General features: G+C 45.7%; 1 long non-coding RNA gene across 1 annotated transcript; it reads right to left on the bottom strand.

Moving 5' to 3' along the window:
- Nucleotides 1–18,013: 18,013 nt before the first annotated feature.
- LOC132811153 (uncharacterized) lies at nt 18,014–50,045 on the bottom strand. The gene is made up of 2 exons (XR_009643223.1): nt 49,985–50,045; nt 18,014–18,424 (listed from the first exon to the last, which is right to left on the bottom strand). It is a non-coding gene; the product is annotated as an uncharacterized LOC132811153 (long non-coding RNA).
- Between the last annotated feature and the right edge of the window lie 22,044 nt (nt 50,046–72,089).

Genomic DNA, 72,089 nt, shown 5'->3' with positions numbered 1-72,089 from the left:
CCATAATAAGGATAGATGGATTAAGATGGAGGCATTTTTCAAGAACCTGGGTCTTCCAGGAGTAACCCCTGAATAAGCGTTGTCCCTTAATGCACCATTGTCAGTTCAGGAGGGTGTGAAGCAGCTTCAGAAAGTAAAGGCATACGTTCCTGACAGATTTCTGAGTGAATTTTATAAATAATTTATAAACCTATTGTCAAGGCTGATGTTTAACATGTTCCGTCACTCATACAGTCACGAACCCCTCCCTCCATCCTTAAGAGAGTCTCATATCTCTCTGATGCTGAAGAAAGGAAGACTCTGGAGGATTGTGCTTCTTACACGCCAATCTCACTTTTAAATGTTGGTTTCAAAATCCTGTCTGAGATCCGTGCATTAAGGCTGGAAACTTTGCTGCCTTCCGTTGCCAAAGAGGACCAAGCAGGTTAAATAAAGGGCCGCAGATCTTCCGACATGTAAAGAGTTTAATCAATATGATCTAGAGTGTCAACAACAATCTATTCAGGGATTATTGATCTCTTTAGATGAGAGCAAGCATTTGATTGAGTTGAGTGACCGGATCTCTTCTGTACATTAGAACGGTTTGGCCTCTGCAAAGATTTTATTAAGGGGGTGAGCGTCATTTACCATGATCCTCTGGCTGCGGTTCTCACTAATGATAGTACATGTGATGCAATGCAATAATTCACTTGTTGCCTTTCCGGGCGATAAGATTAATTTTACAAAGTTGGAGGCCATGCCTATGGGAGGTCTTATGGAAATACCTGATACTGAGGCCAAATCCTGGTTTCCTTTTAAATGGTCACTGGGGTGGTTTCCCTATTTCAGTATATTCATTACGTCTGTCTTTGATCATTTATTTAAAGTGAACAATGTCCATTTGTTTGACAAAATTAAACAAGACCTTCAAAGACGGGAGGCATTTCCAATATCCTGGCTAGGTTGGATAGCTGTTATTAAAATGAATGTCCTTCCTCATTTCCTACACCCCATGTGAATGCTTTCTTTGATATTTCCCAAACCGATGACGCATGTAGGCAGCACGATGGCACAGTGGTTAACACTGCTGCCTCACAGCGCCAATGACCCGAGTTCACTTCCTGTCTCAGGCGACTGACTGCGTGGAGTTTGCACATTTTCCCCGTGCCTGCGTGAGTTTCCTCCCACACTCCAAGGATGTACAGGTCAGGTGAGTTGGCCATGCTAAATTGTCCATAGTGTTGGGTGAAGGGGTAAATGTAGGGGAATGGGTCTGGGTGAACGGCGGGTCGGTGTGGACTTGTTGAGCCAAAGGGCCTGTTTCCACACTGTAAGTAATTTAATCTAACTTTTTTTTAGGAAAAGAATGACTGGTTTAACTCTTTTATTTGGCACTAGAAGCGATTCTTTATCGAGCTAACAAAATTGCAACTGCCCCACAGATTGTGGGGAGTTGATTTCCCCGACCAAAAGCAATCAATTAAGATTTTCCTCATCATATTTGAGTGCCTGGGCCGCTGAGGTCTCGGCATCAATATGGCTAGACATTGAGCTCTCCCAGACAAAGTGAACCCTTATTAGTCTGTTGTTATTAGGTAAAATGACAACGTTTATGGAATACTGTCATAAACTAATGATGATCAATACTGTTAAAGAATGAAGGACAATGCGTCAGATTGAGGGCAATACAGCCATTACCATGTTTCTTACCCCATAATTGGTATACCGCATTGTCAACTGGGGATAATGGATTCCAGGTTTAAACTGTGGGCAGGCAGGGGGGTACCTAGCTTGGGTGATTTAGAATTAGTAGAATCCCTACAGTGTGGAAACAGGTCCTTGGGCCTCACAAGTCCACTTCGACCCTCTGAACAGTAACCCACCCAGACCCATTCCCCTACCATCCTATATTTACCCTGATTAATGTCCCAACTTAGAGATCCTGGAACACTATGAGCGATTTAGCAATGGCCAATTCATCTAACCTGCACATCATTGTGACTGTGGAAGGAAACCTACGCAGACACAGTTGACAATATACTAACTCCACACAGTCAGTCACACAAGGCTGGAACCAAACCTGTTACCCTGGTACAGTGAGTCAGCAGTGCAAACCACTGAGCCACCACGTGTTACTTGAGGGAGAAACAATGATATCATTTGATCAAATAACTCGTGAGTATGGACTTGCTAATGGAGACTTCTTCTCTTTTTTTTCAGATTAGATATTTGATTAAAAATATACTTTTAACAGACTCTTACAGATCTGATAGAGAGAAGCGGGTATTTATTGTTAAGAATACACTCTCTGTCAGTACCCTTTATCATTAGTTGGATAGTGTCCCCTCAGACAAGATTGTGCAGCTTCGTGACGTCTGTGCGAGAGAGTTGGGGTTTAGATCTCTTCGGAGACATGGGAGGATATTTGTGAAAATGCTCAAAGGATTTTGATCTGTAATAGGCCCCATTCCATGCAGTTGAAAATTCTTCATAGGGTCTATCTGACACCAGATTTTCTCTCAAAATTCAAAGTGGGATTATCTTCAGCATGTCCTAAATGCAAAATGACTACAGACACTCTTACTTATTGCATGTGGTCCTGCTGCAGGCTTCGTATATATTGGAGCTCTGTGTCAGGTGTGGTAGAGTGGGTCTTGGGGACCGAATTGGAGATGGACCCGGTTCTCTTTTCCTGGGCCTGCCCAGAGTATCTTACGCAGATGCACATTGGAAAAAAAAAATACATCCTTACTTTCTGTGCTCGGAAAACTGTTCTTTTGTGTTGATTGTCTGAAAACTCCCCGGGGCTGTTGGGTCTTTGTAAGCTCATCGTGGAGAATATCCGTTTGGACTTTCTCACCAGAATGGTGCACCAAAAACAGAGATTATTATAATTCATAGAGCCATAGAGGCATAGAGATGTAAAGCATGGAAACAGGCCTTTCGTTCAAACCCATCCATGCCGATCACATATCCCAAACCAATCTCGTCCTACCTGCCAACACCCAGCCCATATCCCTCCAAACCCTTCCTATTCATTTACCAATCCAAATTCCTCTTAAATGTTGCACTTGCATTAGCCTCCCCCACTACACCTGGCAGCTCATTTCATACACACACCACCCTCTGTGTGAAATAGTTGCCCCATAGGTCTCTTTTATATCTTTCTCCTCTCACCCTAAAACTATGCCCTCTAGTTCTGGACTCCCCGAACCCCGGGAAAAGACTTTACCTATTTACCCTATCCATACTACTGATAATTTTGCAAACCTCTATGGCGTCACCACTCTGACGCTCCAGGGAAAACAGCCCCAGCCTGTTCAGCCTCTCCCTATAGCTCAAATACTCCAACCCTGGCAACATCCTTATAAGTCTTTCCTGAACCCTTTCAAGTTTCCGATAGGAAGGAGACCAGAATTGCACGCAATATTCCAACAGTGGCCTAACCAATGTTCTGTACAGCTGCAACATGATCTTCCAACTCCTGTACTCGATACTCTGACCAATAAAGGAAAGCATACCAAACGCTTTCTTCACTATCCTATCTGCCTGCGACTCCACTTTCAAGGAGCTATGAACCTGCACTTCAAGGTCTCTTTGTTCAGCAACACTCCCTGCCACCTTACCATTTAGTGTATAAGTCCTGCTGAAATTCCAAAAGTGCAGCACCTCATATTTATCTTAATTAAACTCCATCTGCCATTTCTCAGCCCATTTGACCATTTGGTCAAGATCCCATCATAATCTGAGGTGACCCTCTTCGCTGCCCACTACACCTCCAATTTTGTGTCATCTTCAAACTTACGAACTGTACCTCTTACGCTTGCATCTAAATCATTTATGTCAATGACAAAAGTAGTGAACCCAGCACCGATCCTTCTGGCACTCTACTGGTCACAGGCCTCCGTTCTGAAAGACAACCGTCCATCACCACCCTCTGTCTTCTACCTTTGAGCCAGTTCTGTATCCAAATGGCTAGTTCTCCCTGTATTCCCTGAGATCTAACCTTGCTAATTAGTCTCCCATGGGGAACCTTATCACAACCCTTACTGAAGACCATATAGATCACATCCACCCCTCTGCCCTCATCAACCCTCTTTGTTACTTCCTCAAAAAACACAATCTAGTTTGTAAGACATGATTTCTCACGCACAAAACCATTGTTGATTATCCCTAATCAGTCCTTGCCTTTCCAAATACATGCACATCCTGTCCCTCAGGATTCCCTCCAACAACTTGCACACCACCAACATCAGGCTCACTGGTCTATAGTTCACTGGTTTGTCCTAACCGCCCTTCTTAAACAGTGGCACCACGTTAGCCAACCTCCAGTCTTCCAGCACCTCACCTGTGACTATCCATGTTACAAATATCTCAGCAAGAGTCCCAGCAATCACTTCTCTAGCTTCCCACAGAGTTCTAGGGTATGCCTGATCAGGTCCTGGGGACCCGTTTCAAGGCATCCAACACTTTCTCCTCTGTAATATGAACAATTTGCAAGGTGTCATCATCTATTTCCCTACATTTTACGACTTCCATATCCTTTTCCACAGTAAATACTGATGCAAAATACTCGTTTAATATCTCCCCCATACTTCCTGTGTGAGGAAGAATATTCGGTTGTGTTGGATGTCTGAAAACCCCCGGGTCTGTTGGGTCGTTGTAAGCTCGTCATGGAGAATATCCCTTTGGACTCTCTCACCAGTGTGGTGCACCGAAAAGCAGATTTCTATAAGATATGACAACCCTTTTTGGATTACCGCGATACAGGCTTACCTGCAACTTTAAAAAGGGCATTTATATAGCCATGACGATATTGTCTATTGAATCAAATATGAAGGATTATGAACATATGAATGTTTAATGCTCTCGAAGAATGAGAGCGATCATTGTGTTATGCTGAGCCGAATTATTTATTGTTTATTTTGTTTTTCTTCTGTCCGTTTATAGACTTTAACTTGTTTTGGATCTACATGCACAAGGGTGTAATTTTGTTCAGTTATTTGAGTTGCTTTGTTATTGGTTTAATATAATAATAAAAATCTCTTCTTTAATAAAACTTTTTGTTAAAAAAATCAAAATGCTAACATTGATAGAATAGAGTCCCCTAGAACTTTTATTAGACAGACCACTCACCAGATGGGTGATGGGGTGTGGTTGAGAGAGCATCCCCTTCATGGTAACCTCTGTCAGTGTGGGGAATTAAACCTGCGCTGGTGTCCTCCCTCTGCATCACAAACCAACCATCCAGCCAACTGAGTGGGAGACTGTGTAACTGTTACACGCAGAATCAGTCACAGTCAAAGGGCAAGAGAAACATTCATGACAAGGCAAAATGTATATTTGATGTAACGGTCATGATAACGGCTGAGGATCAAAACGTTCTCTGCTAGAAATTGTATTTTATATTGAGACAAGTGTTTGGAAGCTGTCGTTGGCTGAATACAATAAGGTGAGACAAGTGAAATAACCAGAATGACTGATTGTGATTGGATATCGATAACCATGAAATAAGTGCATGTTTTTGATTGGTCTGTGGCAAGCATGCTGACTGCTGCATGAATTTATAAAGCAGATGAAATATGTTGTTCGGAGATTCCGTCCCCATGCGAAATGCCTTCTGAATGCATGCTGGAAGAAACCCGGGGTAAAATAAAACTTCTGAGAATCGTCTGCTCGGTAACAGGAAGCTGGCGGTTGAATGAATGAAAGCTCCTGTGACATGGAGCTGAGAAAACCATCAGATCACCACTGAACGTAATGAATGTTGGTGCATATTTGAAGCACTGAATGGCCTCATGATGGATTTTAATTGTGTGTGATTTGAAAAACGTACATCTCTAATCCACCCTCTTATGTGTTACACACTGGGGCACAGCCATTTTTCTGAAACTGGGAATAAGTTGGAACATTATCTGGAACATTCCATAATTGGCTTTCTCCAGCATATTCTATAACTGTGTGGGGGGCATTAGAAATGCAAGAGAGAAAGAGAGGGAAGATGATGCATGCAGTAGTGAGAGTGGTGGAGCATGAGCCTTGTTCGTGGGTCGGTGCTATAACAGATAGACAGTGAGTGTGAAGGAGCAGAGAGAATACAATGACCCTTATCCTGACAGAACGGGGAAGGTTATTGCTGCTTGTCCTGTATTGCTGGACATTTCTTCAGACCGCAGATACTGCGCTAAGCTGGGTGGGGAGCTCAGACCATGCTCAGTGGGTCTGGTGGTGTGGCTCCCTCTGGGAAGAGAATGGTCCCCCTCTGTACTAGCCCATCCACCAGGACCTTCGTGCTGCTGTCGACAAACCGTGGTGTAATTTCCCCTTAGCTGCCATGCCCGGGGTAAACTGTGCAGGGCAGCTCCAAACTGAGAAAGGTCAAACGTGTGACAATTGGCCTTTTAGAGATGACATCATTGCCAGGAATCACAGAATATCCAGGGGCATCCAGGCGACTGTGAGTCCCTCCAGTCATGATGGGTGGGAGAACCGGGCTGGCATTGTATGAGAGGGACACTATGGAGTGGGGTGGGTAGTTAATGAGATGAATTTGGTAAAATGGCACCAGGAAACTAGCTCGACCTCGTGCATACAACCCCTCTGTCACACTCAATGAAATTGACACTGAGACAGTTTTTTTTGTTAGATTCAGCCCAGTGAGGCGATGACTCTGCTGTCCTCACTCCCAGTTACAAAGCTGCAGAACAAATGTTCATCCAAAACTCTCCGTCACCTGAACTCACAGCAATATCCCTTCACTCATAATTCTTCATAATACTGACCCGTGTTGCATGATACTATCGAAATGGCTTCATTTCAGCATTCTGAAACCTGTGAACATATCCTTCCATGACATATTTTCTCAGTCTCCCCCATTCTGCCTCCACTCCAAAACACACTCACTTACAGTCATACTGCACGAGAATGCCAGTATGGCTGACAATTTAGCCCAGCTGGTCCATGCCAACCAAAGTCTCCATCCACATTCACCCCATTTCCATGCCCCTGCTCTGTATCCACACTCACCCCATTTCCTTCCCCTTGCTCTGTATCCACACTCACCCCATTTACCTACCCTTGCTTTGTATCCACACTCACCCCATTTCCCTGCCCTTGCTCTGTATCCACACACACCCCATTTCCCTGCCCTTGCTCTGTATCCACACTCACCCCATTTCCCTGCCCTTTTTCTGCATCCATCTAATCCTTTCCTATTTGTGTATTTGTCCAAATACCTTTCCAATGTTGTTATTGTGCCCACCTCAACTGCTTTTCTTTGCAGCACTTCTTGACTAAGGGCATATTTTTACGGCCCAGTCTTCTGGGTCCTTGGCCCCTGAACAGTCTTCTCTCGCCTCTTGCATATGTCTGGTCAGGACCAAGAGATTTATCTGACTTTAAGCATTCTAATATGTCCATTAGTACCATTAATGACATGGACTGTACCGATATATGACAATTAACATCCCAAAGGTCACAGGTCTTCATGTCTTTCTTCATATAAACACAGAGGGGGAATTGAGGAACTCAACCATCTCTTGAGGTCTTACACATGCATGCCCATTTTGGATTCTAAGACGTCCTATTCTCTCTCTGGTTGTTCTTTTTCTTTACTATACTGAATTTGGATTCACACCAATCTGCTCAGCTCAGGCTATCTCAATCCCCCTTTCCACCTTGCTGATTTCTTTCTTCAGTAAACTCCTGTATCCCCTGTGTACCTCCAGAGATTCCCCTTGTCCCAGTTGCCTGTACCAGAGCCACGCCTTCTTTTTTTGCTGGTCAGAGACTCAATATCTCTTGTCATCCAGGATTCTCTCTTCCAGCCTCACTTTCGCTTCACGCTCACAGGAACATGTAGACAACGAACTCGAATTGTCTCACTTTTGAAGCCCGCCCCGTTGCCCAGGATCATTTTACCAGGAAACAAACTACTCCAATCATCCCTTGCAATCCCCTGTCTAATTCCAACAACATACGCCTTGCCCCAACTTAGAACTTGAATCCGTGGAATAATTTTGTCCCAACCATAACTATTTTAAAATTAATACCGTCCTAGTCACTTTTCCCAAAATTCTCCCCCACTTTACCTCCGTCACCTATCCTACCCCTATTTCCCCAACAGTAGGTTTAGATTGTCCCTTCCCCAGTAGGACCCTCTATATATTGCTTATAGTTCAGGAAACAATGCTGAACACACTTAACAAATTACGTTCTATCTAAGTTCTTAACCATCTGGAAGTCCCAGTCTATTAGAAAATTTAAAATCAACTATTATGACAACTTTATTGCTCCTGCAAGTCCAGCCAGTCTCCCTGCATGTTTGTTCCTCTAATTCCCATTGATTATTTAGAGGCTTATAATGTAACCACGATAACATCACCATCCTGCTCTTACTTCTTTGCCCAGTTCACAAAACATCATTGGATATTATTTCAGTTATTTCATCATTAATTACTAGAGTGATATGCACCTTTATCAGAACTATTGGTATTTAAATTGTTTCCATTTACATCTCTTCCTCGCAGTGATTTTCACAGTCGCAGCACCCCTTATCAAGGTACAGTGGAGATATGGAGCTGTAAATGGTTGGGAACTGCACATCCTGTCACTTCCATCATTGGTTACATTTTCCCCCACACTGGGCAGTGATCTAACGTAGTGTTACTGAACAATGTAACAGCCTGGGGTTATATATGAGTGAACCAGTGCGGACTGCACAACTCCACGTACTGAACATTTGGCCCATGTTTATAGATCAAGTATTGGTGTGGGCTGCACAGAGTTTCAATCTGGACATTGCTGGGTTGCATACAGCAGTACACTAGCCGGACCTATACAGTGCTCCATCCTGAATATGTAATGTGAGTTGGATTGCGAATGTGAAAGTATGAAACATCTGACAATACCTTTATTTTGTGTTTTCATTCTTGTGATTGGACCCTTCAAATCATGACTCATCCTGTTAGACCCATCCTTCTGGATGAGTGATGGTGAGTGTTGTTACAGCATCTGAGTCTGCAAAATGACCAACAAATGGAGCAGAGGCTGCAGAGAGGGGAGTATCAGTAAAATGGAATAAGGGAATCACCATCAGATCAGACGTGGTCTTTGTGAATGGTGGGGCAGGATTGAATGGACCACCAATGCAACTTATTCACATGTTTCTGTTTGTTCCAAGCAGCGTGGAGTGGGGAGTGAGTCACCTCCTGCTGTTCTTGCATAACAGTATGCTGGGGCCTCACTAATCTCCAGATTTCACTGTGCCCCAGTTCGAGCTCTGAGTGACTCCCTCCTGTCCCTGTGTCCCAGTCTCAAGCAGGTGAATGACTGCGTCCTGTTCCTGTGTCCCAGTCTCGAACTGTTGAGTGTCTGCCTCCTGATCCAAGGTTTGTGATAGTAGATGACCCCTCCTGCTACTGAATAACAGGCTCCAATAGCTCTGTGCTCACCTGCTGCTCCAGGGTGTTGCATTGGAGTTGAGGGTCTTAATGGACTCTTCACATTCCTTACAAAGACTAAAAGCCTTTCTCCTGTTTCTGTAAAACATCTTCAAAATCTGAATGATGTATTTTTGTATTTTACTCTCAGTAATTGAGCAAACAAGCTGACAGAATTCAGAAGCTGAATAGACTCTTCCTGGTGTTATACACTCAAGAGACAATAGAGTCTCAGAGATATACAGCACGGAAAAAAAAACCTTTTGGTCTGATCATCCATATCAACCAAATATCTTAAATAAATCTCGTCCCCCTTGCCAGCACTTGGCCCATCTCCCTCTACACACTTCCCATGCATATATGCATCCAAATGCTTTAGATGGTGTAACTATACCTGCCTCCACCACCTCTTTTGGCTGATCGATCCATACATACAGCAGTCTCTGTGTGAAAATGTTGTCCCTCATCTCCCTTTTTAAATCTTTCCTCTCTCACCTTAAATCTTTGTCTTCTAATTTTGGACTCACCAATCCTGGGTAAAAGACGTTGACTGTTTACCTTATCTATGCCCCTCATGATTTTATAAATCTCTTTAACGTCACCCCTCAGCCTCAACACTTGAAAATAGTCCCAGCCTATTCAAACTCTCCCGTTAACTCTAACCCTCCAACCCCTGCAACATTCTTTTAAATCTCTTCTGTACCCTTTCAAGTTTGATAACATCTTTCCGACAGCAGGGAGACCATAATTAAAGGTAGTATTACAAAAGTGGCCAAAACAAAGTCTTGGAATGGGGCAACATGTCTTGAAAATGTTTAGAGTCAAAGCACGCACCAGCAAAGGAAAGATCACGAATTGCCTTCTTCACTACACTATCTACCTGCGACGGCACTTTCAAGGAACGGATAACCTGCACCACAAGGTGACACAGTAGCTCAGTGGCTAGCATTGCTACCTCAAAGCACAGTGATCTGGGTTTAACTCCATCCTTGAATGACTGCCTGTGTGGAGTTTGCACATTCTCCCCGTGTCTGCATGAGTTTCCTCCGGATGCCATGTTTTCCTCTGACAGTATAAAGATATACAGATAAGAGTAGATTGGCTATGCTAAATTGCGTAAAGTACCCAGGGATGTGTAGGCGAGGTGGATTAGCCATGGGAAATGCAGGCTCGGAGGTTTAGGGTAGGGGTTTGTCCAGTGGGATACTGTTTAGAGGTTCGGTGTGGCCTCGGTGGGCCAAATAGGCTGTTTCCTCACTGTAGGGATTCGATAATTTCGATGGAGTTCTCCCTGATTGGCAGATTTCGACAGGACCCTGCCTACATGACTTGCCCTGATTTGTCTTGCCAAAATGCAACATCTTACATTTATCTAAAATAAACTCCATCTGCCACTCCTCGGTTCAGCTCAACAAAGTCCCATTATAGTCTGAGAAATCATTCTCCACTGACGACTACACCACCAAATTTGGTATTATCTACAAACTTACTGATCATACTTCATGTACACAAATGCAAATGATTTGCATAAGTGACAAAAGGCAATGTACGCCCTATTGATCTTTGCGGCACGCCACTGGTCACAGGTCTCCATATTTAATGACTAGTGTCCAGGAAGCTTTTCTAACTCAGTATATAGATTGTCCAACCAGAGGGGAGGCATATTGGATTTGGTACTCGGTAATGAACCGGGACAAGTGATGGGCTTGTTAATGGGTGAACATTTTGGTGATGGTGACCACAATTCTGTGACTTTCACCTTGGTTATGGAGAGAGATAGGTGCGCACAACAGGGTAGACTTTACAGTTGGGGGAAGGGAAATTACGATGCTGAAAGACAGGATTTGAGGAGCATAAGTTGGGAGCATAGGCTGTCAGGGAAGGTTGTGGTGGAAATGTGGAACTTTTTCAAGGAACAGATACGACGTGTCCTTGATATGTATGTACCTATCAGGCAGGGAAGAAATGGTCGTGTGAGGGAGCCTTGGTTGACGAGGGAGGTTGAATGTCTAGTAAAGAGGAAGAAGGAGGCTTATATAAGGTTGAGGAAACAGGGTTCAGACAGAGCAGTGGAGGTATACAGGATAGCCAGAAGGGACCTGAAGAAAGGGATTAGGAGAGCTAAGAGAGGGCATGAAAAATCCTTGGCGGATAGGATCAAGGATAACCTCAAGGCATTTTATGCATATGTGAGAAACATGAGAATGACGAGAACGAGGGTAGGTCCGATCAAGGACAGTAGTGGGAGATTGTGTATTGAGTCGGAAGAGATAGGAGAGGTCTTGAATGAGTACTTTTCTTCAGAATTTACGAACGAGAGGGACCGTATTGTTGAAGAGGAGAGTGTGAAACGGACTGGTAAGCTAGAAGAGATACTTGTTAGGAAGGAAGATGTGTTGGACATTTTGAACAACTTGAGGATAGACAAGTTCCCCGGGCCTGACGGGATATATCCTAGGATTATGTGGGAAGCAAGAGAGGAAATTGCAGTACCGTTGGCAATGATCTTTTCGTCTTCACTGTCAACGGGGATGGTACCAGGGAACTGGAGAGTAGCGAATGTTGTGCCCCTGTTCAAAAAAGTGAATAGGGATAACCCTGGGAATTACAGGCCAGTTAGTCTTACTTCTGTGGTAGGCAAGGTAATGGAAAGGGTACTGAGGGATAGGATTTATGAGTATCTGGAAAGACAATGCTTGATTAGGGACAGCCAGCACGGATTTGTGAGGGGTAGGTCTTGCCTTACAAGTCTTATTGAATTCTTTGAGGAGGTGATCAAGCATGTGGATGAGGGTAGAGCAGTGGATGTTGTGTACATGGATTTTAGTAAGGCATTTGATAAGGTTCCCCATGGTAGGCTTATGCGGAAAGTCAGGAGGCATGGGATAGAGGAAAATTTGGCCAATTGGATAGAAAACTGGCTAACCGGTCGAAGTCAGAGAGTGGTGGTAGATGGTAAATATTCAGCCTGGAGCCCAGTTACAAGTGGAGCTCCGCAGGGATCAGTTCTGGGTCCTCTGCTGTTTGTAATTTTTATTAATGACTTGGATGAGGGAGTCGAAGAGTGGGTCGGTAAATTTGCAGATGATAAGAAGATTGGTGGAGTTGTGGACAGTGAGGAGGGCTGTTGTCGGCTGCAAAGGGACTTAGATATGATGCAGAGCTGGGCTGAGGAGTGGCAGATGGAGTTCAACCCTGCCAAGTGTGAGGTTGTCCATTTTGGAAGAACAAATAAGAATGCGGAATACAGCGTTAACGGTAGGGTTCTTAGTCAGGTGGAGGAACAGAGGGATCTTGGGGTCTATGTACATAGATCTTTGCAAGTTGCCACTCAGGTGGATAGAGCTTGTAAGAAGTCCTATGGTGTATTAGCGTTCATTAGCAGAAGGATTGAATTCAAGAGTCGTGAAGTGATGTTGCAGCTGTCCAGGACTTTGGTTAGGCCACATTTGGAGTACTGTGTGCAGTTCTGGTCGCCTCACTTTAGGAAAGATGTGGAAGCTTTGGAGAGGGTGCAGAGAAGACTTACCAGGATGTTGCCTGGAATGGAGAATAGGTCGTACGAGGATAGGTTGAGAGTTCTCGGCCTTTTCTCGTTGGAACGGCGATGGATGAGAAGTGACTTGATAGAGGTTTATAAGATGATCAGAGGAATAGATAGAGTAGACAGTCAGAAACTTTTTCCCCGGGTACGACAGAGTGTTACAAGGGGACATAAATTTAAGGTGAAGAGTGGAAGGTATAGGGGAGATGTCAGGGGTGGGTTCTTTACCCAGAGAGTGGTGGGATGCATGGAATGCGCTGCCCGTGGGAGTGGTAGAGTCAGAATCATTGGCGACCTTTAAGCGGCAATTGGATAGGTACATGGATGGGTGCTTAATCTAGGATAGATGTTCGGCACAACATCGTGGGCCGAAGGGCCTGTTCTGTGCTGTATTGTTCTATGTTCTATGTTCTAGATGTCCACTGTCACGCCCTGTCTCCGATATTCAGAAAATGTTGGATCTAATGGTGAGCTCTTCCTGGATCCCAGGCAGTCTGACCTTGCGAACCAATCTACCATGTAGAACATTTTGGTTTTCTTACTGAATTCCATGAAGACAACATCCACTCTCCTGCCTTCATCGACCATCTTCATCACTTCCTCAAAAAATGCCACCGAGTCATTGAGACGTGATCTCCAATGTACAAAACCCTCTTCAGTCCTTGTCCTTCCAAATGCATAGCGATCCTTTTCCTCGAAATCCCCTCCAACAATTTAGTCACCATTAACGTTAGGCTCATCGATCTATAGTTACCTGTTTTTTCCTTACTTTCTTAAATAATGACACTATGTTAGCAGCCCTCCAGGCTTTTGACACCTCACCTTTTGAAATCAATGTCACAAATATATCAGCAAAATGCTGAGCAATCGATGTCCTAACTTCCCACAAATATCTGGGATACAACTGCTCAGGTTTCAGGGATTTGTTCACCTTTAAAATGTCCAACACGTCCTTGTAATATAGACTCTTTTCAACTTATCATTACATATTTCTTCATTCTCTCACTCTTGTAACATTCTCCATATTAAACTCTGAGAAGAAATACTTGTTTAGTATCCCTCCAACCTATGTATATGTGGTTCCACACATAGGTAGCCTTACTGACCTTTAACGTGCCCTATTCTCTCCCTAGTTAGTCTTTTCCCATAAAAGGATTTGTAGAATTTCCTCAATGCCTCATTAACCCTATTTCTAAAGCCATCACTTGTCCACATTTTTCAGGCCCGATTTCCCCATTGACGATACATTTTCTGCCCTTATACACCTCTCAGGATTCACTTGATCTCAGCTCTGTTTACCTGATATATGCCTCCTTCCTTACCTTGACCAGAGCATCAATATATCTAGCCATCCAGCACTCCCTGCACCCACCAGCTTTGCCCCTCTCACTAATGGGAACACGTTGGCTCTGGACTCTCTGAAACAAAGTTTTGATGGCCTTGCATTTTCCAACCATCCCTTTACCTGTGAATAGGGTATTCCAATCAGCCTTTCACAGGGCTCACCTCACACTTTCAAAATTGGCCTTGTTCCAAGTTCGAACTTTAATGTTTACATCAGGTCTTTCCTATTCCAAAACTAATTTAAAACTAATATTTATGTGTATCAGACGGGAAAGTTAAATAAACACTTCCTTCCCCTCTGAACAGGCTCGTGGGGCTCCTCTTGGCCCTCTGTAATAGACTTGAAAGGCTGAATGGCCTCCTCCTGTCCTTGTGTAACAGACCTGAGACATTAAATGACACAGCAACCCGTGGATTACGAGCAGCCGGTAAACTGTATCAGATGTAGGTCCATCCCTTCTCAGTTACAGAAACACAAACAACACAATGTACTCCAGGTGCCCTCTCAGTCACACCTCATACAGCTGCAGTGACACATGTCTTCGTTCTGAATGATTCTGTTGGCAAAATGTGCCAATATTCCAGAATTCCACCTTTTCAAGTAGCAACAGGCTAATATGGGCTGAATGGCCTTCTCTTATCCCTCTGTAAGAGGCCCATTGGGACAGAATTGCTTCAGCCTGTCAATGAGCAGCAGTCTCAGTGCTCTGTCTCACGGTTATGAAAGGATTTGATAACGGCATTAAAACCAGGAGTAGCCTCACACTGGTCAATAAGTACCGCACTTTGTGTTGTGGTATCCTGAAACTTAACCACCCGAGTTTTTTTTATGCAACCGATCTGTTATTTTATAATTGCCTCCTTTCATAAACAGAGTGGAACATATATAGACCCCTGCAGTGCCCTGTTAATACTCTCATATACAAGTTAAAAAAAAGATTTAAAAGGTTTAAAGATTTTTGGTCCATCCCTCAGCAACCTTCATCCATTCCATCCAATCCCAGTAAATGTTCTGTTTTATAGTGATATGAAAAGTGATGTGTGGAACTGGTTAACTGAACCTGTTTGTTTAGTCATGAATTGGAGATGCCAGTGTTGGACTGGGGTGTACAAAGTTAAAAATCACACAGCACCAGGTTATAGTCCAATAGGTTTAAGTGGAAGCACATTAGCTTTCGGAGCGCTGCTCCTTCATCAGGTGATAGTGGAGGACACACTTCTAAGGCACAGAATTTATAGCAAAAATTTACAGTGTGATGTAACTGAAATTATACATTGGAAAATACCTTGATTGTCTGTTGAGTCTTTCATCTGTTTGAATACCATGATAGTTTCATTTCTTTCATGTGTAAATCACAAAACATTTTTCTTTTAAAGTTGCATTCTCAGCTTAGCTGTAACAATGAGTGGTAGCTAGACAATGTGTTGAAGGTGTTCGCCCCCTGTGTTCTCTGTCTATACCATGATGTTTAGATTGATTCTAATCTGAAAAATTAGATAATAGAGTTTTACATGAATTCATGCAGTTTTTGAGCAAAGTACAATGTAACTCTGCAAGTACAAATTCACCCCACAAAATATATGTGTGCATTGGGTCTTCGTCTGTTTGTGTGTGTGTGTTTGTCTGGTTTAGGAGTTGTGAGTGTGAGAGGGATTGTATATGTGCGTGAGTGATGTAGAGATTCTTAGGTCTGTGAGGGGGTGCATGTGTGAATGTGGGAGTGTGTGTGCGTGGCTGGGGTGGGGGAGTGGGTTGAGTATCAGTGAGAGAGAGAGTGTATATGTGTGTGCATGTGTGCAGAGTGGTCTAAATCTCTGATCGGATGCCTGCCTGAGTGTGGGTGTCTGTAAGAGTGTGTGTGAGTGTCTGTGTGCGTGTCTGTGTACATGTGTGTCCGTATGCATGTGTGTGTATAGGAATGCCTGTGTGTGTGTGTGTGTGTGTGTGTGTATACAGTGCAATGGTGGTCACCTGTAATGTACGTGAACCCAATGTCCCGGATGAGGCCCTCCCTTTTGGTCCCGAAATTAGTTATCAGCCTCTGCTCGGCCACTGTTCGCTGCTGCCTGTCCCAAAGTCCACCTTGAAGGATGGTCACCAGAAGGTCCGAGGTTTAATGTCCTGGACCACTGAAGTGTTCCCCAACTGGAAGGGAACACTCCTGTCTGTTGATTGTTGTGCGGTGCCCCATTCATCCGTTGTCATAGCCTTTGCTCAGTTTCCCAGTGTTTGTTCAGTGACTGTGATTAATGCCAATCTCCATGGATTCTAATTATCCCCGTGGAGGGATTCCATCTTTTAATGATAAATGGGCGCCGTTCAATGTGTTATCCCACAACATGAGCGGGAGCATCATCGACAGCACTGACAGGGATCGGCAGATTTAGAGAGAGGGCGCGGAGAGATCCAAATCTGAGAACATTAGATTGGAATGTTCCAAAAATGTATCCGAATCTGGGAACATTAGACTGGCACATTCCAAAAATAGACAGGCGTTTATCCAATTATGTTTGGTATCTTTCTGTATTTTATTGGTGGTCATCGCGGATTTATTATGCTCTTCTCATTATTCAATATTTTTATTATCCTTTCCTGGCTATCGTTGGTGTTCCTGGTAAGTGTCACTGTCCAGATTTGTTTTTCTATAAACCGGTTATGACTGTATTACTGTTCCTTCATATAGTCTACACTTCTTGTCACTATTACTGTTCCTGTTGAAACGCTCAATCCAGATATTCACTCTACAGACCACTACTAACTACATGAAGGAATGTGTTCAACTACTGTCTCCTTCTCTGCTCTGGCAGTGTTACTCATGGGTCTCTATGTTGACCTACTCAGTTTCAGCAGAGAACTACAATGTATTGTATCATTGCCTTTGTTATTTAAATATTAACAGCATGGAGGTCACTCTCTACTGTTCTGGTTACAAACTCCACTTCCATCCCATCCCTGGCTAATAACTGTGGCTGCAGCAAACAAGTCACAACTGTGGGAGATCCTTTTGACCATGAGCTGATTCCTGACACCATACCCTGACCATTTCTAACTTGAAAAACTCACCACCCCAGAATATATCTCACTAGTGTATTCCATCTGCTGTTTGAACCTTGAGCTATGAAATACCGTCTTCATGAAGTTAATAATCTGCTGCTGACGCTCCCGGCTTCAAACCTGTTGAAGCAAATCTGATTCGAACTCACACCAAACTCCCATCCATCTGTCATTCATGTGCACGCCGATGTATATTGCTATTGTGTCTGGCGATGACTTTATTTTAACATTCTCAAACACTTCATCTCATCTGTCCATGAAACTTCTCTCGTTCTCTTTCTGTTGATTAACAAAAAGCCTGCCAGTAGTTCGTATTTAAAATAATTTCTTCCATGTGCGTTCCTTCTCAAACAATGAGTTTCACATTCAACCACGCCAATCGCACACACACACACACGCACTGTCCCTCAGTTTCTGATGAACACATACAAGCAGCAAACCTTCCCATTGTAGGCAGTAATCTGTTGCGAGTATAGTTAGCATATGATCGTAAAGTTTGCAATACTCTCCATGCTGTGCAGATAGTGCAGTTTACTGAGCAACACACTAGCATGGTCTGCACAGCCCTCCATACGGGGCTGTCATCTTGTCCCAGTTTATGTTGCTTGTGGTGTTCTGTGAAGCAGATTCAGAATTTGTTGTAACAAACTATTTCCGTTGATCTGACAATGCCTTTATTCAATGTTCTCATTCTTGTAATTTTGCTTTCGAAGATCTCACTGCTCGAGTTAGTCCCACGGCCATGTCTTTTTCCCCATATTTTCACAACATCTTTTCAATTAATTAACTGTCTGTTTCTGTCTTTAATGTGAGACTCTCTGTCCCTCTGTATCTTTCCCTGGCCTCGGGTTTTGGCTCTGTAGTATATCGATTGCTGGCATTGTGTCGCTCAGAAACAGTGAAATGGTGTGTGTCAGGCTGTTGTTCACTTCCCAGTGTGTTCCATGTGATGGTCCATGGACAGGTGTGTTTCCGAAGTTATGAGACACATCCTTGTAACTTGGTCTGTGCCTGTGTTTGTCCCTCTCAGGTGATCTTGCTGTCAGTAACACGAGGAAGCCCCTTGAATAAAGGAACAGTCATTTAAATTATGTAGCAATGCTGTCACTTTTTTTAAAGAAAAGGTTATTTTTTCCTTTTTTTAGTAAGAGGTCTTAAAGGCCAAAGTAGTAACAATGGCCAGCTGGCACAGACCAGGCTTTATAGTTTTATTTTCCTTGCAGTTGTAACAGTTACCAGGTGCTTGGGTCCCAGAAGGGTTGGAAGTTTTAATAAATTATCCCTAGCTGCTATTCTCTCTGAAACCTCACTTGATACTGTTTCCTCCTGTACTGGAGAACTGTATGCAAGAAATAGTTTTCTTTTCCTTGCAGATGTAACAGTTACCAGGTGCTTGGGTACCAGAAGGGTTGGAAGTTTTCATAAATTATCCCTAGCTGCTATTCTCTCTGAAACCTCACTTGATGCTGTTTCCTCCTGGACTGGAGAACTGTATGCTCATAACTGTATGCTCATAGGGTGTGTTAAGGTGATGTTAGTATATTAGAACAGTTCATTTGTAGCAGGGTCTGTGTCCATCATTCAGTTAAGGTTTCCAATTGCTAAGTTATTCTAAATTCCTCTTCATTTTGTATGGATTTTCATTAAAGTGTTTAAATATAGTGTGTTTTGCATAATGGTGAGTGGTTTGATGAGCGGAAACACATCTGGGACATCCAATTCCCATCTATCTTGTTATGAAGGAAAAGTTGGCATCCAAGCTACCTTCTTAAAATAGTTTGAGACAGTCTGGTTGGTCTATAGCTTGTCTGGTTCTAAATCGGTAATTGGGTTTAGAATTACAATCCCTACAGCATGCAAACAGGTTATTTGACCCAACACATCTACACCCGACCCTCCGAGGAGTAACCTACCCAGGCCCATTCCTCTACCTATTATGACACATTTACTTCGACTAAGGCACCTAACCCACACATCCCTGAAAACTATGAACAACTAAGCATGGCCAATTCACCTGGCATGCACATCTTTGGGTTGTAGGGGGAAACCAGAGCATCCCGAATAAGCTCATGCAGACACTGGACAGTACGCACCAGGAGGCTATTGGATTCAAAGGTCGTGTATGGTAGCTGTCAGTGTCTTTTGTTCCAGATGTTGAATTCGGTTAGTTTAAACAGTGTTTTGTGTATTAAGATTCTTTCAGTCACTAAGAGTTTTCAGGGTGTGGAAGAAGTAAAGTTTTACAAAAGGTAATGAAGGCCAAGCTTTAGGAATTGACAGACAAGCTGGAGTTGGGGTTGTGTTTGTCTGTGAGAAAATGAGAGATAATTACAGCTATAGCTCAGCAATTACATTTGGAGGATCTGTCATCAGACTCTTTGGCTCGAATTCAATTTCAAATGAGGCACCGTGAACATGAGAAAGAACTGAAACAGTTTGAATTATGATGAAAAGTAGAAATAAAAGAAAAGGACATTAAGAAGAGAAAGAGAAAAAGAGAAGAAAAGCAGAGAGTTTCAACTTCAAAAGTTAGCAATTAGAGAGGAAAGTGGACATGGAAGGCGGTGATGAAGGTAGACTGAAGGCTGGATGAGGAGGTTAGTGAGGATGAGCAACCCTATAATAGCCAAAGGTCTGATGGGGATCTGTTTAGATACATTCAGGCATTATCTAAATTTGATGAGAAGGACGGGAAAGCCTTTTTAATTTCATTTGAGAAAGTGGCTAAACAAATGCAGTGCCCAGTGACCATGTGGAATTAGTTGATCCAAACAAAGCTGCTGGTATTTGCATCCTATCGGAGGAGGTATCTGAGGAGTATGAGGAGATGTAGAAAGCCATCGGAAGTGCATGTGAGCTCGTGCCAGAAGGCAACAGACAGCGTTTCAGGAATCTAAAATAGCGTCCCTGGTTAAATGCACATTGACTTTGAAAGAATCGAAAAAAATAATTTTGAAAGGTGGGTAAGGGTATTAAAAACTGAGCAAACCAATGACACTCTTAGAGAGATTCTTATTTTGGAGAAGCTCAACAATTCACTTCCTGCAGCCGTGAGAACTCGTGGGGAAGAGCAGAGAGTTACAATGCCAAGATTAGAAGCTGAAATGGCAGCTGATGATGATTTAGTTCAGAAATCAAAGTTTGGTTTCCATGAGGGATTGAGAAGAATGTGCAAGATCTTCTTAAAACATATCCCTGTGAGAGTAAGGTTTATTGGCATAGGCCAGGAGAAGCCGGGAAAGAGGTTACAGCATTGAGAGGCACAGAAGCATGTAGTTCTTTAATGCTGAAATATGAGGAGCTATGTCATTCAGAGGGACTATTGGAGAGATGAGAAGTGCTCCATTCTGTAACGTGTGGTTGAAGCGTCCAGTGGAAACATCAACAGGTTTATTCCACAATGGGGAAGGAGGCCTTGAGCTTGACGTTGGCGTTACAACATTTCAGCATTTAAATTGTGAATAACATACCTGAGACAATTTTTTTTTATCACTGATCGTGATCCCTTAAAGTTTTTGGAGAGGTTTGAGGAGAATAATACCAGTCTGTTTCGATTGAGCTTATTATTGCTGCCATTCAATGTGAAATTATACAGTTGACAGGGTGAGGAAACCTACATTTTGACGCATTGTGGAGACTTGGATGAAGAAAGACAAAGGCACTCTGTGGCAGGAGTAAAATGACTGGAATCGAATCTAGTTGTGAACATTTGTATGCTCAGAGTCAACGCAATATATATGCATTTCAGTCTGCTAATAGAGGAAGGTTAGGAGGTCTAAAATTAATCCATTTTGTATATTGATGGATCATTTTATTGATGGTGGAGTTGTGAGTATACTATCACTGTAAAAAGGTGACTTTCTCTTGGGTTATTTTTTTGAAGAGAGGTTTTAAAGACAGAGTGCGGAACTGCTGTCTGAAAGCAGGTTAAGTAACTAACTGAGAAAGCCTTTAGGTTTCATTAAAACGTTGGTAACAATGGAAGGGCAGTGGCCAACTCTCCCAGACCTGGTTTCCTCGTTTTGTTTTTAGCTGCAGCATTAAGAAGCTGCTGGGGATCCCAGAAGAGTTGGAAGTTTCAATACATGATCCCCAGCTGCTTTTCTCTCTGAGATCTCTGTTGATGTTGTTTCCTCCTGGATTGGAAAACTGCTGTAAGTATCTGAATACATTTGAATATATCTTTGTGCCAAGCGGTGTAAACCAAGATGGTACGGTATCTATTGTTTGTGTAAGTGTTCCAACATATAAGCCATCCCAAATTTTTCTTTTCTTTGAGTGTATTTTAACTAAAGTATTTGAATAGGTTATATTTTGCTGAATGTCGAGTGGTTTGACCAGTCACAATATATCTAGAAAGCACGCTTCACATCTATATTCAAAATAAGGAAAGGTTTGGGTCTAAGCGGCCTTCTTAAAATATTTTGTGGGGATCTGGTCTGGTCCACAACACTTGTAGCCAAGGGTTTTCTGACTGACTCCTGTTATTAAACATTTAGTGGAGTGGCTGGGGATTGTTTGCTGGAAGTTGTGCTGTAAGCTGCCTCAGACATTCAGGGAGACCTGAGGATTTGGTGACTCAACTCTGGATGGAGCATGGGGACTGTATTTACAGCATCTGAGCCTGCAACATAAACAATACATGAAGCAGAGGCTGCAGAGAGGGGAAGCTCTGAAACTGCGGAATGAGTGTGTGTGGGGAAAAGGATCTGCTGTAACCTTCCCAAGTATTCCAGGAACAACTTCCCAAGCTACACTTAACCCAGGAGCAGATAGTGAGGGGACCCTGACTGAACAAGGAGCTGGGCACAAAGCGGTGTCATCTCCTTCAACACGTCCTGCCGCATCACACCAGGGGGAGGACGGTGCTGCCAGGGGCTGTTAGGGTCACAGTTTCATTCACCTTCTATGATCCACAACTTTCCAGGCAGAACTAGGTGACATATCCGTCATTTCCCAATATCTCTACATCAATGTCACCATTCGGTGATGGAGGATGTATATGGTGGATGAGGTAAATACATTGTTTCTCCCACAGCAGGGAGCTTCCGGGTGTATCCAGTGGTATAGTGGGATTCCCGATGGCGTACATGGCATCTGCAGAGTACCCATGTCAATGGGGAGAGTTAGAGGAACTGAAGGAGCTCTCTCCCTATTAATGTTACAGTGTACCCATGCACAGTACATCATGTTGGTGAATACTCACTGTCCTGGCAGCAGTCATGGCCTCTTCATTCAGAGGCAGTCAGCCATTCCCATCGTCATCGGGTCTCCACGTAGAAAGAAATGAATATATCTTGGATAAAGGTCGTCCCCTTGATGCACGTTTCAAAACACCATCCCCACCACCAATCAACCATATTAAAGGATTCCATGTGTACGGAGAGCAAGAGGGACACTTGAAGCGTCAAGGAGCAGATGATCAGGGATGGAGCAAACCCTCCCATGTCTGAACGGGTCTGAGTGAACCCCCCAGTACACAGTATCATTAAGTCCTGTAATCACTCTCCATTTCAGTAACATATTGCTTTCCATTATTCCTGTAAATGAAATGACAGGTTATATCATGTTAAATTCCACCTGCCAAACTATTATCTATTGCCTTTACCTCTCTGAATCTATTTGCAGACTCCCCACCTTCTCTTGGTAATTTAATCTCTTGCTTACCACAGCGACATCACTAAACTCAGCATCTGTATATCTGTTCCATCCTCCTGATCATTAATATAGACTGTAAATAGTTGAGAACCAAGTACTGGTTACTCTGTGATCCTACTGGTTACGTTCTGTCTAATTGATTGAGACTGATTTATCCTGAGTCCCTGCTTCCTGTATGATACCCAGTATTCCCCCATTCCTGTCCAACACAGTCGAAGGGTTGAAAAAGAACAAGGAGCATCTGTGAGGAATCCAACCTCTCGATGAGGCTGATGTCAACGCGGCCTCTGTTCCACTTGCCTGCCATCTCTCCATCCTAAAACTCTAGTCTCTTGTTGTAGATTGCGCCACATGAAAACAAAATCCACTCCATTTCTACACATTCAATTACTTTTAGCATTTTACAGACCTCAGTGAGATCTCCTTTCATTCTTATAAACTGGAGAGTATAGGCCTAAACTGCTCAATTTCTCTTCATTAGACAAACACTTCAAATATGGAATCAATCTAATGAAGCTCTTCTGAATTGCCTCCGATGTAAATACCACATTCTTCAGGACACCCAAACTGCACTCCAATTGCAGCCTCACTAATGCCTTGCATAGCTACACCAACACTCCCTCCCTTTCTACTCTATCCTTTTATAAATAAACACTGAAATTATACTTACATTTCTCATTAGTTGCAGTATCTGCAGGCAGGTTTTCTGTGATATGCAAGCAGACACCCAGATCCCTCTGCACCTAAGCACTTTGAACTTTCTCTCCATTTAGATAATAATTTGTCTTTCTATTATACTGGCCAACTTGAATAGCCCCATATTTATTCACTTTAATTTTCCTTGCCTAATGTTGGCAAATTCACCAAACATATCCATATAATTTTAAATCTCTTGCATCATCATTCCGAAGTAATTTCCCACCAATGTTAGTGTCATCTGAAAATGTGACATTGTATTTTCTATCCCTCCAACCGAGTGCAGTAATACCATCGATTGCAAAAGGTTGAGGCATGAGTCCTGAAATCAATGGCACCCCACAAACTGCATTTGCCAAAAGAAAATGACACATTTATTCCATCTGACTCCATTTTGTTTGTTAACCATTCCTCCATCCAAGCTAATAGATTACTCCTAAACCCATGTTGTCTGATCTTACCACTTACTCTTTGGAGAAATGACATATCTGATGCATTCAGGAAGACCAGATATGCTCCATCTCCAGGATTCCCACGACCCACCTTGTTTGTGACATCTTCACATAACTCAAGCAAACAATTCAAACACAGTTTAGCCTTCGTTTAGCCATGTTGACTCTGATGGATTGTGGTTTAACTTTGCAAATGTCCTGAACAATGGACTCTAAGAATTTGCCTTAAATTATAATAGTTTATTGTCACACTTTAGTACCTAATGTATACCATTATTATAAGTTCTTCATTTTCGAAAACCTTTACATTTGCTTTGAATTCCTGTTTAATGGGCGCAAGACTTTAAGAGATGTGCTCCAATAGCTGTGTCAGAGCCATGTGTCACTGAATGGACTCATCATCAAAATCGATGAGCTGATGTCTTTCTGGTGTTCCCACGTTGTCGTCTCCAAGGCCAGAATGACCTCCTCCCGTTGATGCTTTAGAGGATTGGGAGATTATGGAATCTTCCCGTTGCTGGGTAACATTTTGATGGGTTGATGGGTCTTCTCTATAATAGGTGGAAAGACTGAACGGTCTCCTCATGTATCCCGGAGATGGGACCAAGGGAGTGATTGTTCTTCTCTTGTTCACATACAAAAGACACGTGTCTAAATTACCTCTTCATTTCTCATGAAAGAAGTTTCAGATAATTTTTATCATTATCCAATTCCCTTGCAATAGGCTCGGTGGGTCTGAATGGCCTCCTGTTATCCTAGTGTAACAATCTCCAGTCACTTTGTGACCTCTTCCAGTTCCTGTGTTACAGACTTGAGGAGACTGAATGGACTGATCCTGTTGCTGTTTAACAGGATACTGGTGCAGCATGGCCTACTGTTATAGGCTCGAGGGGCTGATTGGCCTCCTTCTGTAAATGTATGTCAGGCTCCAGGGACTGAATGGTCTCATCCTGTTTTGGTGTAACAGGGTCGAAGTCCTGAATATCCTCCTGTTGTTCCTGTGTAACAGGCTGGAGAACGGAATGGATTCCTCTACTATCTGTGTAATTCACTTCAATTGTTAACTCCTTCTGTCATCTATGTTCAAATAAGATCTTCTTTATTTTTTGTAAACTCCAATGACTACTGGGTCAACCTGATCATCTTTTCGTTATAATCTAGCACCTTCATTGCAGGAATCAGTTGAGGGAACCATCTCTGAACTGCTTCCAATATAACAACATCCTTTCTTCATAGAAGAGGCTAAATCTGTACACACTACTCCAGATGTGATCTCTCTGTACAGCAGCAGCAACACTTTACCAGCCTGCTGTAATGTTCCCACCCAGGTTAGAGCAGTCTCAGCTCTCTGGGAGAATACAGAGCATTGTTGGAAGATCATTGTCCTTCTCTACTCCATCATCATAACGGGAGATCTGGAGAAATGAAAGTTTGCGAAGATCAGAAATAATGTGGCGAGATGATTCCTACCATTAATCTCCCCAGAGCCCACATCGCTCAGATTCCACAGAATCTAGTAAGGTGGAGCGGAAAAACAGCAAGGAGGAGCAAACATTGATGGGAGTTATATATGTTAATGATATAGAAGATGGTATCAGCAATAACATTAGCAAATTTGCTGATGATACAAAGCTGGGTGGCAGGGTGAAATGTGATGAGGATGTTAGGAGATTACAGGGTGACCTGGACAAGTTAGGTGAGTAGGCAGATGCATGGCAGATGCAATTTAATGTGGATAAATGTATAGTTATCCACTTTGGTGGCAAGAACAGGAAGGCAGATGACTACCTCAATGGATTAATTTAGGTAAAGGGGCAGTACAGAGATATCTGGGTGTTCTTGTACACCAGTCAATGAAGGCAAGCATGCAGGTACAACAGGTAGTGAAGAAGGCTAATAGCATGCTGGCCTTCATAACAAGAGGAATTGAGTATAGAAGCAAAGAGGTGCTTCTGCAGCTGTACAGGGCCCTGGTGAGACCACACCTGGAATACTGTGTGCAGTTCTGGTCGCCAAATTTGAGGAAGGACATTCTGGCTATTGAGGGAGTGCAGCGTTGGTTCACGAGGTCAATTCCTGGAATGGCGGGATTACCTTACACTGAAAGCCTGAATCGACTGGGCTTGTATACCCTTGAGTTTAGAAGACTGAGAGGGGATATGATTGAGACGTATAAGATTATGAAAGGATTGGACACTCTGGCAGCAGGAAACATGTTTCCGCTGATGGGTGAGTGCTGAACCAGAGGACACAGCTTAAAAATACGGGGTAGACCATTTAGGACAGCGATGAGGAGAAACGTCTTCACCCAGAGAGTGGTGTCTGTGTGGAATGTTCTGCCCCAGAGGACAGTGGAGGCCCAGTCTCTGGATTCATTTAAGAAAGAGTTGGATAGAGCTCTCAAAGATAGTGGAATCAAGGGTTATGGAGATAAGGCAGGGAGCGGATACTGATTAAGGATGATCAGCCATGATCATATTGAATGGTGGTGCAGTCTCGAAGGGCTGAATGGCCTACTCCTGCACCTATTGTCTATTGTCTATTGTCTATTATCAAAGTGAAAGCTGCAATACAAATGCTGGACATGTTATAAAACAGGAAATGAGATATGCACATTTGTGGGTACTGCAGTAATGATATATGTTTAAATTATGTCTAAACTGTGTTAACCCAATTGAATGCTAATGCTGGGAAAAATGGATTTCATGACCACGTGTGAGATGGTTTACATGAACATTATGTTGATCACTGAGCTCGAGATCAGGTTATTTAGGAATTGGTGTTGAGTGATCAGAAGAGCTAATTGAAAATTTTGCCGGAAAGGACATTTTGGGAACAGTGACCACAATGTATTGGTTTTCTTTTATGCTGTTTGAGTACACGACAGTTTTTGTTGTATTTGAAGTAACCGTTACAAATCTGAGTCATGCAAGCCATCAAGGTGTGAGGAGAAAATGGGGACTACAGATGCTGGAGATCAGAGGCGAAGAGTGTGGTGATGGAAAAGCACAGCCAGGCAGCATACTAAGAGCAGATAAATCGATGTTTCGGGCATAAGCCCTTCATCAGGAATGAAGCTTATGGGCCAAGGGGGCTGAGAGATAAATGGGAAGGGGGTGTGACAGGGGGGATGTAGCTGGGATTGCAGGTAGATGAAGGTGGGGTTTAAAGTGAAAGGTGATAAAAGGAGACAAAACGCCTCATCTACTGCATCCATTAAACCCACTGTGGTCTTCTCTACATTGGCGAGGCAGGAGGTCAACTTTGGATCATTTCAGAGAACATCTCTGGGACAGCCACATTGAACAACTCCATCGCCTTGTGGCTGAGCACTTTAACTCCCCTTCCCACTCTGCCAAGGACATGAGGGTCCTGGGCCTGCTCCATCGCCAAATCCGAGCCACCAGAAGCCTGGAGGAAGAAAGCCTCCTCTTCTGCCTTGGGACCATCCAACTACAGGGGATCATAGTGGATTTCCCCATTTCCCCTAATCCCACCTTATCCCACTCCAACCTTCCAAGTCAGCACCGCCCTTTTGAATGTTTTGATGTATCCACCTTCCTTCCTATCAATCTGGTCCACCCTCCTCTCCAACTATCACTTTCAACCCCACCTTCATCTACCTATTAGATGAAAGGAGGCAGCTTAGAAAAATGCCAAGTGTTGCAGTAAGCCAGTGGATTCAGAGATATGTAGGACCCAGCAAAGGATGACCAAGAAACTGAGAAGAAAATCAAAAAGAGAAAAAGCGTGCAAATGAAAGAAAACATAAAAACTGCTAAAAAGCATCTATCAATGTATGAAAAAAATTAAAAATAAGAGCAAATGTGGTGCAGTTGGTGTGTGTTCAGGATAAGTTATTGCAGAGCACAGAGAAATTGCAGGGAAAGGAAACAGTTTCTTTGGTGTCTACCTTCATGGAAGAATGTCCAGAAATTCTTTCAGAAATACCAAGTGACCATGGGACTTGTGTAAGTAAAATCTGAGATCATTCTTATCAGTGTTGGGGTCATCTTTGAAAAGAAAGCTGGATTGAGTATTTATAAATCTGACAGATTAGATGTACTTCATACATGTATTTCAGAGGAAGCAGCAATACACATGTTGATTGCATTGCGGACTGAATATTTTAATTAGAATCTGACCATAGGGGATGTGCCAGAGAACTGGAGAACTGCTAATACGATTCCACTTCACAGTAAGGATGGGAGAGGTAGACCAGGGAACTATAGACGAGCGAGTATTAGATCACTATTAAGGAAACTACTGGAGAAAAAAGGGAAGGAAAAAATCGAACTCCAATCAGAGTCGCAAGGTTTGATCAGGGATAATCATCATGACTTTATCAGAAGGAAGTGACATCTAATGGGTTTGTTTGAATTAGTTTGAGGAGGTCGATTGGTTAGTTTTGTAGGAAGGTCTTTGACAAATTTCCACCTGGGACACCGAGAAATAAAGTAAAATCTCACAATATGAAGCAAAACTTGACAAGTTACAACGAAGACTGTCTTAGTGGCAGGAGAGAGAGGGTGGTGGGAGAAGGCTGTTTGTGTGACTGGAGACCAGTGTCCCCTGGTGTACCAAGTAAGTGTATGTTTGACATAACGAATGGTTGAGTGGTTAGCAGTGAGGAGGAAGACCTTAAGTTACAGGAAGATGCAAATGGAATTGTGAGATGGGCAGATCAATGGCAGATTGAATGTAACCCTGATAAATATGAGGTGATACACTTTGGGAGAAGGAAGCAGGCAGGGGAGGACTCAATGAATGGCAGCACACTGGGAACCTCAGAGTGTGCTTCTCCACACATCCCAGAATGTGGCTGGACAGGTTAATGGCGTAGTTAAGAATTGGTGCTGCAAATGTGTTCCCATTCCCTTTTCCGACACTGATGCTGAGGCCGGAAGTTTTGTCCGGTTTCATCCTTTCAGTCCTCGGAGTAGTTTGATACAAGTGAGTGCCTTGATTGTCCGTTTCAGAGACCATTGAAATGTTTATCACATGTCAGGGTCTTTGGAGTCTGTTTTAGCCCAGCCCAGGAAATCACGGGAGATTCACTTCCTAAAAGTACATTGGAGAAGGAAATTCTGTTTACAATCGATACTGGCTTCAAGGTCACTGTTACTGACCCCAGGTTTTAGATCTCGATATTTTAGTAATTGTTTTTAACTTCCAACCGCTGCCAGAGCATTATCCTGGTCTGGATTAGTAATCCAGTGACATTTCCACAACAGCACCATCTCCACATGGGGACCTGTCGAAAACCACACTGAGCAAGATATTTCTATGCTGCTTGACAGCTCTGTCAAAAAGAACTCTCAACAATTTGACGGTCGTGATGGGAATGAGGGAGTGATAATTGGTCAGATTGTAATTATTCCCCTGTTAGGGAACTGGACACAGCTGAGTAATTTTCCACATTGCCAGGGCGATGTCAGAGTTGGAGCTGGAATGAAACAGCTTCCCCATGGACACGGCTTGTTGTGTAGCACAAGGCTTCAGTCCTATTGCAGGAATGTGGTCAGGACCCATTGCCTTTTTCGTATCTACTGTGTTCACCTGTTTCTTCATGTCACATGCCGCAAATCAAAATATTTGAAGACTGGCGTCTGTGATTTTGTGGGCATCATGATGAGGGTGAGCTGTATCGTCGACTCAACACTTCTGGCAGATGATGGTGCAGATAAAACATCCTTCTCTTTTACACTGATGTGCAGGTCTGTTCCATTATTTAGGATGGGGATGTTTGTGGAGCCCTCTCCTCCATTCATTTGTTTAATCATCCATCACCATTTATAACTGAATGTGGCAGGACTGCAGGGCTTCATTCTGATCTGTTGGTCAAGTCCGGTAGCTTTAATGGGTTTGCATCAGTTTAAGGTTCATGTGATTCTGACTCTGACAAGCTCACCCACACTCGTCACTGAGCCATTGATGGTGTTTATTGTAATGACAGACTGAGGTGTTATCCTGGCAAAAAGTTACAGGTTGTGACTGAATGCAGGTCTGCTTCTCCTGCTGCTGTGGTCTACAGCACTACATGAATACACAGTTTCCAGCTGCAATATCTGCAATTCAATTCTGCTGTCTGTTCCCCAATTCTCACTGAGACCCATTCACCCATCAGTCCTGTACTCAGTGACCTCACCTGGTTTCTGATGTGGAAATACTTCAATTTCAAACTCTCATTCTGCTGAGGATCTCTCTCCCCGGGTCTTGCCTCCAATCTGACACATTCTGCAAAAGCATTTAACTGCTCCTAATTCAAATGTTTAATTCACCTGAATCTTTTTCCTTGAGAAATGCCATCTTCTGTGTTTAAAGTGAATGTGTTTCCTCTGTTTCTCTCCCTGACAATGATTAAGAGCTGTGTAGTGTCAGTGATACCATCCTTATGTAGTTTCAGAGCCAGTTAATTCTCTGGATTCCCAATCATCTTCACCACATTGTATGTTTCCTCTTTTGGTTTGATGCCTTGTCACTCTTGGCTGCCTTGTCCTCCCATGAGTATGTTTCATCAGCTTGGGGTTGCATTTCTGGTATTATCTTCCGAATTATCCCCAGAAACTCCTGCTATTGCTTCTCCATGGTCTTTCCTGCTCAGCTCCCCTTCCAATTAACTCTGGCCAGCTCCTCCCACATGTCTTTGTAGTTACATTGCTTCATTATAACCACATTACATCTTGAAGAAAGCATTACGTATAAAATGAAAGAATGAGTTTTGAGAGATGGGCCACGAAGATTGGTGGATTTCTTAACTAGATACAAAGGGAGAACGAGAGAGAGGATATAGATATGCAGATGTGGAAAATGAGAAAACTATATTATCGAAAGAAGTAGATGTACTTCCCTCAATCTTTTGGCAATTCCTGTGTGCTGTGGTCCTTTGTACAGTGCACGTACAGCAGAGCAATATGTTCAAACGCTGGGTCAGATGCCATAACTTTCCTCTCCAATAATATGACAGACACTAGTTTTGGAAAGAACCCAACAGACCAATATATTTAATTCCTGGTAGAAATGGGATTAACTGAAGTAAGTTGGAAACCAGAAACAAGAATTTCTAACACACATTCTGATAAAAATGAGAGACTAGAGTTGGGAATCCCAGAAAAGGGGGAACGTTGAGAGAAAGGGAAGGTATCGCTTCAGATGAGGATCAAATAATGTTTTAATGCTTAAAAAATTTTATTCATCATGTGCATCATTTTTTGTTAACTGTGTCTCAGTTGTTCATTCAGAATGCGTTATACACATATGAAGAGTGTTACTTATCTGAACACACACTGATTAAACAGTGTATATAAAATCTTTTTTTCCATTTCCGACTGTCCTGTTGTCGTGCTAGCAGGATATATGAACACCAACTGGCTACCAAAAGACACGACCCACTATCATTAGTTTCCATTCATACAGAAAAGGAAGGACACCACGTTGACTGTGACAACACGCACTTCCGAGGACAAAGCCACGCACGAAAGTTCTTAGAAACATGACATTCTAGCGAGACGTACATCAACAAACGCATCAATTTAGATCCTATCTACCTTGCCTTGAACAAAAAACTGGAAATGACATCATGCACCTTAAGAAACCAAGACCTAGAAATAGAAAGACGAGACTTACCACCAATGCGTCACCAGAGACTCTCACTAATGATATCACCTAGTCATGGTGACGAAACATCTGAAACAAACCATCAAGCTCAGCGAGTTAAAATACATACTTATTAATTGTTCTTTTGCACTTAATAGTGGAATTTGCGACTACTTTGCCACTCGTGTTTTAACAGATTACGAGGTGAGGTGAGCTTTTCTGGGTGTGTGGTTTTAATTAACGAGGAGTTCAACAGCGACATCATAACAGTTTGAGTGCTTGTCGTATGGGATTTAGACAGATTTGAACAGCTTTGGCGTACAAAAGGTCCCAGCAGATTCCATCACTTGGCAGTTAGTGACGTAGATCTTCAAATAAAACAGGTGAGAAACTTCATTTAATTTTGTTTCCTTGTGGTTGGTTAAATTAAAAGAAATGGCTTTTAATATTACTAAAGAGGTTCTGAGGTTTAAAGGTGGTTCCCAAATTTGCCAAGAAAGTGTAGAAAGACAAAGGAAGGGCATACTTTTAGAATTAACATGTAGATTAGAATTAGGTTTCACCAGGTACTAAAGGAAAGCTGTCATCATAATGGAGTTGGTCAAGCTCTTTGGTCTATTAGAGAAGCAGGAAACTGCAGTCGAGTTCGAGAAACTTAAATTGCAAATATGACAACTGGAGTTAGAAGATAAAGAAAGAAACAGAAAGAGAGAGAAGATAGAGAAAGAGAAACAGAGGAAAAAGGAAGAGAAGGAGAATTTAAAATTCAGAAGTTTGGAATTAGATAAGAAAGTTAAATTAGCAGGATAAAGATGAAGGGATAATGTAGGAATGTATACAACTATGTTAATACATTGCCATATTTCGGTGCGAAAAAATGCGAAAACTACTTCTATTTCATTTGCAAAACTGGCTCGGCAGATGGCATGTCCCGTGAACCTGTAGCTAATGCTAGTTCAGACTAAGCTGGTGGGTACAGCTTGAAAGGTATGTGCCGTGCTGTCTCATGAGGGAGCAAGAGATTATGCAGATGTCTAACAGGTTATTTTGAGTGCTTATGAATTCATACAAGAAGAATATAGACAGCAGTTCAGAAATGTAGAGACAGAACCAGGTCAGACTTATATTGAGTTTGAAAGAATTAAACACAGTCATTTTGATAGAAGGATGCAGACCTTAAAAATGGATAAGAGCTGTGAGGCTCGAAGGGAGGAGTTTAAAGACTCACTTCCAGAGATGGTAAGAATTCATGTGAATGAACAGAAAGTTCAAGAAGTGAGAAGCGTAGCAGAAAGGGCAGATGAGATGCTTTGGTGCATGAGATGAAATTTAGCTTCTGGGAGGATTTCATCTTGTGGGTGATAAAAATTGGGAGAAGGGGAGATCCTGCACTGCAAAACATAGAGAAAGGCACACTGGCAATAGTTTACCACAGATGAAAAAACAGGTCCAAGGGGTTGAAAGGAAGTGAAAGGCCTCAGTTGTTCTTACAATCATGTAGTGGAACACATAAAAATTACAGTGCCGATGGTTTAAGAAGGGCACTGTGAAAAGGTGTTTTCACTGCAGTAAGCTGGGACACACGGTGCTGGGCATTGAAGGAAGACACTTTGGTAAAAGATGTGGTAAAAGAGTTTAAGCCAATGGTATGAGTGAACCTGGTAAAGGAGACCCGAAGTGGAGCCGAGGAGCTGCAGGAGAGTGCACTGCCCAGGCAGGGGCTGGGTATGGAGTCAGTGCCTGGTCTGTATAAAGAATTTGCCTCCGTAGATAAACCTTACTAAGGAAAAACGGGGTGTGGGGGGAGGACAAGTAGTTATAATTTTCCAAGATACGGGAGCTGCTCAGTCTCTAATAGTTGAGAACTGAGGGGCCGGAAAGGCACAACAGATCAGGCAGCATTCGAAGAGCAGGACAATCGACACATCAGGAATGAACCCATCATCAGGAATGTGGCGGGGGGAACAGGGGGCTGAAAGAGAATTTGGAGGGTAGGAGATTGACTGGTGTGAGGGTCATTGGGAGGGTGATAGGAAGATATAAATGGGAATTATTGTGATATGTCGGAGGGGAGGGTGGAGTGGGTAGGTGGAAAGGAAGATGGACAGTTAGCACAGTTCAAGAGGGCAGTGCTAAGTTGAACGGTTGAATCTGGGTTGAGGCTGGGGGAGGGGAGATTTGGAAATTGGTGAAGTCAACGTTGATGCTGTATAGTTTGAGGGTTCCAGCTGTCCTACCACCTATCCATTTCACCCTCCTCTCTGCCCTTTCACCATCAGTCATCACCTGCATCTACTGATCGCCTTTCAAGCTCCCTTCCACCCAGCTCCACCCCTACCCTCCTATGTAATTCTCAGCCGCTTTCCCTCTCCCTTACCCCCCACTTTCCTGATGAAGGACGTATGCCTGAAATGTCAACTCCCCTACCTCTCGGATGCTGCCGGCTTGCTGTGCTTTTCCAGCCCCACACTTTTCAACTCTGATCTCCAGCATCTGCAGTCCTAACTTTCCCTCCGCCTCTAATAATAAGAGATGAAAGTATTTTCACTCTTTCTGGCATGTTACTCAACAGCGTGATAATTTGTGGAATAGGGACAGAAATTAAGCATTCCCTGTGTAACATCAGGTTGGAGTGCCAAATCAAGGTTGGGGAAGTAACAGTGAGAGTGAGTGATAGAGTGTCAGTTCCGGGAATACAGTTTGTTCATGGGAATGATTTAGCAGGATCCAAGGTGGGAGAGGCAGCCCTTGTGGTGGAGAAGCCAAAGTAAGACTAGGGAACTGGGGAATTAAAAGAAAAATACCCAGGGATTTTTCCAGACTGTGTAGTAACAAGATCCCACTCTCATAAGTTCCAACAGGAAGGAAAACCGAAAGATAAAAGCCAAAGGAGTTGATGTACGGAAGACTCAGGCTAAAGCATCTCTAGTGGCTGGAATGCACAAGGACGTGGTTATTTTTTGTTGTACATTTCATACCTGCCAAATGGTAGGTAAGTCCCAGGCAGTATAAACCAGCACCTTTATTGCCAAACCCTGTATTCGAATACACCTTTCATGTGGGTTATGATTAATTGTGGAGCTCCCCTTTCTGAAATAAAAGTGGAAACCAACATCCGCTGATCATAATGGACGTGTCTTCCCGATTTCCAGGGATAATTCCATTTTGGGGTGTGAAGGCAAAAAGGGAGGCAGAGGAGTTGGGAGCTGTCTTTACTCACTGTGGGCTACGCTGTGTGATTCAGTCAGATCAAGGGTCTCATTTTACCGCTCAGCTGTTTGATGGATAGTTTTGGCATACAGCAGTTTGAATCAAGTGCGTCCAATCCCGAATCCCAGGGAGCCTTGGAAAGTTGGCATCAGATGCTGAAGACAATATTAATAGCGTACTGTTAGAATTACCCGAATTATTGGAATAAAGGCGTCTCATTATATTGCTTGCCATAGAGATGCCCCAAATATATCTACTCATTTTCCTTCCTTTGAGTTAATATTCGTACATGAAGTGAGAGGCCCTTTGAAATGAATGAAATATAAATTGACAGGACCAAAGTCGGAGATCTCACACTTGGATTATGTATCTGAGGTGAGGGAGAGATTGGATGAAGTAGGTGAGTCAGCTAAACAGCACCTGAAAAGGGCACAGTGTAGAGTGAAGCAAGTGGCAGATAAAAACACTGAAACTTTAACGATTTCCCGTGGGGATGACGTATTAGTATTGCCACCAGTGGTAGGAAATCCCTTCAAAGCCAGGTTTAGTGGCCCCTTTCAAATTAAAAAAGTGTTGAGTCAGTTAAACTATCTGGTAATGATACCGAATATGACAAAAATGTTACAGAATGTCATGTGAATGAATAATGCTCCAGCCACATTTAAGACTCAGGAACAGAGTTGTGGCCAGATGAACAAATTGTGCAACTTATCTGTATGATGTAGTGATCTTCAGCAAGTGATTGAAAGCCCACATGTGACATTTGGCAGAGCATGTTGAAGGATTACAAGAAGTAAACCTGGTAATAAACTTAAAGAAAACAGAATTCACGAAGGCAGAGGTGATGTTCTTGGGACATTACATTGGACATGGAAGGTTGATCCAATGCAACACAAAGATAAAGGGCTTTGAGGAATTTCCACGACCATCCTCGAAGAAAGAGGTGTTCGATTTTTGCAACTGAGTGGATTCTATCGGAAGTTTGTTGCAAACTTCAGCAGCGTATTGGCACCACTGATGGATTTATGAAAGGTCACAGAATGTGGTGGACAGAACAATGCCAGGAGGTATTTGAGAATGTTAAAGCAGGTTTAATCACCCCGCACCAGATTTAGCTACACCAAATATTTTGAAACTCTTTGAAAATTGTGCATGATGCTTGGGATATAGGGGTGGAGATGTGTTGACACAGAAAGTTAATGATGGAATTGAGTGGCTAATTGGCTACTTGTCCAAACAACTCAATATCCACCAGAAAAAAAATACAAAATTTCAATTATAGAAAAAGAATGATTGAATTTCGTACTGGCCTGACAACATTTGAATGGTTACATGACAAATTGTCGCAGATGGTTGTAGACAACAATGACAATCCTGAGTTTTGGTTGCTACTTTGACAACAATTCAAATACAAGCAAAGGGTTTGAATAACGCTCCGGATACCAGAAGCCAATGGAATTTGATTATTATTGTTTGGAAACCTGGAAAGCAATCACATTATGAGAATTGTTGTATCATGGGGAGTGTATAAACCCAGCATTTTGAGCACTAGAGGGAGAGCCACTGCAATCCAACAGCAGAGTAAATGCTGTAGAGAAGGAATGCTAACTGGCCAACTCAAACACTCTCTATCAAAGATACATGTTCATGTAAAACCTACTTGCAGTTAAAAAAAATGACCCAGGGAGATCAGCAGCTGGAAGAGTGAAAGCAGCGGGGAAGATAGAGACTGTGTGGTCTTGAGATTGTAATGTTTAAGATGTAGGTTGTTGGAATAACATACTTTTACAGAGTTGGAGTCAGATAGTAAGCAGTTAAGAAACAGAGGGCTTGTATTTGTGAATAGTTGTTGTTTAGTATTCGCTATTAAAGTTAAGAAACTGACTTGCTGTTTTTTTTAAATTGTGGAATGTCGGAGATTTGTGTCGCTCATATTTTAACAGTTTACGAGGTGAGGGGAGCTTTTCTGGGTGTTTGGTTTTAATTACCAGAAGGGTTCGACTCCACCTTGTAAATGTCCATCCACGCTAACCCCATTTCCCTGCAGTTGGCCCATATCCTTCTAGTCCTTTCCTATCCACATATTTATCCAAATGCTTTTGAAATGTTGTTAATGTACCCCCTCAACCACATCTGCTGGCAGCTCATCCACGTACCAGCCTCTGTGGAAAGAAGTGGCCCCTCAGTTTCTCTTTTATTCCTTCCCCTCTAACCTTAAACTCATCCCCTATATTCTCGATTCTCTACACCTTGGAAAAAGGCTGAGAGCATTCACCCTATCCATATCCCTCATGATCTTATACGGCTCTATATGGTCCCCCCTCAGTCTCCTACACTCTAAACAAAATGTCCTAGTTTGTTCAACCTCTCCCTATAACTCAGACCACTGGGTCCTGACAACATCCTTATAAACTTCTTATGCACTCTTTCTAATTTAATAATATCCTCCCGATAACAAGGTGACAAAACTGATCACAATACTCCAAGTGCAGCCTTACCAAAGTCCTGTGTAATTGCAACATAAATTCCCAACTTCTATACTCAATGTCCTGCCTGATGAAGGCCAGTGTGCCAAAAGACTTCCTCGCTGCCCTGTCTACATGTGACTCCACTCGCAGAGAACCGTGCACCTGAACCCAATGGTTATTCTTCCCACGACACACTTTAAGGCCCTCCCATTCAACATGAAACTCCTACCTTGATTTAAGTTTCCAAAAGGCAAGACTTCACACATTCCATTTATCATTTCTCGGCCCGCTTCCCCACCTGATTAAAATCCTGCTGCAATTTGTGATAAACTTCCTCACTGATCATGCTCCCACTTATTTTAGTGTCATCTGTAAACTTACTAATCATGCCTTGTACATTCTCAACCAAATCATAGATAACACACAGCTATGGACCCAGCCTCCAGTCTGACAAGCACCCTTCCACTAAACCCTCTGCTTCCTACCATCAAGCCAACTGTGCATCCAATTGGCCTGTTCCCCCAGCATTCCATGCAATATAACCAACCAGAGCAGCCTGCCGTGTGGGACCTTATCAAAGGCCTGACTGAAATCCATAGAGACTACGTCTACTGCTCTGTCCTCATCAACCTTCCTGGTCACTTCATCAATGAACTCTAACAAATTTGGGAAGCATGATCTCCCACTCACAAGTCTATGCTGACTGCTCTGAATCAAACCCTGTGTAAGTAAGGGGCGCAGTCAATGGTGTGCTGTCCTTCATTGTAAGATGATTCGAATACATAAGTAAAGCCATCTTCCTGCTGTTGTAGAGCCTTGCTGAGAGAGTATTTGGGGCACTCTGTACAGATTTGATCACTTTTGTAATGAATGATCTCCTTACCACAGACACGGGTGATGGTAACATGAGAATAGAGTGAAGAGGCTGAGTGTTTAATCTGTCGAGCTGAGAGACGAAATGGTGATGCTGAAACACGAGGAGTGGCAGCGATCACTTATTTGCAAACAGACATTGACAAGGAGAGAAATTTCATACTTTGCCCAGGATTGATTGGTATGATATTGCCACGTGTACCTCAGTACAGGGAAACACTTTATTTATGAGCAGTGGAGGGAGATTATAGTAAGCATGGCCAGACAGATCATAGGGTGGAAATAGACTAGGACAGAGTAAGGCATAACGGTTACACTGATCAGGACATGCACTGGACAAGATCAACATGAACAAGATCAGCATTATTTGAACTTAGAGAGTCCATCCATCAGTCCAACGTGTCTTTCCTAATAGTTTATATACCTACATTAACTCTCCCCACGTTATTGTGTAGTCGACGTGTGAACCTGTTCTGAACGTCAGGTTACTCACAATCCCCAACAGCAGCCACAATATCTTCCATCTGAAACAGGTAGCCATTCCCATCAGCTTCCACCGTACACAGAGAACACCAGGCTGGCTTCTCGGAGATGGAAGGTGCCTTCTTGAGACTTCACACAAGATATATGTCTTCCCTCCTCACCGCGAGAAAACCAAATTAAAGTCCCACATGCGTATCATGAGCAACAGAGCCATGAGGAACAACGTGGAGCAGTCTGGCTGTGCAGTCTCTGCTCCAATTGTTTATCATGTTGGAGCATCAATTAGGAGACAGCTCAGACTGCTGATACTGGAGATCAGAGTACAGAGTCGATTGTTGGAAACGTACAGCAGGGCAGGCAGCATCTGAGAAGCAGGAGAACCGACGTTTTGGGCATAAGCCTTTCATCAGGAATCAGCATCAATTACCTCATTCTGCCCCTGTGTAAGTGCATTGAGGTGGGAATGGCCTCCTCCTGTTCCTGTGTAAGTGACTCAAGGGACTGACTGGCTTCTTCCTCGTTCGACTGGACAAGGCCAAGGGCCTGATTGGGTTGCCCCTGGTACCTGTTTGACAGCTCGATGTGTTGACAAGTGGGATGATGCTGTAGCTTTAAGAGGCTTTTTTATCCTGGTTTCTTTTTAGAGAGATATTGAACGATCGTTACGAAGCTGGCTAGTTAAGACCACTTGAGTAAACAGCGAGGGAGGCCTTAGGTTTATTTTAATGCAGTGAATGGGTGTGGCCAGCTCTCACAGATTAGGATCACTGGGTTTTGGTTTCTCAGTAACATCAAAAATTATAGGGTCTCCACAGAGTTGGAAGTTTCACAGAATGTCTCCTGGCTGCTACACTCTCTGAATTTTCTCTAGATGCTGTTTTCTATTCCTGTATTTTCCTTTTGTGGTTATTGGAATTTCCTATGTTGGACTAGTTCATTAGTAATAGCTCCTAGTTCTATCATTCTGTTAAGCTGTCCAATAGAATTATGTTATTCTAAATTTCTCTTTCTTTGGTTTTATTTCATCTTCCGTGTTTAAATAAATGGTATTTTGCCCACCACCGAGTAGTTTGACCAGTCACATTGCATCTGGAACAGACACTTTACATTTCCTTTAAAATAAGAAAACGTAAGAATCTCGGCTACTGCCTTCAAATATTTTCAAAGGGCTCTGGTGTGGCCCATCACACTAGACCTCTTCTCTTCCTGAGTAATATGTTGGAGGCACTGAATGGGCTGTCCCTGTTCCTCTCCAATAGTGTCAATGGGCTGAACGACTTTCTCATATTCCTGTGAAACCAGTGTGAGGTGCGGAATGAACTCTTGTTTTACTGTGGCAATGTGCAGTGTCAGGCAGTGCTGGTACATGAATGTTACAGACACGTTAACAGCACAAGCCTCAATGGAGTCTGGTCTTCCTGCACATGGACACAGACCAGTTCAGGAGCTGACGGGGGATAAAATGTTCTGAACATTGTGGAATCATTAGTGACCATCCCCACTTCTGATCTTATGGTGGGGAGGGTGGGGGCGGGGAGACATTGATGAAGCAGCTGAAGATGTTTGTGAAGAGGAAGCTACCCTGAGGATCTCCCACAGAGGTGACCCAGGACTGAGATGATGAACATCTTCCTTTGTGCCATGTTTGATTCCAAACACTGGAGAGTTTACTCTGATTCCCATTAAGTCCAGTTTTGTTAAGCTCTTTGATGTCAACAAAAGTTAGCCATTGCCTTGATATCAGGGCCAGTCATTTTTACCTGACCCCTTGTGTCAACCTCTTTTGTTCATATCAATAGGCCATGGTATAGGAGCAGCAAGGGTTTTCTTCAAACAGGTGGTATTGAATATCAGGATTTCTCTTCTCAAGAGTGTTCAGGGAGCTCGATGCCTGAAAGTATTTGAAGAGGAGGTAGATGGATATTGACCTGTCAGAGAGTTGAGGGCTATGAGGAATTGGGTATGAAAGAGGATTTCAGACCGAGAACAGATCAGCCACAATCTTAGTGAAGGGCAAGGCAGGCTTAGGGAGTGAACGACCTGTCCCTGTGTCTGATGTTCTCACATTCTGTTATTGGAAAGTTAGTGGGTGTTATTTTCATGAATGTTCTGTTTTTGAATGTTGCCATCAGGGAGACCGGAGGATTTTGTGAGCCATCTCTGGGTGAGGTATGGAGGCTGTATTCATAGTGAACTTGGGTCTACAACATGAGCCACAAATGGAGCACAAGTTTCAGAGAGGGGAAGCTCTGTAAAGAGAGATGAGGTGCCTCTTTCATACCCAGCCTGGGTTTTACAATTATATTTCTCAAATCACATCAAAGCGTGTGGGACAATCTTGAAGGTCCAAATGATCTCCCCTGTTTCTGTGCACCAGGTTATAGAAGTAAGTTGTCTCTAAATGCTCCTGCCTAACAGGTTTAATGGCCTGAATGGAACACAGGACCACGGAATTGAGGGACAGAAGTGAGTCATTAGATACGTTGAACCTTCTCCAGCAGGCACTAAGATTGTGGCTGATCAGGTTGTGGTCTCAGCCCCACTTTCCTGTCTGTGTCCCATTATCCATGACTCAGTGCTCTGTCAAATATTTACCTAATGCAGCTTTCAATCAATGTGAACATAGAGGCATGATAAACTTCCAGTGAAGAGGATTCCCACTTGAAAGTCCATTCAGAGTTATTCGTCGTTCCTCTGATAGACTCAAAGTGTCATGCAGAATGGAAACAGACCCGTTCGTCCAATCTGTTCACTCCGATCAGATATCAGATCTGATCCAGTCCCATTTACCAGCGTTTGGCCAATATCCCTCGTCTTTCAGATACTTTTTAAATGTGCGATTGTAACCTCCTTCACCACTTCCTCTGACAGCACTTTATGTACACACACCACTCTGTGTGTGAAACATTTATCTTCAGTCCCTTCTAAATCATTCTCCCTCTTCCCTCCAACCTATGCTCTCCTGTTCTGGACTCCCCTATCCTGGGGAGCAGAGCATGGCTGTTCAGAATATCCATGCCCCTCCTGGTTTTATAAACCTCTATAATGTGACCCCTCAACCTCTGACACTGCAGGGGGAAACACCCCAACCTAATCAACCTCTCACTAAAGTTCAAACCTCCAGTCCTGGGACATACGTGTAAGTCATTTCTGCAGAAAACCGAGTTGTATGCAGTATTCTTAAAGTGGCCTCACCAACATCCTGTACAGATACAACATGCCACCACAACCCCGATACTCAATGCTCTGACTGATTAAGGCAAATGTGCCAAATGTGTTCTGTACCACACTGTCTGCATTCGACTCCACTTTCAAGGAACAATGTACCTGCAGCCCTATGTCCCTTTGTTCCACAACACTCCCCAGGACCTGACCATTAAGTGTATAACTTCTGCCCTGATTTGCCTTCCCAAAATACAAAACCTCGTCTTTATATAAATAAAACTTCATCTGTCACTCCTTGCCCCTTTGTCCCATCTATTTGTGGTCTTGTTGTACTCTGAGATAATCTACTACATCACCATTCTGATGTCGTCTGTAAACTTACTAACTATGGTCCCAATATTCACATCTAAATCCTTGACATAAATGATGAAATGCAGTGAACTCAGTTCTGATTCTTACAGCACACTGCTGCTCACAAGCCTCCAGTCTGAAAAATACCCCTCTTCCTTCAAGCCAATTGTGACGAGCTTCCTCTGTGTCCCATGTGACCGAACCTTACTAATCTGTCTACCAATCAGAATGAAATACTAGCTATGAAGAGAGGCTGAGTAGGTTAGGTTTATTTTCACTAGTAAAAAGAAGATTGGGGGGGAACTTATTGAGGTTTGAAAAATCATGAAGGTTATAGACAGGGTGGACAGAGACAAGCTTTTTCCCAGGGTGAAGGATTCAATAACGAGAGGTTGTGCTTTCAAAGTGAGAGGAAGACAGTTTAAGGGGGATACACGCGGTAAGTACTTTACACAGAGGGCGGTGGGCGTTTGGAACGGTTTGCTAGCAGAGGTGATAGAGGCAGGCACGACAGATTCATTTAAGGTGCGTCTAGACAGATGCATGAGTAGGTGGGGAGCAGAGGAGTAGGTGGGGAGCAGAGGGATACAGATGCTTAGGAATTGACCGACAGATTTAGACAGGACATTTGAATCGGCTCAGGATTGGAGGGCGAAGGGCCTGTTCCTGGGCTGTAAGATTTTCTTTGCTCTTTGTTCTTTAAAAGAACACCTTGCTGAAGTCCATATAGACAATGTCAACCAAACTGCCTTCATCAATCTTCTTTGTCATCTCTTCAATAAACTCAAACAAATTAGTGAGACATGATTTCCCATGCAGAAAGCCACGTTGTCTACCCTGATCAGCCCTTACCTTCCCAAATGCATGTAAATGCTATCCCCCAGAATCCCCTCCAACAATTCACCCACCACTGACATCAGGCTCACCGATCTATAGTTCCCTGGCTTTTTGGGTCACTGTTTCCTTTTCTAGTCCGACTCCCTCACTGCTCACAACAAATGTTAAATGTTACCAGGTCGGTGATATAGCCGATGATATCGGTCTCAGGCTGGGTCAGGGTCAGTTTTAGGAACAAGTCAGGCTAGTATCTTTAATCTGCTCAAATAGCATGTTTATGATCCAGAGCAATGTCACTCCAACTATGGTGGAAAGATGAATGGCAAACTATTTTTGTATTACAAATATATAATCAATATTTCCCTTTCTATAAAACACACACACACACACACACTCACACAAACTCGCCAATTTTTACTTGAAAGAACTTTGTCCAGATATTATCCCTTGTACATTGTCCAAACTATGTCTCCATCACATTCCCTGTTCCATGTCGGTGCATCATTGCTGCTGTCATACACAGAGCCATACCCTGAGCAGAAAATGGCCTTGGTCGATTTGAAGATATATTTTTATGTTCCTGCTTCATTAAAAAATAAAAGTGTCTAATTTATTCAGAATACGTGTGTTAAAATGAATGCATTTTTAAAAGAAATACAGAAATTGCTGGAAAAGCTCGGCAGGTCTGTCAGCATCCAGATGCCTTTTACATGCTGTAGTTGTACCCAGCCTCCACCACTTCCTCTGGCAGCTCATTCCATACACACACCACCCTCTGTGTGAAAAGATGCCCTTTAGGCCCCATCAAAACGTTTCCCCTCTCACTTTCCACCAATGCCGCCGAGTTTTGGACGCCCCTAACCAGGGGAAAAACCCTGACTACTCAACCTATCCATGACCATTCAGATTTTATAAACCTTTCCTGCTGCGAAATGTGACTTCAATCAACACGAATGGCTGTACTTTCAGTCATCCCGGGGCTAAATTCTGAAATGCAACACCCACACCTCTTCCTTCTCCATCAAGTCACAATTCTAAACCAGTTTAATCAGTTTGTTCAGATATATTAGGAGACACTTCTGTGGGATTTACACCTGGACCTTTGTGCCCAGAGGTAGGGACACGAGCACCACTCGGCAATACCCATAAAGCTGTAACATTATTCTCCTGCGTGTTTGTCCATCAGCCTGTTCTGTCATACTGTGACATACCTCTGCTACAGGCAGTACTTCAATCCAGGCCTTCTCATCCAGAGCTAGGAACACTACCACACAAGTTCAGGAATTGGAATCAAACCCAGAGCTCTGGCTCAGAGACACGGACACTGCCCACTATACTACCATACCCAGATTTTGGGTCATATTTTAGTGCCCGCTTCCAGCTCAGTGTGGATTGATTATAATCAGGTTACTATTACTGAATTACAAAAAACACTTTGTATTATTAAACAAATGCAAGATATTTGTCTCAACTGTAGGATATTGAGTGTACTTGCTGAATATTGAAATTAACTATGACCATCTTTAATCGCTATTATCTGTAGTCTGCAATATTAGGGAAAGACATCCCACAGAAACACTCTGCCCAATGAAGGGTCTCAAATAGATGTTTATTACTGAACACCAGAGGCGAAGGAAGGGATTAATTTCTGACCCCAAAACACCGATCAATCTTACCCACCTCTAACGTGTGTCTGCCCTCTTCCTAAAACCATGAAATGATACCAGGCCGCTGATTCCTGTCCAGCCTCTCCTCCCCACTGACTGTGTCTGCAATCTGTCCCTCCTCCCTCTAACCACACAAGGCAACCCAAGCTCAGGGTCTTTGTGAAAATCAAGGCCGGAGTGTGCAGGCCTCCTGGAGAGGGGTGGGCATTTTAAAATTGAAGGGGGAAGGGGAGGTCGCAGTCATATCACACACTGGGCTGAGGGGTGGCAGATGGAGGATAGTCTGGATTAATGCCAGGCATTGGATTTGGTAAATCAAACAAGAACAGGACCTATACAATTAAAAGTAGGGTCTTTTGGTGGTGTTGTAGTACAGAGACCTAGGCTGTCAGGTTTAATTCTTTAAAATTTGCATCTGATATAGAAAGTGGCTAAGGTGTGTAACACACTTGTCTTCATAGGTCAGACCTTTGAGTATTGGAATTGGGATGTCGTGTTGTGGCTGTACTGGACATTGGTGAGACCTCTCCTGGAATACTGTGTCCAGTCTGGTCACCCTGCCCGCTCATTCCATCGCCACACCACCCTCGGGGTGAAAAAGCTGCCCCTTATGACGCTTTTAAATGTGACTCTCTCAGCTTAAGCCTATGTCCTCTAGTTTTGGACTCCCCCATACCCTTAGCAAATACCTTGACTATTCACTTTGATATTATTGACCTTGATATTATTAAGCTGGAGAAGGTTCAGAAGAGATTAACCTGGATGTTGCTGGGAATGGAGGGATTGAGCTATAAGGAGAGGCTGAATAGGTTGGGACATTTTTCACTGGAGAGTATGAGATGGAGGGGTAACTTTACAGAGGTTTATAAAATTATGAGGGTTACAGATAAGCTGTAGGGCTGATGTCTTTTCCCGAGAGTTGGGGATTCAAAACGGAGGGATATTTTGAGGCGTGAGGAAAAAGATTTACAAAAGTCAGGAGAGTTAATTATTTTAGAAAGAAGCTGGCTTGTGTGTGGAATGGGCACCCGCATGGGACCCAGCTATGCCTGTCTCTTCGTAGGATATGTGGAACAGTCCATCTTCCGCAACTACACTGGCACCACCCCCCACCTTTTCCTCCGCTACATCGATGACTGTATCGGCGCTGCCTCGTGCTCCCACGAGGAGGTTGAACAGTTCATCAACTTTACTAACACCTTCCATCCCGACCTGAAATTCACCTGAACTGTCTCAGACTCTTCCCACCCCTTCCTAGACCATTCCATTTCTATCTCGGGCGACCGACTCAACACAGACATCTATTATAAACCGACTGACTCCCACAGCTACCTGGACTACACCTCCTCCCACCCTGCCCCCTGTAAAAACGCCATCCCATATTCCCAATTCCTTCGTCTCCACCGCATCTGCTCCCAGGAGGACCAATTCCAACACCGCACAGCCCAGATGGCCTCCTCCTTCAAGGAACGCAGATTCCCCCCAGACGTGATCGACGATGCCCTCCAACGCATCTCCTCCACTTCCCGCTCCTCCGCCCTTGAGCCCCGCTCCTCCAACCGCCACCAAGACAGAACCCCACTGGTTCTCACCGACCACCCCACCAACCTCTGCATACAACGTATCATCCGCCGCCATTTCCGCCACCTCCAAACGGACCCCACCACCAAGGATATATTTCCCTCCCCTCCCTATCAGCGTTCCGCAAGGACCACTCCCTTCGTGACTCCCTCGTCAGATCCACACACCCCAGCAACTCAACCTCCACCCCCGGCACCTTCCCCTGCAACCGCAGGAAATGTAAAACTTGCGCCCACACCTCCACACTCACTTCCCTCCAAGGCCCCAAGGGATCCTTCCATATCCGCCACAAGTTCACCTGTACCTCCACACACATCATCTATTGCATCCGCTGCACCCGATGTGGCCTTCTCTATACTGGGGAGACGGGCCGCTTACTTGCGGAACGCTTCAGAGAACACCTCTGGGCCGCCCGAACCAACCAACCCAACCACCCCGTGGCTCAACACTTTAACTCTCCCTCCCACTCCACCGAGGACATGCAGGTCCTTGGACTCCTCCACCAGCAGAACACAACAACACGACGGCTGGAGGAGGATCGCCTCAACTTCTGCCTGGGAACCCTCCAACCAAAAGGTATGAATTCAGATTTCTCCAGTTTCCTCATTTCCCCTCTCCCCACCTTGTCTCAGTCGGTTCCCTCAACTCAGCACCGCCCTCCTAACCTGCAATCCTCTTCCTGACCTCTCCGCCCCCACCCCACTCCGGCCTATCACCCTCACCTTGACCTCCTTCCACCTATCCCACCTCCATCGCCCCTCCCCCTAGTCCCTCCTCCCTACCTTTTATCTTAGCCTGCTTGGCTCTCTCTCTTATTCCTGATGAAGGGCTTATGCTCGAAACGTCGAATTCTCTATTCCTGAGATGCTGCCTGGCCTGCTGTGCTTTGACCAGCAACACATTTGCAGCTGTGATCTCCAGCATCTGCAGACCTCATTTTTTACTGTGTGTGGAATGAACTTCCAGAGGAACTGGTGAAAATAGGGACAGTTACAATATTTAAAGGACATTTAGATCAGTACATGGATAAGACATCAGTTTGGATGGTGCTGTGAGCAGCTGCCCTCTCCCTCCCCCTCTCTGAATGAATCCCTGTTGGTTTTCACCCTCTGCCAATGCCTGTGCAGTGGAGTGTGGAGGCCAGCAGAGGGAGGCATTGCATCACTTTCAGCACCACAGAGACAGCCAGACCTGCCCCACACAGAGACACAGATACACACACAGCAATTGTTAGGGCACAGTGTGAAGCTCATCTGATAACTTAAACTAAACATAAAGAAATGCTCAATTTACCTTGTAAACTGTTGAAATATGAGTGATAGAGAACTCCCAAATTCTCGTGTTTAAACAAAAAGTATCAATGTAATTTTTTAACTCTGAAAGTGAACATCTTGCATCAACTATTCACAACTCTGGGACCCTCTTTCTCCTCACTGCTTATTACCATACTCCAACACTACAGCAATATACCGTTTCAATGAGATACTTACTAAAATTACATAAACGTGATTTCAAAACCACACAGCAGCTGTTGTTTCATCTGACCTCACACCAATCTCCCTTTTTTCCATCTTTCCTGGGAAGACTGGTTCATGTTACAGGATGCTATCGAAGTGTCAGTTTTTCAGCATTCTGACACCTGGGACACATCCTTCCATGACACTGTCTCTCAGTCTCCCCCTCTCTGTCTATACCCCAAACCCCTCCCATGTGGTGATATTTAAACTGATTCCCCCGCCATCTCTCTCTGGCAGTGATGTTCACACCCACAGCACCCCCTTGTCAGGGCACAATGGAGATATGGAGCTGTAAATGGGTGGGAGCTGTACGTCCTGTCACTTCCAGTATGGGCTGCAAGCTTCCCCTCACTGGGCAGGGATCTAACACAGTGTTAAAGAGCAATGCACTGGGGTGGTGTACACAGTCCTACATGCTGGGTGAGTAACTGCTCCTGGGTTACAGATCAATGCACTGGGGTGGGGTACACAGCCCTACATGCTGGGAGGGTAACTGCTCCTGGGTTACAGATCAATGCACTGGGGTGGGGTACACAGTCCTACATGCTGGGAGGGTAACTGTTCCTGGGTTACAGATCAATGCACTGGGGTGGGGTACACAGCCCTACATGCTGGGAGGGTAACTGTTCCTGGGTTACAGATCAATGCACTGGGGTGGGGTACACAGTCCTACATGCTGGGAGGGTAACTGTTCCTGGGTTACAGATCAATGCACTGGGGTGGGGTACACTGTCCTACATGCTGGGAGGGTAACTGCTCCTGGTTACAGATGAATTCACGGGTGATCACTGCACAGGTCTCTGTGCTGGTCAGACTGTCTGGTTGAGGTTTATAGATAATACAATGATGTGGTTAGTGCAGCTCCCCGTGCTGGATGGATATTTGTGCAGGTTCACACATTACTGCCCTGCTGTGGTCTGCACAGCTCCCGGTACTGGACAGGTATGTAGCCTGTGCACAGTACAGCATGGTGGTGGGGTGGGTAGGGGGGAAAGGTGATGGACGGTGAGGGAGCTCCCTGGAACGTTCTGTCCCTGACATTCTATAACTGACATTCCCCGGAACGTTCTGTCCCTGACATTCTATAACTGACACTCCCCGGAACGTTCTGTCCCTGACATTCTATAACTGCCATTCCCCGGAACATTCTGTCCCTGACATTCTATAACTGACACTCCCCGGAACGTTCTGTCCCTGACATTCTATAACCGACATTCCCCGGAACGTTCTGTCCCTGACATTCTATAACTGACGTTCCCCGGAACGTTCTGTCCCCGACATTCTATAACTGCCATTCCCCGGAACGTTCTGTCCCTGACATTCTATAACTGACACTCCCCGGAACGTTCTGTCCCCGACATTCTATAACTGACATTCCCCGGAACGTTCTGTCCCTGACATTCTATAACTGACATTCCCCGGAACGTTCTGTCCCTGACGTTGTTTGTTTGTGAACGGCCGGACATCAGTGAATTGAACAAACGATAAGATCCCGAGGGAAGAGATCCCGTTCCAGGGAGAAGGAGACACTGTTCCGAAGGCCCCTCAGGCAGTGGGGAATACGTTTTCCCTGCGTTTACATTTCTCCACGATACAGGATCGACCACAATTTAGACCAAAATACAGAAATTCCCAAACTCCGTCTGTCTTCAGGAAACTGGGACAGAATCCTTCAGGACAGCAACGTTTCCACCCTCCATATTAGGAACTGGGAAGGAGTGACCTGTGTCTGCTCTCGAGTGATCGAGTGTGTGGGAATGTTCTAGAAACTGTCTGTCCTTATGGATGTGTCTCTGTGTGTTTGGGGAAGGAGGGTTTCTTGTGGTTTATGTCACATTTTTGTCAGTAATTCCGACCTTCCCATTTGTTATTCCAGCTCCAATTATTTTAATAAATCCCTGAATACAGGGACACATTTGAAAATCTCACTGGGTCCCCGATCAAACGGGTCCCTTTGCCTCCAGGCTGATGGATAATGGGTTTGTTTTCCTTCCACACAGTTAACGTAGTGACCATCTACGTCCTGCTTTATAAAGATTGTGGATTGTCTCCATGTGTCAGACGTTACCTGGGGGCCATGGCAGCGGCGGATCTCCTGGTCATTATCCTCGACCTGATCCTGAGACACATTCCATTGTTTATCGGGAACAGTTTTATTTCCTGTACACCGTCCCCGTGTGTAATATCCACGCCGTCCTGCTTTATGCAGCCACTGACTGCTCTGTCTGGTTCACCGTCACTTTCACCTTTGATCGGTTTGTGGCCATTTGTTGCCAGAAGCTGAAAAGTAAATATTGCAGTGAGAAAACGGCGGCTGTGGTTCTGGGAGCAGTGACTGTGCTGAGCTGTTTAAAGAACATTTCCTGGTATTTTATGCTCACGGCTCGGTATTTCCTGGGAAACGCCCCCTGGTTTTGTGATGTAACAGCCGCTGTTCTATTCTCCAGTGTCTGGGTCACAATCGAGTTCCTCCACCACATTCTAACCCCGGGTGTCCCATTTCTCCTGATTCTGCTGCTCAATGTTCTCACCGTCAGACACATTTTACTGACCAGCAGAGCCCGCAGGAGACTCCGCGCTCACATCAATGGGGACGCTCAGTCTGACACTGAAATGAGAAACCGAAAAAAATCCATCATTTTACTGTTTGTGATCTCGGCCAATTTCATCCTGTTATGGTCAACGTTAATGCTGTATTCTTTATGGTACCGGATGACGTGGATTGTGCGTTCCCCTGTGTATCTCCATCGCTTTGTGCAGGAATTGGGCTTCATGTTGCAGCTCCTCAGTTGCTGCACAAACACCGCGATTTATGCCGTGACCCAAACTAAGTTCAGACAGCAGCTGAAGAATGTGGTGAAATATCCCTTCACCCAAATCCATCAATCCATCAAATTCCCTCAATAATCACACCATCCGGGATTTTCTCATTTCAGTTCAGTGTTTCAGCGATGGAGCAGCCTGTCGCTATGGTGACAGACTGAGGGTAGTGCTGGTTTGTCCATCCTAATCCCACAGCGGGGTTACAGAGAAACATTTCAATGTTTCTCACAACTCAGGGGCCAGTGAGAAAAGGCACCATCCCACTGACTGTATTCATCACTTCCATTTGTAACCAATAAAAATGCTGATGAAAGCGTGCCGAGCAGCAGAGTGACCGATGTTGTTGTGTGTCTTTGTGTTGGAGAAGCTGAGCTGGAGAGAGGCAGACTCAGCCCCAAGTCCTCGGCCTCAGGGAAGGGGAGGGGACCGCGCCCTGAGCTCAGGAGCTGGGTATAACTCCCTCTGTCCCCCCAACTCCAAACGTGGCCTTCCCATTACCTCCCCCTTTCTTTCTCTTTCTCCTCAATTCTCTCTGTCTCTCTCTTTCAGCACAGACTCTCTTTCTCAAACCTCTCCTCATCCCACTCTCTCTCTCTCTCTCTCACACACACCCTCCAAACCCGGTTTCTCCACCTGCCTCCACTCTTCCCTCCCCCCCCCTCTCTCATGCCATCGCTGTCTTCCTCCCACAATTCCATCTCCACCACTTTTCCCCCACCTCCCACATCTCACCCTCCCTACATGCAGCCTCACCCCCAAACACTCCCAGTCTCTTGGTCAGAGGGAGAGGTAAGGACCAGGGAGCCTAAGAGAGGGAGGGAGGGACAGGAGGGAGAGAGATTCAGTCAGAGGGAAAGAGAGGGAGCTGGGAAGAGAGAGACACTGAGGGAGGTGGAGAGTGAGAAGGGGGACAGAGAGAGATAGGGTGAGAGGGAGAGAGAGAGAGAGACAGGAGGAGATAATGAGAGAGGGGTGAGAGAGAGAGTGAAACAGAGAGAGGGGCGAGGGAGGCGGCAAGAGAGAAAAAGTGACACAGAGAGAGAGGGACGACGACGGAGAGAAAGGGGGCAAGAGAGTTAGGGGAGGCGAGAGAGAGAGAAAATGACAGGGCAGAGAGAGAGAATGAGGGTGCGAGAGAGACAGGGTTTGGGGGATGGGTCAAGAGAAAGCGGGATGACTAGAGAGAGATAGAAAATGGAAGAGAGAGAGATAGAGGTGCGAAGAGAGAAAGGGTCGAGAGAGGGAGGTGAGAGAGAGAGGGAGAGAGAGAGACTGGATTAGAGAGAGCAAGGGCGAGAGAGAGATGGTGAGAGAGAGGAAGGGCGCAATGGAGAGATGGGTGTGTGAGAGCGCGAAAGAGAGAGGGAGGGGGTGGGCGGGAGAGAGTGGGAGGGGTTGAGAGAGAGGGGGAGGGGGTGAGAGGGAGGGGGGGGCGAGAGAGAGAGTGGGATGGGGCGAGACAGAGGGAGGGAGGGGGCAAGAGAGAGGGAGGGAGGGAGCTAGAGAAAGAGAGGGAGGGGGCGAGAGAGAGGGAGGGGGCGAGAGAGAGAGAGGGAGGGGGCTAGAGAGAGAGGGAGGCGGCGAGGGGGGGCGAGAGAGCGAGAGAGGGAGGTGGAGAAAGAGCGGGAGAGGGGGTGTGAGAGAGAGAGAGGGAGGGGGTGAGAGAGAGAGAGACAGAGGTGAGGGAGAGAGAGGGAAGGCGAGAGAGAGACAGATGGAGGGCGATGAGAGAGAGGGAGGAAGGGGGATGAGAGTGAGAGAGGGAGGGGGTGAAAGAGAGGGGTCGGAGAGAGGGAGGAGGGAGAGAGAGAGGAGGAAGGGAGGGTGAGAGAAAGGGAGGGTGGTGAGAGAGAGAGGGAGAAGTTGAGAGAGAGAGGGAGGGAGGGGGCGAGAGAGAGAGAGGGCGGGGGACGAGAGAGACAATGGGAGGGCGGGTGAGAGAGCGAGAGGGAGGTGGACGAGAGAAAGGGAGAGAGGGGGACGAGAGACAGAATTGGAGGGCGGCCGAGAGAGAGAAAGGGAGGGGGACGAGAGAGAGAGGGAGGGGGTGAGAGAGGGACAGGGAGGGGGACGAGAGAGAGAGGGAGGGGTGCGAGAGAGAGAGAGGGAGTGGACGAGAGAGCGGGAGAGGACGAGAGAGAGAGGGAGGGGAACGAGAGAGAGAGGGAGGGGGATGCGACAGAGAGGGAGGGGCGAGAGACAGATGGATGGAGGCGAGAGATAGAGGGGGGCGAGAGACAGAGAGAGCTGGGGACGAGAGAAAGGGAGCGGGGCGAAAAAAAGGGAGGTGAATGAGAGAGAGGGAGGGGAACGAGAGACAGAGGGAGGGGGTGAAAGAGAGAGAGGGAGGGGGGGAGAGAGAGGGAGGGGGCGAGAGAGATATGCAGCGAGAGAGAGGGGTGGGGACGAGAGAGAGAGAGGGAGGGGACGAGAGAGAGGGAGGGGTGTGAGAGAGAGGTGGGCGAGAGAGAGGGAGGGAGGGGGACGAGAGAGAGAATGGGAGGGCGGGCGAGCGACAGAGAGGGAGGGCGATGAGAGAGAGAGGGGGTGGAGGGTGAGAGAGGGAGAGGGAGGGGACGAGAGAGAGAGAGGGAGGGGTGCGAGAGAGAGAGGGAGGGGGGTGATAGAGCGGGAGGGGGCGAGAGAGTGAGGGAGGGGCCGAGAGAGAGAGGGAGGGGGACGAGAGAGAGAGGGAGAGGGCGAGAGAAAGAGAGAGAGAGAGAGGGAGGGGACGAGAGAGAGAGGAGCGAGAGAGAGAGAGGGAGGAGGGCGAGAGAGAGAGGGGGCAAGAGAGAGAGGGAGGGGGATGAGAGAGGGAGGGGGTGACAGAGAGGGAGGGGGATGAGAGAGGGAGGGGGTAAGATAGAGGGAGGGTGAGATGGAGGGGTGGAGACGAGCGAGAGAGAGGGGGCGAGAGAGCGGGAGGGGGAATGAGAGAGAGAATGGGAGGGCGGGCGAGAGAGAGAGAGGGTGGGGGACGAGAGAGAGAGGGAGAGATTGAGAGAGGGAGAGGGAGGGGTCGAGAGAGAGAGAGGGAGGGGTGCGGGAGAGAGAGGGAGGGGACCGATAGAACGGGAGGGGGCGAGAGAGAGGGAGGGGATGAGAGAGTGGGAGGGGGATAAGAGGGAGGGGGACGAGAGAGAGATGGAAGTGGATGAAAGAGAGGGAGGGGGCGAGCGAGAGGGACGGGGCGAGAGAGAGAGAGGGGGCAAGAGAGAGAGGGGGAAGGGGACGAGAGAAAGGGTGAGGGGCGAAAGAGGGGGGCGAGAGAGAGAGGGAGGGGAACGAAAGAGACTGGGAGGGGGTGACAGAGAGAGAGGGAGGGGGACGCAAGAGAGATGGAAGGCGACGAGAGAGAGGGAGGGGCGAGAGAGAGAGAGGGGGACCAGAGAGAGAGGGGGGCTAGAGAGAGAGAGGGAGGGGGACGAGAAAGAGGGTGAGGGTCGAGAGAGAGGGAGGGGTCAAGAGAAAGAGGGGGCGAGAGAGAGGGGTGGGGACGAGAGAGAGGGAGGGGGACGAGAGAGAGGGAGGAAGGAGGGTGAGAGAGAGAGAGGGACGGGGAGGCAGGGGGTTCGGAGAGAGAGAGGGAGGGGGTGAGAGAGAGAAAGAGAGAGGAAGAGTGAGAGTGAGGGAGGGGGGTGAGAGAGAGAAAGAGAGAGGAAGAGTAAGAGAGAGGGAGGGGGTGAGAGAGAGAGAGGGAGAGGTTGAGAGAGAGAGGGAGGGTCGCGAGAGAGAGAGGGAGGGGGACGAGAGAGAGAGGAAGGGGGATGAGAGAGAGAGAGGGAGGGGTCGAGAGAGAGAGAGAGGAAGGGGGCGAGAGAGAGCGAGGGAGGGGGACGAGAGAGAGAAAGGGAGGGGGCGAGAGAGAGGGAGGGAGGGGGACGAGAGACAGAATGTGAGGGCGGGCGAGAGAGAGAAAGGGAGGGGGACGAGAGAGAGAGGGAGGGTGGTGAGAGAGGGATAGGGAGGGGGATGAGAGAGAGAGGGAGGAGTGCGAGAGAGAGAGGGTGGCGAGAGACAGAGAGGGATGGGGACGAGAGAGAGGGAGGGGGCGAAAGAAAGGGCGGCGAATGAGAGAGGGATGGGAACGAGAGATAGAGGGAGGGGGATGAGAGAGAGAGGGAGGGGGGTGACAGAGAAAGAGGGAGGCGGATGAGAGAGAGGGAGCGGAGCGAGAGAGAAGGGAGGGCGAGAGAGAGGGGTGGGGACGAGAGAGAGAAGGAGGGGCGAGAGAGATGGAGGGGCGAGAGAGAGAGAGGGAGGTGGACGAGAGAGAGAATGGGAGGGCGCGCGAGAGAGAGAGAAGGAGGGCGACGAGAGAGACGAAGGGGCAAGAGAGAGAGGGAGGGGGCCGATAGAGCGAGAGGGGGCGAGAGAGAGAGGGAGGGGACGAGACGGAGAGGGAGGGGACGAGAGAGAGTGAGGTAGGGGGTGAGAGAGAGGGAGGGGGAGAAAGAGAGGGGGGAGAGAGAGAGTGAGATGGGATAAGAGAAAGAGGAAGGGATTGAGAGAGAGAGTGGGGAGGGGTGCGAGAGAGAGGGAGGGGACGAGAGATCGGGAAGGCACGAGAGAGAGATAGGGTAACGAGAGAGAGAGGGAGGGGTGTGAGACAGAGAGAGAGTGGGCGAGAAAGATAGAGGGATGGGGGCGAGAGAGAGAGGGTGCGAGAGACAGAGAGAGGGAGGGGTACGAGAGAGAGGGAGGGGGCGAGAGAGAGATGGTGGGAGGGGGACGAGAGAGAGGTTTGGCGAGAGAGAGAGTGAGGGGACGAGAGAGAGAAGGAGGGGGTCAAGAGAGAGAGGGAGCGGGATGAGAGAGAAGGAGGGGGTTGAGAGAGAGAGAGGGAGGGGGATGAGAGAGAGGGAGAGGCGCGAGAGAGAGAGGGAGGGGGCGAGAGAGAGAGAGGGGGGCAAGAGAGAGAGGGGTGCGAGAGAGAGGGGTGGGGATGAGAGAGAGGGAGGGGGACGAGAGAGAGAAAGGGAGGGGGCGAGAGAGAGGGAGGGAGGGGGACGAGAGACAGAATGTGAGGGCAGACGAGAGAGAGAAAGGGAGGGGGACGAGAGAGGGAGGGAGGGTGGTGAGAGAGGGAGAGGGAGGGGGACGAGAGAGAGAGGGTGGCGAGAGACAGAGAGGGATGGGGACGAGAGAGAGGGAGGGGGCGAAAGAAAGGGCTGCGAATGAGAGAGGGATGGGAACGAGAGATAGAGGGAGGGGATGAGAGAGAGAGGGAGGGGGTGACAGAGAAAGAGGGAGGCGGATGAGAGAGAGGGAGCGGAGCGAGAGAGAAAGGAGGGCGAGAGAGATGGGTGGGGACGAGAGAGAGAAGGAGGGGGCGAGAGAGATGGAGGGGCGAGAGAGAGGGAGGGAGGGGGACGAGAGAGAGAATGGGAGGGCGGGCGAGAGAGAGAGGGAGGGAGGGCGGGCGACGAGAGAGAGGAAGGGGCGAGAGAGTGAGGGAGGGGGCCGATAGAGCGAGAGGGGGCAAGAGAGAGAGGGAGGGGATGAGACGGAGATGGAGGGGGACGAGAGAGAGGGAGAGGGCGAGAGAGAGAGAGAGAGGGAGGGGACGAGAGAGAGAGGAGGCGAGAGAGAGAGAGGGAGCAGGGCGAGAGAGAGGGGGGCAAGAGAGAGAGGGATGGGACTAGAGAGAGGGAGAGGGCGAAAGAGATGGGGAGAGAGAGAGGGAGGGGGATGAGAGAGAGGGAGTGGGGCGAGAGACAGAGGGAGGGGTACGAGAGGGAGTGGATGACAGAGAGAGAGGGAGGGGGTGACAGAGAGAGAGGGAAGGGGATGAGAGAGAGGGAGGGATCGATAGAGAGAGGGAGGGGGCGAGAGAGAGGGGTGGGGACGAGAGAGCGGGAGGGGGACGAGAGAGAGTGAGGTAGGGGGTGAGAGAGAGGGAGGGGAGAAAGAAAGGGGGGAGAGAGAGAGTGGGATGGGATAAGAGAAAGAGGGTGGGATTGAGAGAGAGAGTGGGGGAGGGGTGCGAGAGAGAGGGAAGGGACGAGTGAGCGGGAAGGCACGAGAGATAGATAGGGTAACGAGAGAGAGGGAGGGGTGTGAGACAGAGAGAGAGTGGGCGAGAGAGGCAGAGGGATGGGGGCGAGAGAGAGAGGGTGCAAGAGACAGAGAGAGGGAGGGGTACGAGAGAGAGGGAGGGGGCGAGAGAGAGATGGTGGGAGGGGGACGAGAGAGAGGTTTGGCAAGAGAGAGAGTGAGGGGGACGAGAGAGAGAAGGAGGGGGTCAAGAGAGAGAGGGAGCGGGATGAGAGAGAAGGAGGGGGTTGAGAGAGAGAGGGAGGGGGATGAGAGAGAGGGAGAGGTGAGAGAGAGAGAGGGAGGGGGCGCGAGAGAGAGAGGGGGGGCAAGAGAGAGAGGGGTGCGAGAGAGAGGGGTGGGGATGAGAGAGAGGGAGGGGGACGAGAGAGAGAAAGGGAGGGGGCGAGAGAGAGGGAGGGAGGGGGACGAGAGACAGAATGTGAGGGCAGACGAGAGAGAGAAAGGGAGGAGGACGAGAGAGAGAGGGAGGGTGGTGAGAGAGGGAGAGGGAGGGGGAATGGAGAGAGAGGGAGGGGTGCGAGAGAGAGAGGGTGGCGAGAGACAGAGAGGGATGGGGACGAGAGAGAGGGAGGGTCGAAAGAAAGGGCTGCGAATGAGAGAGGGATGGGAACGAGAGATAGAGGGAGGGGGATGAGAGAGAGAGGGAGGGGGGTGACAGAGAAAGAGGGAGGCGGATGAGAGAGAGGGAGCGGAGCGAGAGAGAAAGGAGGGCGAGAGAGATGGGTTGGGACGAGAGAGAGAAGGAGGGGGCGAGAGAGATGGAGGGGCGAGAGAGAGGGAGGGAGGGGGACGAGAGAGAGAATGGGAGGGCGGGCGAGAGAGAGGGAGGGAGGGCGACGAGAGAGAGGAAGGGGCGAGAGAGTGAGGGAGGGGGCCGATAGAGCGAGAGGGGGCGAGAGAGAGAGGGAGGGGATGAGACGGAGATGGAGGGGGACGAGAGAGAGGGAGAGGGCGAGAGAGAGAGAGAGAGGGAGGGGACGAGAGAGAGAGGAGGCGAGAGAGGCAGAGGGAGGAGGGCGAGAGAGAGGGGTGCAAGAGAGAGAGGGATGGGGACTAGAGAGAGGGAGGGGGCGAGAGAGAGATGGTGGGAGGGGGACGAGAGAGAGGTTTGGCGAGAGAGAGAGTGAGGGGGACGAGAGAGAAGGAGGGGGTCAAGAGAGAGAGGGAGCGGGATGAGAGAGAAGGAGGGGTTTGAGAGAGAGAGGGAGGGGGATGAGAGAGAGGGAGAGGCGAGAGAGAGACAGGGAGGGGGCGAGAGAGAGAGAGGGGGGCAAGAGAGAGAGGGGTGCGAGAGAGAGGGGTGGGGATGAGAGAGAGGGAGGAGGACGAGAGAGAGAGGGAGGGTGGTGAGAGAGGGAGAGGGAGGGGACGAGAGAGAGAGGGAGGGGGAAAAGAGAGAGGGAGGGCGGGCGAGAGGGAGAGAGGGAGGGGGGCGAGACAGAGAGAGGGAGGGGTGAAAGTGAGAGGGAGGGGGCTGAGAGAGAGGGAGGGCGGGCGAGAAGACAGAGGGAGGGGGAGAGAGAGAAGGGAGGGGATCGAGAGAGAGAGGGAGGGGGACGAGAGATGGAGAGGGAGGGGGACGAAAGAGAGGAATGGGGCAGAGAGACAGAGGGAGGGTGGCGAGAGAGAGAAGGTGGCGAGAGAGAGAGTGGGAGGGGGAAGAGAGAGATGGAGGGGTTGACAGAGAGATAGGGAAGGGGGCGAAAGAGAGAGGGAGGTGGGCGACAGAGAGGGAGGGGGTGAGAGAGAAGGAGAGAGGTGGAAGAGAGAGAGAGTGAGGGGGACGAGAGAGAGAGGGAGGAGGGCGAGAGAGAGAGGGAGTGGGGCGAGAGAGTGGGAGGAGTGCGAGAGAGAAGGAGGGAGGGGGCTAGTAGGGGGTGAAAGAGAGAGGGAGGGGTGCCGAGAGAGAGAGGGAGGGGGCGAGAGACGGGGGGCGTGAGAGAGAGGGAGGGCAGGCGAGAGAGAGGGGAGTCAAGAGAGAGAGGGAGGGGGACGAGATAGAGAGGGAGGTGGACGAGAGAGAGAGGGATGGGGCGAGATATAGAGAGGGAAGGGCGCGAGAGAGAGAGGGGACGAGAGAGAGAGTGTAGGGGGCGAGAGAGAGGAAGGGGAGAGAGAGAGAGAGATGGTGGAGGATGAGAGAGGAAGGGGGCGAAAGAGAGAGGGAGGGGGGGCGAGAGAGAGGGGGGCGAGAGACAGAGGGAGAAGGGTAAAAGAGAGAGGGACGGGCGAGAGAGAGGGAGGATGGGCGAGAGAGAGAGTGAGGGGGCGAGGGAGAGCGGGAGGGGGGGGGGAGAGTGAGGGAGGGGGCGAGAGAGAGAGAGAGGGGCGAGTGAGAGAGGAAGGGGCGAGAGGGAGAGGGAGGGGGACGGGAGAGGAAGGGGGCAAGAGTGTGAGAGAGGTAGGGGGCGAGAGAGAGAGGGAGGGGGCGAGAGAGAGAGGGGGGATCGGAAGAGGGATAGGGAGGCAGACGAGAGAGGGAGGGAGGCGAGAGAGAGGGAGGATGGGCGAAAGAGAGAGTGAGGGGGCGAGTGAGAGTGGGAGGGGGCGAGAGAGAGAGGGAGGGGGCGAGAGAGAGCGAGGGGCGATTGAGAGAGGAAGGGGCGAGAGAGAGAGGGAGGTGGACTGGAGAGGAAGGGGGCGAGAGCGTGAGGGAGGTAGAGGGCGAGAGAGAGGGGGAGGGTTTGAGAGAGAGAGGGGGCAAGAGAGAGAGGGAGGGGGCGTGAGAGAGGGAGGAGGCGAGAGAGAGAGAGGGAGGGGAGCAGGAGAGAGAGGGAGGGATGGGGACGAGAGAGGGAGGAAGGCGAGAGAGAGAGAGGGAGGGGGCAGGAGAGAGAGAGGGAGGGGGCCGAGAGAGAGATGGGAGCAGGGCGAGAGAGGGCGAGAGAGTGAGACAGAGGGAGGGGGCGAGAGAGAGAGGGAGGGGTCGTGAGAGAGAGTGAGGGATTGAGAGAGAGAGGGAGGGGGCGAGAGAGAGAGAGCGAGGGGGCAAGAGAGAGAGAGGGAGGGGACGAGAGAGAGGGAGGGGGCGAGAGAGTGAGTGAGTAGGCGAGAGAGAGAAAGGGAAGGGGGCGAGAGAGAGAGGGAGGGGTGCGACAGAGAGAGGGGGGGCGAGAGAGGGAGGGAGGGAGTGCGAGAGAGAGAGTGAGTTGCGAGAGAGAGAGTGAGGGGGTGAGAGAGAGTGAGGGGGCGAGAGAGAGAGTGGGGGGGGCAAGAGAGAGAGGGACTTTCGTGTTGTCTGCAAATTTACTAATCCATCCACCTATGCCTGTTTCTAAGTCATTTATAAAAATGACAAACAGCAGTGGTCCCAAAACAGATCCTTGTGGCACACCACTAATAATCGGATTCCACGCTGAATATTTTCCATCAACCACCACTCGTCTTCTTTCAGAAAGCAAGCTTCTAATTCAAACTGCCAAATCACCCTCCAGTCCATGTCTCAGCATTTTCTCCAACAGCCTATCATGTGGAACCTTATCAAAGGCTTTACTGAAGTCCATGCATACCACGTCAACTGCCCTACCCTCATCTACATGCTTGCTGACCTTCTCAAAAAACTCAGTGATGTTTGTGAGACTCAACCTGCCCTTGAGAAAACCATGTTGACTATCTGAAATTAAATTGGTGTTTGCCAGATGTTTATAAATCTTATCTCTTAATAATCCTTTCCAAAATCTTTCCTACAACATAAGGAAGGCTCACTGGCTTATAATTAACTGGGCTATCTCTACTGCCTTTGTTGATCAGGGGCACAACATTTGCAATCCTCCAGTCCTCTGGTACCAAACTTGTAGACAATGACAACTCAAATATCAAAGCCAAAGGCTCTGCTGTCTTCTCCCTAGCGTCCCAGAGAATCCTCGGATAAATCCCATCCAGTCCAGGGGACTTGTCTCCTTTCACTCCTTCTAGAATTGATAACACCTGTTCATAACTAACCTCGATATTTTCTTGTCTAATATCTCGTCCCTCATTCTTCTCCTCTACAATATTCTCCTTTTCCTGAGTGAAAACCTTGGAAAATTTTCGTTTAGCACCTCTCCAATCTCCACAGGGTCCACCCTCGACTTCTCACTTCTGTCTTTGATTGGTCCTATTCCTACTCTATCCTCTTATTCCTCACATTCCTACAGAAAGCTTTCGGGTTCTCCTTTATTCTATTCGCTAAAGACTGCTCATATCCTTGACTAGCATGACATGCATGGACCCATTGCAGTGCCTCAAACTCCATGAGGCAGCCATACTCTCTGTGACAGACAGAGTCAGTCTGGAACCTCCTCTGTCCTTAAGACCTTAAACACTGCCTGCGCTCCTCCATTTCCCCTTTGCACATTCCCTTTCTTAACCACCCCACCTGCATCATCCACAATTGGAGCTGTCAAGGGCAGGAGTCTGTAGAATCGCCTCCCTAACCTTCTCTATCCTACTATTAAGATGTGTTTTAAAATCATTCGCCTTTATCAATGTTTTGATCATCCAGAAAGCACCTTAGGAGATTTGCCATTGTAAAAGATTCCATTAAATGCAAGTAGTTGTTGTTATTACTGTACATGTGGAGAAAAGGAATGATGCATTCACAATTTTAACAAGAAAGTCAGTGATAGGTGTAGTGTGTCGGCCACGAAATAATAACATCACATTGTGTTGGGCAATAAACAAAGAAATAACTAATGCCTGTGAAAAGGGTACAGCTATTATCATGGGTGATTTTAATCTACATGTAGATTGGTCAAACCAGTTCAGCGTAGCCTTGAGGAGTTTATTAAGTGCATCCATGATAGTTTTCTTGAACAGTATGAAATGGAACTGACAATGGAGCAAGCTATCCAAGATCTGGCCCCTGTGCACTTAGACAGGAATAATTAATGACCTCAGAGTTCTGGATCCTATTGAAAGAAGTGATCACTGTATGGTTGAATTTAGAATACATATGGAGAGTGTGAAGATAAAATCTAATACCTGGGTCCTATGCTTGAACACGGGAACTACAATAGAATGAGGGAGAACTTGGAGAAAGTAGACCGAAAACAAGGATTTTATAGTGGGACAGTTTATGAGCTGTGGAAAATTTTCAAAGACATTTTACAAAGTGCTCAGCAAAAGTATATTCCAGTGAAAAGGAAGGACAGTAAGAAAAGGGACATTCTGCGAAGGGTATCTAAGGAAAATGATCAAATTTAAAGAGAAAGGATACAAAGTGGCCAAAAACAGCATGAAACTGGAACTGGGAAAACTTTGAAGGTCAACAGAAAGCCACACAGCTAGTGTTGGACTGTTCAAGCTAATTGTTCTAATGATAGAAAAGTCTCCTGACCCTGATGGAATCCATCCCAGGGTAGTAAAGGAGATGCCAGGAAAAATAGCAAATGCACTGGCAGTAATTTTCCAAACTTCACTGGATTCTGTGGCAGTCCCAGCAGATTGGAAAGCAGCAAAAGTGACGCTACTGGTTTAAAACGGAGGTGGACAAAAGGTGGGGAATTATACACCAGTTGGCTTACTCTCTATAGTGGGAAAGATGCTTGGGTCTATTATCAAGGAAGAAATAGCAGGGAATCTCAGTAGAAATTGTCCCATTGGACAGACACTGCAAGGGATCATGTAGGGGAGGTCATGCTTGACAAATCCTTCAGAATTTTGTGAAGACATTACGAGCAAGGTGGACAATGGGGACCCAGTGGATGTGAAATACCGAGATTTCCAAAAGGACTTCAACAAGGTGCTGTTGCATAATACAATGGTGCATGGCATTAGGGTTAGAGTATTAGCATGGATCGAAGATTGGTTGACAAACAGGAAGCAAAGTGTGAGGATAAATGAGTACTATTCTGGCTGGCAATCAGTGACTAGAGGTGTGCTTCTGGGATCAGTGTTGGGACTACAAATATTTACAATTGATACAGATGACTTGGAGTTGGGGACCACATGTAGGGTGTCAAGGTTTGCATATGAGACTAATATGAGCAGCAGAACAAAGTGTGTGGAGGACTGTGAAACGTTGCAGAGGAACAAAGATACATTGAGTGAGTGTGCAATGGTCTGGCAAATGGAATACCATGTTCATAAATGTAAAGTCATACTGTTTGGTTGGAGTAACATTACAAAAGAGATTATTACTTGAATTTTAAAAAGTTGCGCCATTTGCTATGCAGAGGCACCTGAGTATCGTTCTGCATGAAGGTTGGTCACCAGGTACCACAATCAGTTCAGAAAGCAAATGGAATATTGTCCTTCATTGCTGAAGGGATTGTGTTTAAAAGCAGAGGTTATGTTCCAGCTGTATTGGGTGCTGGTGAGGCCACACCTGGAGTACTGCATGCAGTTTTTATCTCCTTACTTGAGAAAGGACCTACTTGCACTAGAGGACGTGCAGAGGAGGTTAACTAGGTTGATTCCAGAGTTGAGGGGCTTGGCTTAACAGAGATTGAGTAGATTGGGATTGTGAGAAATAAAACTCACAGTATCATAAATTTCAGTCCGAGTTAAAATCTAAAGCAGCAAATCTTATTGGAACCTGCTTGCAAGAAGGGGTGACCAGTGGGCACACACATTCACAGATTACTTTACAATTTATACAGTTTTAATTTTCCGTACTCCCTGTTTAACTCATAGGTCTTCAGACCTATCAATCTCCCTGATTGCATTGCTGCCTCACAGCACCAGAGACCCAGGTTCAATTCCCGCCTCAGGCGACTCTCTGTGTGGAGTTTGCACGTTCTCCCCGTGTCTGCGTGGGTTTCCTCCGGGTGCTCCGGTTTCCTCCCACAATCCAAAAATGTGCAGATTAGGTGAATTGGCCATGCTAAATTGCCCGTAGTGTTAGGTGAAGGGGTAAATGTAGGAGTATGGGTCTGGGTGGTATATCGCTTTGTGGTGGAAATGTTGGGCCGAAGGACCTGTTTCCACACTATAAGTAATCTAATCTAACCACAATTATACAATAAAGTTAGTAATTATTTACCTATATCCCACAATTATACAATAAAGTTCGTACTCCATTATACTAACAGAAGTAACGCTGTTTTACCTATATCCTGCAGGATTATATTATTTGTAATTTAGAAGAATGGAAACGTATAAAATTATGCATGGAATGGATAAAATAAAAATAGAGAGGGTGTTTCCACTGGCAGGTGAAGCTAGGAAAAGAGGGCCTCACCTTAAGATTAGAGGCAGCAAATTGAGGACTGATTTGAGAAGGAACTTCTTAACTTCTGTGGAATTCATTACCCAGGGAAGTAGTTGATGCTAGTTCAATTAACATTTTAAAAGCTAAGGTAGATTTCTTTTGTAAAAAAAGAAATAATTAATGATGGGATATCGTGAGAATGCGGGTAAATAGTTCTGCGTCCATGAAATGATTTTGATGAATGGCAGAGCAGGCACGAAGGGCAGGATGGCCTTCTCCTCTTCCTCGTTCTTTTGTTCTTATATTATGCATTCCTCCCTCACTCGTGACTTGGAGGGGCTGGTGTTGGATTAGGATGGACAAAATTAAAATTCAATGAACACCACTTTAGAGTCCAACAAGTTTATTTGGAAGCACTAGCTTTGCTGCTTTTTCATCAAGTGATTGTGTGTTTTTTAACATTGTCCCTCTCGTAAGTTATGAACAGCAGCAAAAGCCACAAAGCAGTGCACATTCTCCAACCAACAATGGGCCCCGGGTGATTGATGTCAGCGGCAGAGCAATGCAAAGACAGGGGCAGAGCTGGAAGACCTGGTCCTACGACCAATCAGAGTAAACGAGGGGAGGGACTAGACTATGGCACATGACCATCCATGTCGTAGGCGCGCATGTTCCGGATGCGTGGCTGAAGAACTGTCGGTAAGGAAAGAAATAAACAGCAGGAAGCGGGAGGGAAATGATGTTGGACTGGGCTGAGAGGGTTTACATACATTTGGTGCACATCGGAAAATACAAATTTGAAACTTACAGTCTCGTTTTTGCAGCAAACGGGAAAATGCCTCATCGAGTGATCCCGCCATCTTTATTCGGGGCAACGATTCACTGGACACGTGCGGCCGCCAGCTTTGTAGGGGGCAAAGTTCAGAGGGGAGTATGTGCAGCTCTCCCTGACAGAGAGTCATAGGGCAGGATTTACACAGAGCACATTCACACCCAGGGAAATGGATGCTTTTTATTCTGGATATTTCTCGTCATTCATTAAAAAATTTTGATGTGAAGAGAGGCGGTACAGTTAGTAAGTTTGCAGATGACACCAAAATTGGAGATATTGTGGACAGTGAAGAAGGATATCTCGGAGTACAATGGGATATTGATCAGATGGGCCAATGGGCTGGGGAGTGGCAGATAGGGTTTAATTTAGATAAATGTGAGGTGCTGCATTTTAGAAAAGCAAATCAGAGCAAGACTCACACACTGAATTGTAAGGTCTTAGAGAGTCTTGCTGAACAAAGAGACCTTGGAGTGCAGGTTCATAGCTCCTTGAAAGTCGATAGAATAGTGAAGAAGTTGTTTAGTATGCTTTCCTTTATTGGTCAGTGCATTGAGTAACGGAGCTGGACAGGACATTAGTTAGGCCACTTTTGAAATATTGTTTGCAATTCTGGTCTCCCTCCTATCAGAAGGAGGAACTGAAACATGGAAGGTTTGAGAACAGATGTTCAAGGATGTTGCGAGTTGGAGGATTTCAGTCACAGGAAGAGGCATAATAGGCAGGGTCCATTTTCCCTGGAGTGTCGTAGGCTGAGGTGTGATGTTATAGAGGTTTATAAAATAATGAGGGGCATGGATAGTGTAAATAGACGAGGTGTTTAACTTGGGTTCGTGGAGCCCAGAACTAGAGGTATAGGTTTAGGGTAAGAAAGGAAAATTCAAAAGGGGCTTAAAGGGCAACTGAAATTGTAACATTTAAAAAGCATTTGATTGGTTCAGAGGGATGTCGGCCAAGTGCTGCCAAATGGGAATAGATTATGTTAGAATATCTGGTTGGCAAAGACGATTGGACTAAAGAGTCTGTTTCGGTGCTAGTCATCTCTGACTGTGGGATCATAAAAGTGAACACTATTCTGATTCTTCTCTGATCTTCTTGATGTCTACCTGTTCATTATCTAGCTTCCTCAGTCTCTCGTGTGTATTTTTGCTCTGTTTAGTATTTTACTATTACGTTAACAGACCCTTTTGTAAATGAATTGTCTCCTGCTGCCCAACTCGTGACCATATGCTTCTCATTATCAGGTTTTTTTCCACAATATCTTTGACAGACAAGAAATCTTTTTTCCAATAAGGGAGTGGATTTTCCTTCCATTTCTGACAGCCCAAATCTGCACCATTTTCATTCCCTATAATTTATTTTGCACTCCCTGAAACATCATGTGTATTTCTCCTTCCACAGATACCAGTGATCAAGACCAAAGCCCTGGTGCCTGTGGAGAGGGTAATGTTTGACTTCTTGTACTTCTGCAGTTTGTATGGTGAAGGTGCTCCCACAACGTGGTTGGGTAAGAGACATAACAGATAATTCACTCAGCGATAGTGAAGAGTAGAAGATACCGGTAAAAATCAATATGTTTTTAATTTCACAAAAACATTATTGAGAACTTTTGACAAAAGGTCACTGATGGAGAATATTATGCCAGTGCTGGAGCAGTACTTGTCTTGGTGGGCAGCAAATTCTGGAGCACAGCCATCAGTATTATTGCCACAATGTTGGCAGGGCCCAGAGCCTTTACACTATTTGTCCATTTCTTGATCTGATTTGAAATGAGTTTTCAACCAATTCGATTCCCATCTGTGTCAGGGACCAATGGGGAAGCTCAGTCACTTGGCACTGCTGTCTAAAGATTGCTGCGAATGCTGTTGTCTTATGTGTTGCATGGATGATTGAGACCCTTCTGTCTGTAGGGATGGGGATATCTATGATGCTTCTTGCACTGAGTCGTTTAATTGTCCATCACCATTCCTGACTAGGTGTGGCAGAAATGCAGAGGTCCCATCTGATCCATTGGTTGTGGGATCACATGATTCTATTGGTGTTGCCTGCACTGTTTGGTATGCAGGTATGGGAGCTGCACCAGGTTGGCACCTCAATTTTATGTATGCCTGGTACTGCCCCTGGCACGTTCTGTATTCTCCATTGAACAAGGGCTGATCACCTGGCTTGATGTTATTGGTTGAGTGCGGGATATACCAGGCATGAGATTTCATATTGGGCTGGAGTACAGTTCTGCTGCTGTTTTTGTCCCACAGTGAGGCAGAAGTTGCAGTGTCAAGAGGGTTGATTGTGTTGTTGTATTTTCCAGTGCATTGGGAGATGTAATGTGGTCCATCCAGTTTCATTCCTTTGAGACTGTGCACTGATTAATACAATGAGTGATTGGGTGGGCCACTGTCTGGAATGCAATTTTAAAACAGGTTTTGTGATTTACATATGAAAGAAGTGAAAATATCATGGTATTCGAACTGATGAAAGACTCAACAGACAATCAAGGTTTTTTTTAATTGTATAATTTCAGTTTCATCACAATGTATATTTTTGCTATTAATTCTGTGCCTTAGAATTGTGCCCTCCACAATCACCTGATGAAGGAGCGGTGCTCCAATAGCTAGTGTGCTTCCAATTAAACCTGTTGGACTACAACCTGGTGTTATGTGATTCTTAACTGAGAATATGACAGCACTATAACAGGACTGCATGTAAACAGCCTCAGTCCAGTTAATCAGTACATTCGGAAGGATTTCCTCCAAGTTTGATGACGCAATATTAGTCAAAACCATCAACTTCAACCTGCAATGATGCTCTTAACGAACACTTCAGGCTGACACAAAGCTCCCCACCCCACTGCAATGTGGTAACCAGGCCCGGCCCAGGAACTGGAACTGGGACACTTGTGGACTGTGATCTCAAAGGAAGCGAGCAAACGCAATTCTGACAGATTAGTCCTCAAAGATGAGTAGCAAGTTTGAGACAAGGCCGGTGGTATGCCTTCTTGCACTTAGCTGAATTGCAAAACACGACTGTAAGTAAGAAATGCAAAGTATAAAGAACTGTTTTTCTTTCCATGGTTGGAGAGTTTTATCCTAGTTGATCACAGTTGCTGCTGCTTGCTCCCCAGGTCAAATCATAGGATCTATAACAAAACAATAAACTGCTGGAGATCTAAACCCCAGAAACAAAGTGCTGGAGAAACTTAGCAGTTCTGAGGGTATCGATGAAGAGAAAAAAAAGTTACATTTCAATTTCACTGACTCTTCGTCTGAACGGAAAAAAGATCATGAGACTTTGAACTTACAATGTTTTATTCCCCTCAGAGATGCTGCTGGACCTGCGGTTCTCCAACATTGTGCTTTTTATTTTGAACTTTATTTACAAAACAGATCAGAAAATACTAATCTGCAAAAGTGAAAGGTTCATTGCGAACATGAGCATAGTGTCCACACTTGAGTTACATTAGCACGCCTCAGTTTAAAAACAAGATTTAACTCAAAGTAACATTCCAATCCAAAATTAGCCAAGTTACACCAGTAATAAAGCTCATTCACCCAATGAGGCACTTCAGCACAACATCCTGCAGTGCTGCACACAGCCACCTTTTACCAAAGAATGATCACATGTCACAAAATTGAAGGCCAAGAGCATGTCTCTTTAAAGGAATTGAAGTCAAACTCTCAATTTTTTTGGAAGGATTTTTCTTAAACCTGATTAAACATTTAAATCTCAGAGCATAATCTTTGCTTGTTTAAACAAAGTTTGTGGAAAGATCCCACATCTTGCTAAAGGTTCAGTTCAGTCTGATACTTAGAGCCAAAGGTCAAGCGAATATCACACTTTCTATTCACTTCTACAAATTGTTTGTAAAATCATGTCACGTTAAAGAACTGGACAATAAATGTCACTGTGTGCAATAAGAGTGAAGCCTGTGACAGCAGATTTGGCTTTGGAGGGCAGTGTGTATGTGCTTTCTAAATTCTGGGAGCACTTTGGGAGACTCCTCCCAGATGGTGACAGTGAGCATACCTGGAATGCACAGTTTAGACTTGGGAATCCTTGGGAGAGAATCTGTGGTTTCAGTAGTACTTGCCTTGTATTGTTGGTGTACAGTAAGCAATTCATTAAGTTACTTATGTATTGTTGTTGACTACCTGAATGGTATTCAAATCTGCCAGGTTGCCTTCAATAGTGTGAATGCATCTATTGTAAATATTTGGAATATTCCAGAACTGCCCAGTGCTTGGCAAGTTCAGGGGGGACAAGAATCACTGAGTAATTTGAAATAAAGAATCCAAGAGGACTAAACCACTGAAGTATTCAATTCAAATAGTTAAATGGAGTGCTCACATTTAAAATATCTGTTATCCATAGGAATGGATGGACTGACAGAATTGGGACCAAATTCCTAGCTGGGGAGTGTGAAATGTGCTTTGATAAAGTCACCTGCATTTACCAACAATAATTTGGCAAGCTCGGAAATTTAAAAAAACAATACGAGCTTCATTGCTGCTCCAGTCAGGTCACAAGCTCTGTGAAAACAATAACCATGTCCAGGTTTATTGCATACATTCTGAAACATGTTCCTGCTACAGATCCTGCAATTTTCCCCAATGAGCATAGTCCAGCCAAATGATGTTGCTAACTTTGGCCAACTCATTTCTTTCCTCGCCTTTAAAGCCTGAAGAGTGACCAGAAGCAATTACTCCACATATGTGGGAACATTACCTACGAGGATTTTTTCCTTCAGAATTGACTTCCATATATTCAGTGCCAGAACAGATAAAAAGCTTGTTACCTTTTATGGAGCAATGATTCAGTGGGCGTAAAATGCTAACCTTTTCTTGCTTAATTGAGAGAATGAAGTCACAGTTGTCTAAAACAAAATCAGATCCTTCAGTCCAACTTGCCCATGCTGACCAAATATCCAAAATTAATCTAGTCCCATTTGCCAGCATTTTTTCCATATCCATCTTAAACCCTTTCTGCTGATTATCAGTTTATTTTACTGTATCAGCACTTGAAATACAGAATTTTTTTCTCTCCCAACATTGGTTAAAGAAATCATAAGTTCATTCATCCAAGTTAATTTTGTAATCTTTCACAAAGAAACAAGTGAGAAAAACATATAGCTGAGTGAAAAATAAAATACTGCAGCTGCATGATATCGGGGAACACTCTAAAGGTGAGGCACTGATACTGCACAAGTTTGTCAGCACAGTTTCCATTACTGACAATAATTTAGTAATGTCTTAGCCTTCATGTAGTTCAGGTAGATGTGAGATATCTGAATTTCATGAATTGGTTCCTATTGCACTTTGACCAACAAAAAATATTCTTGGTTTAATCTACTCAAAGGCGAAAGTGACGACCAAAGAAGCTGGACATCAGAGTCGAAAGTGTCATGCTGGAAAAGCAAAGCAAGTCAGGCAGCATCCGAGAAGTAGGAGAGTTGATGTTTCGGGCATAAGCCCTTCATCAGGAATCACAGGCTTCAGAAAAATAACTGGCATAGACTTATGCCAATACATACGTAGAAGCGTCAGAACATGTTACTATCAGATTAGAGACTAATTTCAGATTTGATACCATTCAGTGCAACATTTCAGTATGACATTTACATATGTACCTAAAAGAGAAGTTGTCTAAAATTACAAGCTCTAGAATGATTATACGAATAAACCTGGAAATAAAGCTGGTGAACAAGAATGGCAAAGCGAAGTCCCATCAGTATCGCCTTGGGCAGTGTCAAGTAAGAATTTGACAACAGAGTTGCCACTTTGGTATAATCTGCAGTCTGGCCAAATTGCAGCAAAAATCTGTTCAATTTTATCTGCAAACTATTGAATGCAAATCCTCCTTGCACAATAATGAGGTAGCATTTTGGGATGTCATTTTTAAAATATATTATTTTCAAAGTTACTCACAATTAAGAGTGATCACTTGGTGCTGCCTGCATAACACAGTACGAAAAGGAATTAACAAAAAAAAACATTATAACCCAAATTCAGAGTCACTAATTAATTGATATTGCATGGGTTCAGCATTTATAAGTAATCAATTTTTAAAATAAATAGATACATTTATTAACTAGATTGGAGTACAGTCAAGTTTATTACTGAACAGTGACAGGATTGAACAGAGTCCGCGTGGATTTAAGATAGGGGAATCATACGTAGCAAATCTACTTAAAGAACCTACAGAGTGAAATATTAAAGTATGAAAATGCAGGACATTTAGAAAAGCTTATCATTAAACATGGCAGACTGGGTTTTGTGAAAGAGAAACTATATTTGACAAATTTACGACAGTTCATTGAGGAGATAACAATTAGGGCTGATAAAGGGCAATCCAATGATGCTCTGTATTTGGAATTTAAAAATGCAAATGATAAGGTGCTACATAAAAGTAAATTGTTAATGGTATCGGGTAATGTATTAGCATGGATTGAGGATTGGTTAACCACACTGGCTGTTGCTGAGTCCTCACTTGCAGTGCTGTGTACAATGTAAGCTCCCATATTTAATAAAGGATAAACCAACATTGGAGACCATTCAAAAAAGATTCACTTAGCTGCTTTGTAGACAAAAGGATTGACCTATCAAGAATAGATAAGCAGGGGGGATTTTATGGAAACCAGATTCTGAGGAGCATGATAGGGTAGATGTTGACCAAATCTTCTAGCACCAGTGAAGTCTCAAACCAGGGGACATTACATAAGGGAACATTCATTTTAAAAAAAAGTAAAGATTTTTTTTCTCGTGGTGAATGGCTAGAATTTTCTCCCCCAAACAATTGTGAAAGTTAAATGTGGGAGGGAAATGGTTGGGTTACTCTTTGGAGGCTCAGTGTGGCTTGTTGGGCTGAAGGGCCTGTTTCCCCACAGTAGGCAATCTATGATTCTATCTCAAATTATTTTAAAAAGAGGGCGGACGGATTTTTGAAATATTGAGCAGTTGAGGGCTATGTGGATCAAGCCTAGAAGAGGTGTTGAGGTCTGGGTTGGCCCAGCCATGATCTGATAGAATGGGGGAACAAGCTGAAAGGGATGAATGCCCTCCTCCTGCTCCGATTCCCTGAGGCTCCGTTTCATGTTTTGTTTTTGTCTCCAAGAAGAGTGTAATACAATGTGCTAAAGATCTCAGATGTTGTGAAAATGGGGTGTTTATGTACTGATTTAGATGGCATTGATTCATCAATCACAGCTATACAGTCATGAGTAGGAAGGCAATGCCCTCCATGAATGAAGGAAATCTACTGCAGAGCTCATTCTTATCCGCAGGAACATGACCCAACATATCAGCAAAAGCAGGACACACTGCGCATGCTCCAGCC

This window comes from Hemiscyllium ocellatum, unplaced genomic scaffold (genome assembly GCF_020745735.1).
Source record: "Hemiscyllium ocellatum isolate sHemOce1 unplaced genomic scaffold, sHemOce1.pat.X.cur. scaffold_2124_pat_ctg1, whole genome shotgun sequence".
In the NCBI taxonomy this organism is placed as follows: Eukaryota; Metazoa; Chordata; class Chondrichthyes; order Orectolobiformes; family Hemiscylliidae; genus Hemiscyllium; species Hemiscyllium ocellatum.
Note: the sequence above shows the minus strand (reverse complement) of the source record. Positions and strands in the feature narration are given on the sequence as shown.